The 72,089-nt window shown below is 35.3% G+C and overlaps 4 protein-coding genes across 10 annotated transcripts; 2 read left to right on the top strand and 2 right to left on the bottom strand.

The window, feature by feature from the left end:
• Positions 1–16,220: 16,220 nt before the first annotated feature.
• LOC133834772 (uncharacterized) lies at positions 16,221–45,211 on the bottom strand. Of its 7 annotated transcripts, none has more exons than XM_062264512.1 (19): positions 44,167–45,205; positions 43,975–44,086; positions 43,431–43,541; positions 42,321–42,502; positions 40,859–41,054; positions 38,834–39,091; positions 38,031–38,177; positions 37,000–37,078; positions 36,190–36,303; positions 35,921–36,090; positions 31,315–31,433; positions 25,192–25,306; positions 25,021–25,092; positions 24,740–24,866; positions 24,413–24,527; positions 24,097–24,287; positions 23,881–23,993; positions 21,900–22,196; positions 16,221–16,474 (listed from the first exon to the last, which is right to left on the bottom strand). In XM_062264512.1, exons 1-18 carry the CDS (start codon positions 44,445–44,447, stop codon positions 21,933–21,935), a joined length of 2,766 nt encoding a protein of 921 aa, XP_062120496.1. In that variant the 5' UTR covers positions 44,448–45,205; the 3' UTR covers positions 16,221–16,474; positions 21,900–21,932. The 7 variants fall into 7 exon arrangements, with proteins under 7 accessions (XP_062120496.1, XP_062120495.1, XP_062120497.1 ...); XM_062264511.1 differs by lacking the exon at positions 16,221–16,474 and adding an exon at positions 20,247–21,060 and having other exon boundaries at positions 44,167–45,204; XM_062264513.1 differs by lacking the exon at positions 16,221–16,474 and adding an exon at positions 21,215–21,293.
• A 3,541-nt stretch (positions 45,212–48,752) lies between these two features.
• Positions 48,753–50,332, top strand: LOC133779069 (uncharacterized). Its single transcript, XM_062219070.1, has 2 exons — positions 48,753–49,747; positions 49,906–50,332. Exons 1-2 carry the CDS (start codon positions 48,753–48,755, stop codon positions 50,330–50,332), a joined length of 1,422 nt encoding a protein of 473 aa, XP_062075054.1.
• A 6-nt stretch (positions 50,333–50,338) lies between these two features.
• On the top strand, positions 50,339–51,340 carry LOC133779068 (uncharacterized). Its single transcript, XM_062219069.1, has 3 exons — positions 50,339–50,650; positions 50,729–51,028; positions 51,281–51,340. Exons 1-3 carry the CDS (start codon positions 50,339–50,341, stop codon positions 51,338–51,340), a joined length of 672 nt encoding a protein of 223 aa, XP_062075053.1.
• Positions 51,341–55,748: 4,408 nt separating this feature from the next.
• Positions 55,749–59,442, bottom strand: LOC133779067 (uncharacterized). Its single transcript, XM_062219068.1, has 9 exons — positions 59,368–59,442; positions 58,449–59,258; positions 58,152–58,334; positions 57,628–57,999; positions 57,322–57,531; positions 56,921–57,234; positions 56,700–56,829; positions 56,024–56,571; positions 55,749–55,932 (listed from the first exon to the last, which is right to left on the bottom strand). The coding sequence occupies exons 1-9, from the start codon at positions 59,440–59,442 to the stop codon at positions 55,749–55,751; spliced, it is 2,826 nt and encodes a 941-aa protein (XP_062075052.1).
• Positions 59,443–72,089: the final 12,647 nt, after the last annotated feature.

Raw genomic sequence — 72,089 nt, 5'->3', positions numbered from 1 at the left:
CGAACCCTTATCTAAGCCCCGGACATGACTCAATTCATCTAGCGCGAAATAGTAGACTCGGTCCCCATGTCATCCGGGTTCAGGAAATTCCCGTATTGAAGGAACCCAGACAAGTACATGAGAATTTTCGAGCCTACGGGAATGGGAGACGAAGGTCTCGTCTCCCCGTCAGCCCCAAACGCAGGGCCTCGAAGTGCTAGCCTATCCCTAGCTAAGTCCCCAACTTGGGGAGCATAAGTCAAAAGCATAGGTGAGTTACCTCGCCTGGATACGCTAGCCCAAGGGGTCCCCGTGTTCAGCAGTGCCTCCTCAAAGAGGGCTTCCAGCTCCTCTGAAGTGGTCGCCTCCTTCGACTGAGCCAAGTCCCTCTTCCGCTTGGCTGCGTCCGCGAGTATCGCAGCCTCTACGTCCCTGATGTGGTCCAGGGCTAGCTGCTCCCTTATAGCGGGATCTTTCTCTCACTGTATTCCCTGGAGGCTCGGGGGGTTGATCGTCTAGTGGGCCATGAGCAGTCTGATTAGTCGGAGGTTTTCGGTGGTGACGTAACCCCCTACATCCAGATCGTCCGCGCTCAACTCGGAGTAGAGTTTCTTCCGGTCCAAAATGAACTGGGTGAGAGGAGTCTGGGCAAAAGGTCCTGCCACCTGAGGTAATACAGTGAGAATAAAAGGGGGGGGGGGGGGGGGGGGGGAAGATAGGCAATGTAGAGAATCGGGAAATACTTACCCACTCGATGGAAGTCCAGCATCAACGTGGGGTTCTTCTCTACGAGGATCCGGACGTCATGAACCAGTAGTGTCGGACGTCCGGGGGTGCTTCCAGGCACTAGTAGGACCGGGGTAGTTGCCCCGCAGCTTGAGCCTATAGAAGTCGTCTAAGGTCTTGTCCTTGGCGTTGACCTGCGGCTCCATCTTGTAGAAGTACAAGATTTCTGCAAGGGTCGGCTCCGCGATCTCCTTCGCAGCGTAGAAGACGCGCCATCCCGCAAGCAATCGGTAGGCTTGGGGCAGAAGCTGGAAGGGTGCAATCCCCATGAACGTTAGGAACCGCACGAAGTAATCATGAAGCGGGAGTGTAGCTCCCACACTGATGTGGCCTACGCTCCAGGCCCCGAACCCGTTCACAGAGGTGTGCACCCGCTCCTCTTTCCTAGCCAGGCGGTTGTGGAAGAGTCTGGGAGTTGACTCTATGCCCAAGCGTGTCTACAGGGCGTACAGCATCCGGTAGTTCCGAAACAGCTCGGTACCGCGTCCATCTCCCATTTGTTGCCTTTAGGGGTCTGGGACCCGGAAAGAAGGACAGGGGCCTTGTTGACTTCCTCCTCTGAGTGAAGGGTGACGCCTGATGTCATGGCTTATGATTTGGGAGCAAAGCAAAAACAAATCAAGCAGTCAGTACCGAAACCCAAGAAAGTTGGTTAAGGTACGGGGGGTCTCCTACGAACTTCTTGGAGTCCCCTCCGGATTAGGCCCAGGTTCACTAGGGAACCACAAGACCCTGATCGGGAATGAAAAGTAGGCTACTCCTAAATCGGTTCATCACCACTTGTTCGGGAAGCATCCAGACCCAGAAGGGCCCAGAGCGGCCCGGACCAGGCAGTCTCCCTAGCACTAATTCTAAGCACAAGCAATTTCTAGCAGCCTAAGCAGATAAGCAAAATGACAGGAAACCTACGTTTGTATATCTATAAAGGCAAATGGCAGAAGAACTTACTATGAATTGCTGGTCATGAAAAATGGTGGTTTTCCGATGATAAGGACGGCAGAATCTCAGTCTTGAACTGATGAAGGCGGTTCAGCAACTCGTCGACAGGACAGGCAGAAGACGTGTGCTCAGGAAAAGGTGCAGATGCCGGAACTATTGGGAAAAGGCGACGGCGCAGAGTGAGCAGATGGTGGAAGAGTTCGTCGGCAAGCTCGGACATAAACAAATCCTCCAAATTCTTAGAATGGCTCGAGAGTGTAAAGGTTTCAAATGAATGCCTAAGGGATATTTATAAGGACCCAAATCCTGATCTCTGATCCAGTGGATAGGATCGATCCTCCATTGAACGGTTCAGGATCGTGCAGAGACATTAATGAATCCACTCCAGTGTTGGATCCGCTCCATTTCGATCCAACATCCCAGAGTAGGAGGCTCTTCAAAGTCGCCCCATCCTATGGTCCACCTCAGCGCATAAGCATTAATGAAAAGCCCCCATGCTGATGGGACGCTTTGAAATCTGAGCTGACACAATAGCCTAGGCCTAGCGACCCTTGAGGTGGTTGATGACCTTTCAGGGTCAAGTGCCATCGATGCAGCAGTTGCTGGGCGACACATGTGCCCCTCATCGCGAACCGGGACTTCAGTAAACGAACCCGGACCTTGGTAAAAGGTTCGGGCTCCGCAGTCGCCTGACACGTGAGGCACCCTTGCCACGGACCAACTATTCTAAGAAGGAACCGGGAAGATAGCCGGAAGTATCCGGGACCAAGGCAAGCCTCCACCGGGCAGGCCCGGATGAAGGCTTGGGGGGTAAATGTTATCCCCGTTTTCTGCCGTGGGCCCGGAACCGCGTTCCGGGCCCACTAACTGCCCAATTGAGGTTGGGCCCATTCCAAGCCCGTTTGGCAAAGAGCAGGATGGATATCAACAGCCTAATTCTGGGCAAGGCCTAGAAGGCGTCCGGGAAGTATTGTCCGGGACGGTCATCCAGGAGACGGTTCAGATGGCTGGGGATAGCAGTCGAGATCAGTACGAACGGTCCTGAAGCCTGGTAAATGATCTGGGCTCCTGGTGGATGATTCGGGCTTACGGTAAACGGAGAGGGACAGAGGTAAACGGACCCGGATCGAGTCCCTAAGGATGGCAGGATAAAGCATCCATGACCCTGACTCCGCTCTAGGAAGCGTGGGAGTTGTCCCCACGTTTCACCTACGGAGAAGGCCACATCGGGATTGTACGTCGCTGGTTCAGACCTGTGCCACCACTGCTCTGACCAATCTTGTCCCCTGAATCTGTCTCATAATTCGAAATGCCCAGACCAAAAGCTCCAATTTGTCGGATGATAGTTACGGTTTGGGCTGACCCAATGGGCTCAAGTTAACATTTTTATTTGATGTTTTAATTCTTCTGTATTGGGCTTCCGATAGAGAAGCCAGCAATATTTATACCTTTACTGGGCCCGGGTCAGCCCGACCCACGCTCAGTGCTCCTGTGAACCTATAAATACATGTAACAGAGCATTGGAGAAAGGACTATGGAGAGCATGCATATTGTTACTCTGCTAAAATTAAAAGAAAACTCCATTGTTGTAGACTCTCTAAGTTCTAATACAACTGTCTCGTGGACTAAGGCTCGTTAACGCCTCAACCACATAAAAATCTTGCTTATAACCTCTAAACCCTTTCTCTTAATCTCTCTTATCTTTTATTATTATAGTTTTCGAAAATCTCGGTAAACACTTGTGTTTCTAACGTAGTGGCTACACTAGTGCTACTTCAGCAAGCTAAGTAATGTCAGTTGCAAGATGAGAAATTGAAACTTATCTGGAATCGAATCCAAAACGGTGAGCAGCTAGATGGATGGATAGTAAATTCTGAAGGATTCTTATACCATAAAGGAAGATTGGTCGTTGCAAATATCCCTGATCTTAGAGAGTCTGTTATGATCGAGCCCCATAGGTCTAAGTTTGTTGTACATCCTAGAAGTACAAACATGTACCAAGACTTGAAAAGACAATACTGGTGGGAAGGTATGAAAAGAGATGTGGCTAGCTTTGTAGCTAAGTGTATGGTTTGCCATCAGGTTAAAGCTAAGCACCAGAGACCTTCAGGTTTGCTTCAACCTTTGCCTATACCAGAATGGAAGTAGGACAAGATCACGATGGACTTTGTGACTGGATTACCATTAACACCATTAAAGCATGACATTATCTGGGTGATTGTCGATCATTTGACCAAATCTTCTCATTTCATTCCAATTAGGAAAGATTATAAGTTTTCTAGACTAGCTCGACTTTATGTGGATAATATACTTCGACTGCATGGGTTTCCTTCAAGCATTGTTTCTGATAGAGATCTCGATTTACATCAAGGTTTTGGCGATCATTGCAAGAAGCTTTAGGAACTGAACTAAAGCTTGCATATCCAAGTAAATTTGAGAACACAGATGCATTCTAATAACATTTTGGATAATGAAAATAATATTGGGTATATTATTTTAATTTAAGTTAATATGAGTGGATCACATAGATGGTGTCTTTAGAGATTTTAAACTAAAATAAATATATAAGAGTCGCTTATTTATTTTAGTACATACTTTTGAGTGGTGTCTCATTATGAGAACCTTAGAATATTTTTTTGGGGTTCTATAGATAAGTCTGGCGAGACTTTAGACTATGATTTATAAGTTGAAGAGTGTAAGGGCTCGAAATGTTGGACTTGGGGCTCGAGAATTATTATTTTGAGAAATAATTGAAGTTTTATCTTGGGGTTTCAAATTTAAGATTGGATTAACTATTTTGGGGAAAAATAATTATCTAAGCAACATTTTGGATTTTCGAGAAGGATAATTTGGTCACTTTAGTCCGGGGGCTCGGGTTTGAGCCGGATTTCAGGAATGTAATTTTGAGATAAGTTTTTCCTTAAATTCTTTTATTAAGAGACTTAGTAAGCATATAACAAAAGTGCAACTTGGGGTGGTGGGCCATATCTTATTCCATTTATACATACTTCTTTTATATGTTGTTTAGGTCATTGCTTAACTCGAGTTAGCTATTAATTTAACTAGAACTAGGGTAGATTAACCTAAGGTTATGTTAACTAAGAGTACTTCTTATGAGTAAGAGTTAGCTCATAATATATAAGGCTATTATTGAAGTGAATTAAACTTGTGACTACACATTTCACACGCATTATCAACTTCAATTATTAGCCTCATTTGTCAAAGTTGCTCTCTTGAATTTTGTAAAGCATTAACCTACCGGCCTCTTCATGTCAGTAGCATATTCAAAGATAATTTTAGACTTATTTAAGGAAACAACTTGTATGGGGAACGAAAAACCTCGAGTAGGAATAAAATATTAAATAAAAGGGATGTGGAGAGATGAAAGGTTCAAGAATGTTGCTTCAACGGATTGAGTCACTACAATGACATAATAACCATGTATTCTGGCTAATAATTGTTGATATATTGAAGTTAATTAGCATAGCTCTAGTAAAAACTTAATAACAATTATATTGCTGCCTTATCACTTAGTCAGTTGCAGTAATACATGATTAGACTGCTTGGTCGAGCAAAGGTATGAAACCAAATTGAGACATCTAGTTCCTTTTGTGCTAGCAAGACATAGTTGAGATCTATCTAGAAAAATGTTAGAAGATAAAGGTATTTCTTAATTTTAAGTTTATTTAATAGAAATGAGAGAAATTGTGTTGGATTGAGTATTTTCTTTCAAATTTTGAGTTAACTTTGAATACTTTTACTGTTACAATAAATTTAAATTATTAAATATCAAAAAACAATTAAAAAGTATACATAAAAATCAATCAAAGGTTGTTTCTTCATACATTATTAATTAAGTAGCGAAGGAAGGAATTAACAATAAAGAATGTTAATTGTTTTTATGCATCATAAGTATTCTATGCACTAAACATAATTATTGATGGAGCCAATGTGTTTAGCCTAGGTTTCCATAATTATTCTATGCACTAAACATAATTATTGTATGCATTAAACATCTTTTTCTTCATACATCATAAGTATTATATGCACTAAACATAATTATTATATAATTATGTGTAATTAATTAATTATTTGATTTAACAAAAATATAAAAAAAAATTAATTAATTTATTTTTGGATTTTTGGTATTTAAATAATAGGAAAAATTAAGAAAAATCACATGCCTTCCTTGGCATGTGGTACACATGTAGCACAGTGCACAGTCACTATGTTACACGTACAAGAAGAAAAATGATTAAATATCTCATTATTTATTTAATATTTAATTAACTAAAATTGTGGAACAAATAATAATAGCTACCAGACAAATGGACAGTCTGAGAGGACCATCCAAACTTTGGAGGACATGCTTCGTTCTTGTATTTTGAATTTTGGAGGTAGCTGGGGAGAACATTTATCATTGGCGGAATTCACTTATAATAATAGCTACCAGGTCAGTATAGGCATGGAGGCCTTATATGGGAGACCATGCAGATCACCTTTGTGTTGGGCAGAACCAGATGAGCATGTCACTATTGGACCTAAAATTATCGCTAGTACCACTGAGAAGATCAAAGACATCCAAGAGAGACTTAAGGTTGTTCAAAGTCGTCAGAAGAGTTATGTTGATCTCCACCGAAGAGAAGTTGAGTTTGAGGTTGGTGACTATGTCTTCTTGAAAGTTACTCCTATGCGTGGTGTGACGAGATTTGGTGTGAAGGGTAAGCTAGCCCCGAGATATATTGGACCTTTCGAGGTTATTGAGAGGGTTGGGTAGGTTGCTTATTGATGAACTTACCAACCTGTTGGGCATGTTCACAATATGTTCCATGTGTCGATGCTGAGGAAGTATACTCCAAACTCGTCGCACATCATTGAGTATGAGGCTATCCCTCTTCAAGAGGACGTGATATATGAAGAACAACCTATCAGAATCCTGGCGAGAAAGTTAAAGGTGCTAAGAAACAGAGAGATTCCAGTAGTCAAGGTCTTATGGCAGAACCATGGAGAAGACGAGACTACTTGGGAGTTATAGTTGGAAATGTATGAGAAGCAGGATTTGTTTAATTTTTAGCTTGAGGTTGTACTTTGAAAATTTCGAGCCAAAATATCTTTAAGAAGGGAAGAATGTAAAACCCATTTTTTTATACATTAAAATATTGTTTTTCTTAGTGTGGGGTCCATTTCTTTTTTTATTCAAACTATTTTTTTTCTTCTTTTCTTCTACCCCCAATTCTTCTTCTTTCTTTTTCTTCTTGTTTTCTTCCTTTTTCTCTTTGCGACCACCCATGACAGGGTACCAGGCAGCCACTGCCGAAGTTACCATTACCACCACGCACTAGAGCTGGAGCATTAGTGGTCGGCGTAACCCGTTCTCCAAAATCTCAAGGCCGTCGAAGTTAAGATGCACACGAATGGAGGTGTCAAAGTTTCGTCATCAAAATTTTGACTGAGTTTTCCGGCCAATTTTGACTGTGTTTTCCGGCCAACTCAGACCACCATTTGACAAGTAGGTGGCACCATGGAACCAGCATGAAGAGAAGAACGTCGCCCACTAAGTCATTCCAGTCAACTCGTCGTTTTTCTCCGGAGAGATTTTAGGTATCTCTACCACTTTTTGGCAACTCTCCAACGAGTCTAAGCACTTTTTGGACCGATGGCTGACATGAATGTGATATGCTCGCCGATGTGGTCATTTTGATATATGTCATGTCTACCTTCGTCGAATTTTCTGATACATCGCTTACTGCCGACACTATTCGCGGCTCTGGTGAGTTTCGAAACTTGAAATTTTAAATATAGTCATATTATATATCGTTAGACACGATTTTAAATAAGGAATGCAATGATGATAATCATTTTATGCATGTAAGAAAACGTGATATCAAAATTGGACTAAATCACTCTAGGATCATCGTTAAGCTTAGGAGGGTTGCTTTGGACTTGAATTGACAATTCTAATGAGGTAGGGACCTTGACTATTGGACTTATTTTACTTATATTGAATTGCATCAAACATATTCCAATTTTGATATTTATAAATGTTTGAAAAATTGAAAACTTAATGTGCATGATTTTTTATATGTTCTAAGGCCATTGAGTGTCAAATATATTTTGTTCACTTATTTATGTAGGTTATGATTTTTGGGTTTTATTCAAATGCAATCGCTATGCTGTCCAATTTTCTAAAATATAATGGGAATATGTTTCTTGCTTTTCATGTTTACTTACATTTGGTTATACTGGTGACAGCCATAGTGATCATAATTTGTGCATGTTGTTGTTTGACGACCTAGTCTCTGTGTCATCATAGGTAGATCAAGTGTCCACTCACCTGTAGGTGTAAAGACCTAACATCTGTATATAGGAAGTGTTTTGAGCCTCCCTCTTGTGATGGTTATCAGATCTCGCTACCCGATTTAGGATGTCGATTTTTCTATGGTGGGAACTAGGGTTCTAGCGGACGATGTAATGTGCACGTGTAACTACGCTCTTGTGATTATTTGTGGTTTCTCTCTATTTTGGTTTATACATGATGATTTATGTTTTGTTTACAAAGCTAACAATGCTGGGGTTTTATTAAACTTGTGGGTCCTATGATAGTAGGTAATTTCCTACTCTGCTTCATAAGCTCACCCCCCTATATCTCTCCCATTCCAGGAACCCAGTGATGCGAATGTGGAAGGTGAATTATTGATGGAGCCAATGTGTTTAGCCTATGTCTATTTAGTGTCATAGTCCTATCTTTTGAACATTATATATGTATTTGATTTGGAACCTTTTGGTCGGTATCTCTAAATTAGCTATCAAAAAGTTTAAAATGAAGAATGATGGATGCTAATTACTTTTTTGGTGTTTTATGGGTTATTAAATTTAACTGTTTGGTGACTACATAACTGTGGGAATATTATTGTTCTATGTATAATGATAGATGATCCTGATTTTACCACTAATATTTTTATATACAATTATAGGAGTTAATCCATTATTTTTTTTTACTTATAATTATGGTACTATTTGGAATAAACTAAAAGATCATTTATAATGGTTATTTTTCAACAAAGGTCAAAGTTTGACATTTGACCATCCAAGTTATGTATATTACAAATATGTCACAGTTTAGGGCCCGGGTCGTGTCCAATACCACAAGAATGTGACATATTTCTATTTGTACAATCCAATATCGGATCTCACACGTTTTAGTTTAATAAGTATTATGAGGTATCGTTAACCAATCATAATGTATCACCTCATGTGTTGTTGGACGTCTTAAGGAGTTAAATAGCAACTGTAACGACCTGGATAGCCAAGACCGTTACACTGTGTGTTTATAAAGTGCCAAACTTGCTAATCAAGTATTTAAAGTAAAAGCGTGTTACTCAAATAGTAGAGGAACTAGGGTTAAAAGAGTTTTAGTCTCAAAAGACACGTTTTCATTACTAAACATTGTTTATGTACATGGGATCCCAAAAATGACAGTTTAAAAGCCATTTACAAAAGTTACAAAGTCTATATACATCAACAGCCATACTAAGGCAAAATGAACAGTTAGGTAATCTCCGTCCTGACACACTCCTCGACCGTGGTGATCGAACGACTGGCTATGTACATTACACCTCGGAGCTCTCCACCTCAGGCCTGGTCCAGCTTGCCCTTGCCCTTACCTGCACCACGAAGCACCCGTGAGCCAAGGCCCAGCAAGAAAACACAGCAATAATAGAGCATGAACAACTAGCAATCAAAGCAATTACTCATATAGCATCTCATAAATTCAATTATATCATTATTCAAGTATACCACATACTAAGCATCTCAACTCATCATACACAATGCACAGACGATAACCAGGGCTAGCGCTCACAGGCTGCTCCCTCTGCTGTCCTATTGTTTCTGGCTCCCAGTGGCCAATTCGCGCCCCGTGCGCTAAAACCATGAACGGTACTCTTAGACCGTTTAAATGTGTCCCTTGGCATAATACCAACGATGACACAGTACAACTCTCGGGAGCACTTAGTCCCATCACAACCATACATTCGGGTGCAGTTTTCTTACCTTTCAATTCACTGGTTTCCGATGCCACGTAGCCACAAGCACGGTCCTCTACCCCGAGCCTCTTCAAAGTCCTAATCACAACACAAATATAATATTCTTTGTCATTAACCAATCCAAGACTACCTTCCTGGTACCTAACCCACACTCTCGGAACCCCCAAAACCTTAGAACAACACCCCGGAGACATCCCCCGAACCCCCGGAGCAAAGGCCAAAAATTGCAAAATGTAACACCCTGAAATTTGCCTTGTGCCGCGGCACCACTTTCCTTGTGCCGCGGCACCCAACACCAGAGACCCCTAGGCCGCGGCAAGCAAAAGCTGTGCCGCGGCACACCATCGCAGACCCAGATTTCTGGGTTTTCCTTCGCGTTTTTCCCGAGCCTAACTCACTCCAAACCACCCCAACTTCATACCCAAGCCCCAAAACCTGTTTGAAACCCCACATAGACCAACCAACAACTTTTAAACACTTTAACCCAACTCAACTACACATTTACCCACAGAATTCACACCTAAATTCAAATTTAAACCATTGAACCAAAGCTTGAGAAATATGTAAACCAGCCCCTTTAGATTCTTAAACCATAACAGCTACGAAAAGTTAAACATGATACACTCTTACCTCAGTCAAGTACTCAGCTTGGATTCTCCCCAACTCTAGCTTCAAATCACCTTCTCCTTTTGATTACTCCAACTCTAAATTCATGCAAAACCAGCCACCAACTTGCTTCAATTCATATTCATCTCTAAAAATTCAGACTTGAAATTTAAACATATTATAGCCAAATCCTTACCTCTGAGTTTTCTTGGCCTAAGCTTGGTTGATAACCTCAATCACCCCCTTGATTCTCCTTCCAAGAGCTAGAGTTCAGCTTCTCTTTTCCTTCTTTCTTCTGTTATATTTCTAGGTCTCCAATATTCAGCATAAACCAACTCCCAAAGTGTTATACGTAAATGTTATTCCTTCAGCTCAAACTCATCTACTAACTGCCAAAATACCATTTTAACCCTCCATTAATATCACTTACTAACTAGACCTCAAGGGCTTATTTGTCCTTTCCCTAACTTTGCAACTCTACCACTTTCCCAATAAAACCTGTTACTCTCTATAGTTACCAACAGTTACGCAAGTTACCAAATCACCAGTTACCATTATCTAGTTTCCTAGAACCGTCTTGGCACGTGCATCACGTTTGTATCACAGCACCCACACAGTACAATTCACATATCATAATTATCACATAATATAATTCACATAGTCATATAACATGCTTAAAATCATAATCATACATCTTAATCATAATAACCACACATAATTCCCATCTTGCCCTCCCGGCACACTAATCAAGGCCCTTAAGCCTTATTAGTAAATTTGGGTCGTTACAACTATCCCCTCCTAATGAGAATTTCGTCCTCGAAATTTACCTGAACAACTCCGGATACTGATCTCGCATAGCTGTCTCAAGCTCCCAGGTCGCCTCCTCGACCTTGCTGTTTCTCTACAGCACTTTAACCAAAGGAATTGTCTTATTTCGCAACACCTTGTCTTTCTGATCCAAGATCTGAACTGGTCGCTCTTCATAAGCCAAATCTTCCTGTAACTCCAAATCTTCATGCCTCAATACATGACTCACATCTGAAACATACTTCTGAAGCATAGAGACGTGAAACACATCATGAACTCCAGACAACGATGGCGGCAAGGCTAACCTGTAAGCCACCTGACCAATCCTTTCCAAGATCTCAAATGGTCCAATGAATCTAGGGCTCAACTTGCCCTTCTTACCAAACCTCCTCACCCCTCGCAGAGGTGAAACTCGAAGAAAAACGTGATCACCAACCAGAAACTCCACATCCCTACGCTTAGGATCAGCGTAGCTTTTCTGCCTACTCTGAGATGCGAGCATCCTAGCCCGAATCTTCTCTATGGCCTCACTCGTCTTCTGGACCATGTCCGGTCCCAAGTATCTCCTCTCACCCATCTCGTCCCAATGGATAGGCGATCTACACTTCCTCCCATACAACATCTCATAGGGAGCCACTCCAATCGTTGACTGATAACTATTATTGTACGAGAACTCAATCAACGGAAGGTACTTACTCCAAGAACCCTCAAAGTCAATCACACAAGCTCTGAGCATATCCTCCAGTATCTGGATCGTCCTCTCAGACTGTCCGTCAGTCTGAGGATGAAAAGCTGTACTGAACGTCAACTGAGTTCCCAAAGCTGTCTGCAAACCTCCCCAAAACTTGGAAGTGAAAATAGGATCCCGGTCTGACACAATAGACTTAGGAACCCCATGGAGACGTACGATCTCTTTCACGTACAACTCAGCGTACTGATCCACAGTATAAGTTGATCTCACTGGAAGAAAATGGGCTGACTTGGTGTATCTATCCACTATCACCCATATTGAGTCATGAAACCATACTGTCCTGGGTAGACCTCCTACGAAATCCATAGTAATATCCTCCCATTTCCACTCAGGAATACCCAAAGGCTGAAGCAACCCTGCTGGTCGCTGATGCTCAGCTTTCACCTGTTGACAGGTTAAGCATCTGGCAACGTACTCTACTACATCCCTCTTCATCCCAGGCCACCAATACAAAGTTCGTAGATCCTGATACATCTTCGTGGTACCCGGATGAAGCGAGTACGGCGTCTTATGAGTCTCATCCAATATTTCTCGTCTGATCCCCTCATCAGCTGGAACACAAATTCGTCCCTGATACTGAAGTAAACCAACCTCAGAAACAGAATAGTCCTTAGCTACCCCCGCCAAGACATCATCTCTAATCCCCTGTAACAGAGTGTCTACCAACTGCTCCTCTCTGATCCGCTCTAACAGGGTCGACTGTAGAGTAATGTTAGCCAATCGGCCCACAACCAATTCTATTCCCGCTCTAACCATCTCATCTGCTAACTCCCTTGAGATCTGAACAGAACTATACAACTGACCTGGACCTCTACGGCTCAATGCATCAGCCACCACATTGGCTTTTCCTGGATGGTAAAGAATATCACAATCATAATCTTTCACCAGCTCCAGCCAACGCCTCTGTCTCATATTCAAGTCCCTCTGTGTAAAGAAATATTTCAAGCTCTTATGGTCAGTGTACACCTCGCACTTCTCCCCATAAAGATAATGCCGCCAAATCTTTAAGGCAAAAACCACTGCCGCCAGCTCTAAGTCATGAGTAGGATACCGCTGCTCATACTCCTTCAGCTGTCGTGATGCATAAGCTATCACCTTCTCATTCTGCATCAGCACACAGCCTAGACCCAACCTCGACGCATCACAGTAAACAACAAACTTTCCTTCCCCCGAAGGAAGACTCAACACTGGCGCTGTAATAAGTCGTCGCTTCAACTCCTGAAAACTGTCTTCACACTTATCCGACCAGATAAACTTCAAGTTCTTTCTTGTCAATTCTGTCATCGGTGCTGCTATCTTCGAGAAGCTCTCTACAAACCGCCTGTAGTAGCCTGCCAAACCAAGAAAACTCCGCACTTCCGAGGCGTTCCTTGGCCTCGACCAATCCCTAACTGCTTCTATCTTAGACGGATCCACCTTAATCCCATCCGCACCTACAATGTGTCCAAGGAATGTCACTTCAGGTAACCAAAACTCGCACTTCTTAAACTTAGCATATAACTGATGCTCCCTCAACCTCTGAAGAACCAGTCGAAGATGAAACTCGTGTTCTGCCTCTGCACTGGAATACACCAGGATGTCATCAATGAAAACTATAACAAACTGATCCATAAAATCTTTGAATACCCTGTTCATTAAATCCATAAAGGCTGCTGGGGCATTGGTCAAACCAAAAGACATGACCAAGAACTCATAATGCCCATAACGCGTCCGAAAAGCTGTCTTAGGTATGTCCTCATCCTTGATCCTCAGCTGGTGATAACCAGATCGAAGATCAATCTTTGAGAACACCATCTTATCCTGCAACTGATCGAACAAGTCATCAATCCTCGGTAGGGGATACTTATTCTTAATAGTTAACTTATTCAGTTCCCGATAATCAATACACATTCTCAGAGTCCCATCCTTCCTCTTAACAAATAAAACTGGAGCACCCCATGGCGAATAGCTAGGTCTGATGAACCCTATATCCAGAAGTTCCTGCAATTGTATCTTTAACTCTTTCAGTTCCGCTGGTGCCATCCTGTACGGTGCCCTCGACACTGGCTCTGTCCCTGGTGCTAACTCAATAACAAACTCAATCTCCCTACGCGGCGGCAGCCCTGGAAAATCCTCAGGGAACACATCCAAGAACTCACAAACCAGTCTGGTCTCCTCCGGTCCAACTGGTGAAACTTTGGTGGTATCCACCACACTAGCCAAAAAGCCTATACATCCACCCTGTAGCAAATCTCTGGCTCTCAATGCAGATATCCTGGGTACGCGAGGTCCACGCATCGCTCCCACAAAAACGAAGGGATCCTCACCCTCTGGCTCAAAAGTCACCATTTTCTTTCTACAGTCAATAGTAGCTCCATATCTAACCAACCAGTCCATACCTAAGATCATGTCAAAGTCCTCCATACTCAACTCAATCAAGTCCACTGACAACTCTCTACCATCAACTAACACTGGCAGTGCCCTAACCCATCTCCTAGACACCACCAGCTCTCTCGTAGGCAAAATTGTCCCAAACCCTGAAGCTCTAACCTCACTAGGTCTACACAACCTATCAATCACCCTATCATAAACAAATGAATGCGTAGCACCAGAATCAATCAAAACAGTAAAAGAAGTGCCAGCACTAGAAAGCTGACCAGTCACTACCGAGGGACTAGCCTCGGCCTCTGCCTGCGTCAAAGTGAACACTCGAGCTGGAGTCAAGCTGTCCACTTTTCCTGCCTCGCCCTTCTTCACTGTTGGGCAATCTTTTCTGAGGTGTCCCGCCACCCCGCATACATAACAGGCCTTAGCCTGACACTCGCCCAAATGGCGTCTCCTGCACCTTGTGCATTCTGGGTAAGTCCTCCACGAATCGCCGCCTCCCCGACGGCCCCCCTGAGTACCCCGACCTCCTCTATCAAGCCTAGGAGCAATTGGGGCTTCAGGAGTCTTTCTCTTCAAATCACTGATACCTCCACCTCTACTAGAACCAGAATATGGAGGCACCGGCCTACGGCCCTCCCTTCTTGCTGCACTATCCCTCCAAATCCTATTCTCTGCTTCCTCAGCAGTCAGAGCCCTTTCCACAGCCTGGGCATAGGTAGTCACCCCAGGAACTGTAGTAATCCTTACATCCCGGGCTATCATGACATTTAGGCCTCTAACAAATCTGTCTAACCTGGTCGGCGGTAGGAACAAGATCCGGTGCAAACTTTGCAAGTCTGTCAAATTTCAAGGCATATTCCGTAACAGTCATACTGCCCTAAACCAATCCCACAAATTCATTCACCTTCGCTGCCCTGACGGCAACATTATAGTACTTCTGATTGAACAAATCTTTAAACTCCTCCCATGTCATTGCAGCAACATTTCTAGTCTGTGACGCCACCTCCCACCAGATTAGGGCATCCTCTCTCAACATATAAGTGGCGCAGGCCACCCTATCATGTCCTTCTACTTTCATAAAATCAAGTATGGTGGTAATCAAGGTCATCCACTGCTCAGCTTTTATGGGATCTGGCCCACCCTCAAAGATCGGGGGCTGCTGCTTCCTGAACTGCTCATACAACGGTTCCACTTTGCTGCCAACATCAACAGGCTGTACCACAGGTACCAGTGTCGGTGGCCCAGCTGGGGCAACACTCCCAGATGGAGCCTGCTGCAGAATTCTGATCAGCTCGTCTTGGCTCTGAAGCCTAGCTTGCATTTCTGCCATTAACTGCTGCCAGTTCTCAGGGACTGGCGGAGGGGTTGGGCCCTGATCATCCTCTCTAGCCCCAGACCTGCCGGCTTGTCGTGTAGATTTCCTTGAACGCATATCTATTCAAGTCAATCTGCAAACAACGACTCGGCAATTAGGCTATGATGACAGGGTAATAATCTCTCCACAATCCACCACTGGAACTCCAACCATTCACAAGCAAACAAGTATAGCAGTTTATCCAGATATTCATTCACATGCACAGCAATGCTAATAAGCACGCCTCAATAACATCATGCAATAGTCAAGGGCCAGACCCTATCAGAATCTAATGCTCCCTATTCATCAGACAGATACCAACATTCATATCTCACTCAAATCATTTAAACACATAATCATGCATATACAATTACCAAACCCTGAGTTGAGCTTGTCTCCCGCAGCGAATGTACATACCCAGCCAGTCTTCAGGACCCATAAACCTAGGACGCTCTGATACCAAGTTGTAACGCCCTGGATAGCCAAGACCGTTACACTGTGTGTTTATAAAGTGCCAAACTTGCTAATCAAGTATTTAAAGTAAAAGCGTGTTACTCAAATAGTAGAGGAACTAGGGTTAAAAGAGTTTTAGTCTCAAAAGACACGTTTTCATTACTAAACATTGTTTATGTACATGGGATCCCAAAAATGACAGTTTAAAAGCCATTTACAAAAGTTACAAAGTCTATATACATCAACATCCATACTAAGGCAAAATGAACAGTTAGGTAATCTCCGTCCTGACACACTCCTCGACCGTGGTGATCGAACGACTGGCTATGTACATTACACCTCGGAGCTCTCCACCTCAGGCCTGGTCCAGCTTGCCCTTGCCCTTACCTGCACCACGAAGCACCCGTGAGCCAAGGCCCAGCAAGAAAACACAGCAATAATAGAGCATGAACAACTAGCAATCAAAGCAATTACTCATATAGCATCTCATAAATTCAACTATATCATTATTCAAGTATACCACATACTAAGCATCTCAACTCATCATACACAATGCACAGACGATAACCAGGGCTAGCGCTCACAGGCTGCTCCCTCTGCTATCCTATTGTTTCTGGCTCCCAGTGGCCAATTCGCGCCCCGTGCGCTAAAACCATGAACGGTACTCTTAGACCGTTTAAACGTGTCCCTTGGCATAATACCAACGATGGCACAGTACAACTCTCGGGAGCACTTAGTCCCATCACAACCATACATTCGGGTGCAGTTTTCTTACCTTTCAATTCACTGGTTTCCGATGCCACGTAGCCACAAGCACGGTCCTCTACCCCGAGCCTCTTCAAAGTCCTAATCACAACACAAATATAATATTCTTTGTCATTAATCAATCCAAGACTACCTTCCCGGTACCTAACCCACACTCTCGGAACCCCCAAAACCTTGGAACAACACCCCGGAGACATCCCCCGAACCCCCGGAGCAAAGGCCAAAAATTGCAAAATGTAACACCCTGAAATTTGCCTTGTGCCGCGACACCACTTTCCTTGTGCCGCGGCACCCAACACCAGAGACCCCTAGGCCGCGGCAAGCAAAAGCTGTGCCGCGGCACACCATCGCAGACCCAGATTTCTGGGTTTTCCTTCGCGTTTTTCCCAAGCCTAACTCACTCCAAACCACCCCAACTTCATACCCAAGCCCCAAAACCTATTTGAAACCCCACATAGACCAACCAACAACTTTTAAACACTTTAACCCAACTCAACTACACATTTACCCACAGAATTCACACCTAAATTCATATTTAAACCATTGAACCAAAGCTTGAGAAATATGTAAATCAGCCCCTTTAGATTCTTAAACCATAACAGCTACGAAAATTTAAACATGATACACTCTTACCTCAGTCAAGTACTCAGCTTGGATTCTCCCCAACTCTAGCTTCAAATCACCTTCTCTTTTTGATTACTCCAACTCTAAATTCATGCAAAACCAGCCACCAACTTGCTTAAATTCATATTCATCTCTAAAAATTCAGACTTGAAACTTAAACATATTATAGCCAAATCCTTACCTCTGAGTTTTCTTGGCCTAAGCTTGGTTGATAACCTCAATCACCCCCTTGATTCTCCTTCCAAGAGCTAGAGTTCAGCTTCTCTTTTCCTTCTTTCTTCTGTTATATTTCTAGGTCTCCAATATTCAGCATAAACCAACTCCCAAAGTGTTATACATAAATGTTATTCCTTCAGCTCAAACTCATCTACTAACTGCCAAAATACCATTTTAACCCTCCATTAATATCACTTACTAACTAGACCTCAAGGGCTTATTTGTCCTTTCCCTAACTTTGCAACTCTACCACTTTCCCAATAAAACCTGTTACTCTTTATAGTTACCAACAGTTACGCAGGTTACCAAATCACCAGTTACCATTATCTAGTTTCCTAGAACCGTCTTGGCACGTGCATCACGTTTGTATCACAGCACCCACACAGTACAATTCACATATCATAATTATCACATAATATAATTCACATAGTCATATAACATGCTTAAAATCATAATCATACATCTTAATCATAATAACCACACATAATTCCCATCTTGCCCTCCCGGCACACTAATCAAGGCTCTTAAGCCTTATTAGTAAATTTGAGTCGTTACAGCAACACTCTATATTACATGTGGTTGATTATTTCCTTATTAAATTATAATTTATAGTCTAATTGTTAAATTCAACTACACATAAATTGACACTCTTAAAATTAATCTTTTAATTATAGTTGGATTCACTCATAAATTAGTATCAGTTTCTTTTAATATTTTATAATTAAAGTGGTTCGGTTGTCTTTAAGCGTGTCTGATCAGTTTTTTTTTTTTTTTAAGTTCTTTTATAGTTCTAACATCTTCTGTCCTCTCTCTCCCCTTCTCTCTTCACAATACTGTACATAAAAAAAATAGAGAAAATAATACATCAAAACCAAGTTTAATCTTTTTCCAACTAAAAACTGTAACATGAAATTAATATATTGATTAAATACACATATAAATATATAGAGGGGTGGATGAAGTCTCGTTAAGGGATTAGTTCCTGATTTTATGACTCCAAATGTCCAATAAAGCAATATTTCGATCCAATATCATTACAGGTGTGAGAAAGACTTTAGTTGCTTCAGTATTTCATTCAATAAGTTGTATTCATAAACCAACTTTAACATTAACTATTACATATCTATTTTAACAAAATAAATAGTCTAAATGCCGGGTGAAAGTAAATTATTTCCAAAAAATTCCATATAACATACAAGAACTAGTTAATGATAATTACTTATTTTTCTCTTATTTAATTAGTGGCTCATACCTCTGGAGTTTCTTGAGTTCCTTGTTCATTGTTATTGAATATGAGTTATTATAATTATCATACATGAATTATATAATGCAATGAATAATATGTGTACACATGAGAGAATGAAATAATAAAAATGATACCTCGTGGCTAAACTATGGATATACGTGTGTGCATAGAATGCACCTCCTATTCAATCCAGACATTATATTTGTTGAAGAAATTACATCCTAACCATAGAAGGGAAGAGGCTGATAATTTTATTACTAATGTTGCTAATTACGTACTAATGGCTTTTGGTATGGAAGTTGGTCTACATACCCTTTAAAGGAAACCACTCAAACTTAGCATAAACCCTTTAAGAAGTCTAACGAGGTTAATCAATGAAAGAATAAAACGGTATCAATTTTTTTTATGCATAATTTCTTTTTCCATAGTTTTTAAGTGATTTCATTAATGTCACTAAACTTTTTCCTCTCTATATATATATACATAATTAGCATGTAGGATAAAAGAGACACTAGACCTATTCATTGAGCTACAAAATTGTTGATCGAGAATATGTAATTTTCTCAAACAGGTACTAAGTAGCCTTCTTATGCTTAAAAGTGTAGTCCTAAACAATAATAATTATTATGTACATCATCATATTTTTTTGACTCGTGTACATGGTTTAAGATCTAGTTCCTAAACTACATTGTGAATGTAGATACATTTATTTTCTTTAGAATGTAATCTCTTGGAATAGGTGTGAAAATTACATTGAATCACATTAGTCAATAAGTTGTGACCAAGAAATGACTAATAATGCCTGTATTCAAAAAATAATAATATTTTACATTGTTGATTACTTAAATTATCATTTTCTATCATTTTATTTATTTATTTAGGAGCGTATGACTTTAATACAGTGTTATATGTATATTAATTTTGTTTAACTAGTTTTTATTTTAAAGTTATATTGATTTTTCAATTTTTTTTTTGGATTGTTAGTATATTATTTTTGAACTAGTATATATATTTTTTATTGTATAGTATATATAAATGTGATAGTTTCTAACTTATTATACATAAAGATAGTATATAATTTTGCATCATAATATATATATTTTAATAGTAACATATAATTTTGTTAGAATATGTTGTATATTATTTTTTTACTCAGTATATATATTTTGTGGCATGTTATATCATTCAACCCATAAAAAAACAAAAAAAAAATCAAAATAACTTTAAAATAAAAATTAATTAAACAAAACGAATACACATATACCATAATTTTAAAATATTTAGAATAAAATAGTAATTTGCTAAAAAACATATTTAGTCATATGTAACATTAAAAAATATAATTGACTATTTTACTACAAAATTAAAAATATACATTTACTTACTTTCACCCAACATTAAGAATCATTTTGCACCAGACTCCTTATTTAGAAATTCGCTATTTTAAAACAATATTTTGATGCATATTTTAAATGCATATATTATTGCTCATTTTCATAATATGACAAACATAGACACACCCATGCTTGCATGAACGCTATGGGTGTCCGCATAGATGCAAAGCAAGTGCAAAACCCTATTGTGTTGCAAGAAAAAAGAAGGATTGAATTAGTTGAAGATTCGCAAGGAAGAATCACTAATGATTTGTTCAACTTCGTCATCAACTCAATCATGTCCAAACACCATTATTCTTTGTAACATTTCCTCCTAACTTTCCATTTTTCTTTGTAACATTTCCTCCCAACTTTTTAAAGCTTTGACAAGTAGGACAAATAATTTGCCCAGACACAAGGCAGGTCTCAACACCAGGCTACCTTTCTCTTCGCACCCAACGTATAACAACATTTTTCCTTCTTCAACCCAACTCTTTATAGCTATGGTTCTGTGATTCATTACAGTCCTAGTCACTTTGTTGGTTTTCCCATCTTCTCACCCAACTTGTAACAGATTTTTCCATTTTCAGTTTATAGCTTTAGTTGTGAATCATTACAGTACTGATCCTATCCTTGGTTTTGCCTCAAAGGGGATCCAGGAGGAGTTCAGTCTAGATCCTAACACCACGGGCATAATTAGACACAATCTGGAATTTAGAGCAGGAGAGATGAAAGAGCTGAAAATGAGACTGCATTTGAATAGCGAGGCTGAAATGAGAGACTGCATTTGAATAGCTAAGGTAGGAAATAAAATCACTTTCTTTCTTTGCACTACACTATTATTTTAGTTTTGATGCAACCGACTATGTAGTCATATGTTCTGCTTCCAATTTCATCAAGGATGCGTTGCAATAGTCAACTTGCTAAATAATCTCAGTTGTGAAAATAATCTTGCAGATTTAATTCCAGTTAAAGAAACAAGCTAGAGCAACAATTACAAATATAATTAGTAACTTAAGAGTAATCACGAACGAAAGCCAAATATATATAAATATAAATGTAATTATAGGGCACCACTTTGGTTGGAAACTTGAAACTCCTATTTTTTCCTTCAGTAGGTACTTTTGGTGCTTTCGACACATGGATAAGCTACAACTTTTTTTTATTTATAGAGAACCTCTTACAAATTTTCAACATATTTCGAATAATTTAAGATGCTTAAATCAGGATTCAAACAGCTCGTTGCACACGTACTTGTTTTAATATGTATACGCGAGTGCATTAAGTTGTTTGAATCTTGATTTCGGTATTCTAAATTATCTAAAATTTCTTAAAATTTGTAAGAAGTCACATGTAACTATATTATACACCTGTCATGTTAAAATAAAAAAATAGAATTGCAACTAATCCATGTATCAAATACTAATAGTCTCTACCGACGGGAAAAAATAAGAGTTTCTACTGAAGTAGTCCCCATATATATACGTAATTTCTAGATATATGTATCCACTATTTCCAAGCAAGATCAACTCGAGACTCAAATTGACTTTTCATGTTATACGCAGAATATAAGCTGTGTAATGCATACCCATAAGTTGTTGCTTGTTGCCAGCATGAAGACTCAAAAGGTGCAATAATCTTTAAGGACTTGCCTAGAAAGATCAATAGCTCCACTTCTTTTATAGATTAAATGCAGATTGTAAGCTGCTTCCCTACGGAGGTCGCAATAACCAGACCTCAGACGTTCTGTGTCTTGATTCTCACTTGGAAGATTGCGCATGGGGTAATCCTTCTCACAAATTGCAAGCACTTTTTCATAATATGAAGCTGCCAATGATACCAGGCCAACATGATGGTATGCTCGAGCTATATTGTACAGAGCTTCCTGTAAACGTTGAAAAGAACAACTAAATACAGTATAACAGCAGTACACAACTAAAATTTAAGAGTTTTTGTTTTCATATATAATAACAGAAACAATAATAATATATTACAATAAAATATTGAAAAACAAGTTTCAGATGAGCCAACAACGTGAGTGTGTCAAAAGAATGTACATAAACTCAATATTGAAATTCCCTTCCATTGAAAAGAGTAGCTGTTATTTAATAATTAACCCCTTTTAACTACAGATATTCTTCTAATATACTTAAAGAAAAATATTGGACAAACACAGACTGCGCATGAAGGCATGTTATGAATATTCCATAAAGTAAAACTTTCCATCTGTTAAAAAGAAGAAAAAACTTATAAAATAAGGTTCGGTTTGAAGTGATTGATGGGGTCTAGATACTTGCTAGTATCTAGTTGAGATTCAGAAAATATATTTTCAAGGTTTTAACTCTTCTTCTATCATGAGAAACCAACATAATAAGCAAATTAAATATCGGAAGTTGAAACTAGGAAAAACAGAAACAAATTCAGAGAGTATAAAGATTTTCTACTTCAAAGAAATTCTTTGAAGTAACCCATCAGGATTCCGGAATGTAATATATAGACCTCATAAGAATGGATTTTTTTTTTAAAAGGTAAGAAAGGATACTAGATACTTGTTTGATGTGTTAGACAAAACAAGCTAAAAACAAAGAAGACAGCAACTACACAGGCAACAGGTATTGACAGATGGCATTAGAGCCAATTCTAGCCAGAGGTGTGGGTCTTATAAAAGCAACTACAAGGGATGATGCCAGCAGGGATGTTGGGTCCCAACTGGGATGTTGGCATCCGACTGAACATAATCTTCGTATTTTGGGTCTTCGGTGTATTTACTAGAGGTGGCTTCTTTAAAACCCTCCATAACACTTGGCTTTTTTGTGGACTTTAAGGGTATCTCATTTATTTTACTTAATCACGGAAAATGATGCACAAAAGTACTTTGACCAGTGGGGCTTTATTGTTTGCTAGTAGTCTGATAGGATGAACCTGCACAAAGGTTAGTAAACCAAGCAAGTAGAGATAGAAATGGATAGTTTCTGTATTGCTAGCTAGGACTTTGAGAGCCTAGTTCACTCCCACATAGGGGTTACACCCTACCAATTACTACACACCCCATTAATGAGCTCCCCTCCCTACATTTATCTCTATACCTCAGCTGGTATCATGTACCCTTTACATCCTAACACAACTCACATAACAACTTAATAACCACCTCAACTAATTATCCCCTACTGCACCCTTACTGTTACCTTTCCTGCCCCTGCGTGCGTACACATAGGTCGATGGTGGTCTATCATAGTCTTTCATTTGGCCTTTTGGTATTTTATTTTTTCATGTTTTTTCTTTTGAAGGTCTTCAGCCCTCTCCTTCTTTGGTATAAAATGTCAGAGCTTCTTATAAATAAATTTGAGTACAATTAGATGAACACAACAGATTTTCAACAATTAAAATTGAGTAGTCCTAGAAATTCTCTAAGCTGCATGACTACAAATATGCAAATAGTCAATAGTTTAGAACAATTTTGTTCCAGCACAGTCCATTTCACACAACTGAAGCTAGCCTAGCACCATATAAATAAGCAACTTGAAGACATAATATTAAACAAGTAAAAGTTAAATGTAAAAGAACCAAACCTGGCTACTTTCACAAAGCCTTAAATTATTATATAGGAAGGCTAAGCCTTGTGCAAGACACTGGTGTTTATTTTGAAGTCTGAATCCTAGTGCTAAATTGATTAAAGTAGTTCCTGCAAGAAAAACAAATCTTATTTTGCTTTCTTATTTATGTTAAAAGTAAATAGTACACATTACTCCAATTTAAAGAGCCAGAAGAAGAAAAAGAAAATATACCAACACAGAGATTTATCAAGGGATTCTCTGGTAAAAGTTTATAGGCTTCAAGATACTTCCTCGCAGCATCTTGATGGTGGCTGCCACTGGTAAACTGATGTGCAGAAATAAGAATGGGTGGAACACAATCCTTAAGTTTTCCTTGCATACTTTGCAGAAACTTATAATGTCTTGTATCACGATTCTCCAACCTGAAAGGTGGCAATGAACAAAATGATGAAAATCACAACATAATGAAGATTTGAATGTCAAAGCCATATATTTATTGAAGGAAAATATATTGACATGATATGCACATGAAAATATTTTTCAATACCTTGAAATAACTTTGTAGTAGCAGTTCCATGCAGCAATACTGTATGGGTGCTGCTGAACAATGTACTTAACATAGTCGAAACCATGCTTAGGTTCTGTGATGTTGTACGCTAGTTCTGTTCAAGATTATAAGTGCAATTTAGCCATATCCAAACAATAAAGCCAACTTATAGCAAAGATTGCACCTAAAAAATAAATAGAACCAAAACCACCACCACCTAAAATTGAGCACTTTAACTTTATATTATATAATAATACTTCAGGAAAAATAAGGAAAAGGATCCAAAAAGAGACGAGTAGAAAAGTAAATAAATAATAAAAGCCTTACGAGCTCCAAGGATCCGAAGCTCCTCCTTCTTCTCACCAGATAAAGTGTTATTTGCCAATCTCAGACTGAGACTTGTAATCTCTAATGCATCTGAAAATCTTTGCAAGGTGGCTAACGTCTTACATAACTATGAAGACATCAAAGATGTATAATAAGTAGACATTATTATTGTGTTTGTATTAATTTTATTTTAAAAGCCAAATAATTTAAAGGGGGGAAGGGAAGAAGTAACATGCACGAGAAGTTAAGCAAGGAATTACTTCAAGAATTGAATTACTCACATTGATGATAAGAAGATGATGCTCTTCATCTTTAAGAATATTAGGCAAAGGGGTTTTTCTATGTTCTCGTAACTATAGATATCACAGATAATTGTAAATTACTCATGCACAAATCTGAAAAAACACTGCTCAAAATAGTGACCTTTTAAATTCACAAGTAAATAAGAATACCAGAGGTTCATCATCTGCGTCATCATCAGACTGCCACTCCACTCCAGCTGCAAGTGCCTTGGCTTTCTCTTCCTCTTTCTTCTGAAGCATCTTCTTTGCTCTGCCAGCTTTCACCCTTATTGTATGTACATAAGTTGATTAGATTTAAAATAAACAGATAAAAGATTATAAAGATATATGCATAAACGTGGATGGTAGAAAAAGACTATGTAAGGCAGCAGTAATGGTAATATGTTGGGACATGCGGTTGGGAAGACAAACAAGGGTTTTTGTAGAAGTCGAGATTAATAAGAAAAGTTCATGGGAGAAAATCAGATCTTTGGTAGAAATTTGGCTATTGTGTAAAAGAGTTGAAAGGCATTTGTTCTCTTCCTCTTTCTTCTGAAGCATCCTCTCTGCTCAGCCAGCTTCACCCGTATTGTATGATCATAAGTTGATTAGATTTAAAGTAAATAAACATATAGAAAAAGATAATAAAGATAAACGTGGATGGTAGAAAAAGACTATGGAAGGCAAAAGTAATGGCAATATGTTGGGGGCATGCGGTTGGGAAGAAATACAAGTATTTTTTAAGAAGTTGAGATTCATAAAAAGAGTAAATGAGAGAAATAGAACCTTGTTAATGGAAGAGTTAATGTGTTGAATTTTGAGGAAGTTGAGAATTATAAGAAGTTAATGGGAGAAATAGAATAGAGCCTCGTTAATGGAAGAGTTAATGTGTGTGTGTGTGTTATCATCTCTCATTGTTAGAATTCTTAGGGCCCATACAAGGAGAACATTAGTAGTTATCACTTTATGTTTTTTATTAAAAAGTGAAGAATGTGTGTGTGTGTGTTATCATCTCTCATGGTTAGGATTCTTAAGGCCCATACAAGAAGAACATTAGTAGTTATCCTTTTTTGTTTTTTATTAAAAAGTGAAGAATTTCTGACTCACTAAATGAGCCAATGTTATTTTTAACATTAAACAGGATATTCTCATAGGTTTGCATTACAAAGAATGACTTGAACCGAAATTAATCTCAACCCATGCATATAGCGAATGACTTGTGTTGAAAAACCCATGCACATATGCCACATAACCTAAGAATTTCATTATGTATATCCTTCCTGCGCATGCAGTAGAAGCACAAAAGGGCACTTCATTTTGAGTACACCTATTTTGGAAAATATCTTACACTCCGAACATAGCATAGTAAAAATGTAAGGGAAAATTGGAGAAAACAAAAGATAAACCCATAGAACTAGTGATAGTCTTTTCTTAGTAAGAATTAAACTCTCAACTTTCAACAATGATATCTGGAAAAAACTCCCTCACAGCTCTTTTATTGAAACAGACAGCAACTGAACAAATACAAGCTTTCGAGAGGCTTGTTCTCTCCTACCCCAATCTTTCAAGAGGATTGGTCTGTCCTAAAGAGTCAACTCTTCTCAGTCCCTAGCTACCCTTTACAGAAAGACCCTTCCCACATATAAAGACATTATTTGAAACTAAGTGATGCCAACTAGGATCCTCTAAGAACATGACAACTCAGCCCTTAAACTCATTATAAGTTGGCAGCTGGATACAAAATTGAAATAACAAACCGACTTGATATTCTTTATGATGCCACTTAGAGTTAGCTTGTTTTTGCATTTGTTGTTGGGCCCTCAGCAAAGGCATCTGAAGGTCGTCTAGGATGGCATCCCGTGATTCCAGCAATTCATCTACAACCAATACTACAGCAGTCCCTTGTCTATATGGCAGCAATGGTGGAGGGTCTCGTCCATAAAGAGCTTTGAAAGGAGTGCATTTGAGAGGAGTGGTAAGAAGCTTTGTACCAGAATTCGGACCTTGCTAGCCATTTGAACCATTTCTTGGGGTTCTCATATGTGAAACACCTTAAATAGGTCTCTAAACATCTATTAAGAACCTCGGATTGGCCATCCGTTTGAGGGTGGCAGGCTGTGCTTCGTTTAAGTTGGGTGCCTTGGAGTGTGAATAATTGCTTCCAAAAATTACCAAGGAAGGTCCCTGTCAGATATGATGGAGTGAGGAAGGCCATGTAATCTGACTATTTCCTTCATGAAGATTCTACAACTGTAGTGGCTGTGAAAGGGTGCATCAGTTTCAAAAAATGGGCATACTTGGGTAATCAATCCACCACTACTAAGATTGTATCCCACCCTTCGGACTTTGGCAATCCCTCTATGAAATCCATAGTAATATCGTCCCAAACTGGAGCTGGGAGAGGTATTGGTTGTATTAAGCCGCCTGGGGTGGTAGTGAGGTATTTATTTTGTTGACATATGGCACAATTTCTCACAAAATTCTGTACATCAGTCCTCATGCCTTCCCAAAACAGCTCAGCCTGCACCCTTTTATATGTTTTCAGCTCGCTGACATGTCCCCCCATGGGAGTGCAATGGAATTCCTTCAAAATCTGACTGATGAGGCTTGATTTCTTTGGAATAACTAACCTGTTTTTGTAGTAGAGCACACCTTGATGTAGTGAAAACCCATGATGTAGCTGTCCCTGCTAAATATCACTTGTAATCTCTACCAACAAGGGATTGACAGCCACTTCTTTCTCTAACTCGGGCCATAATTTCCATTCAGCAGCTACTACCAATTTTTGGAGCTCTTTATTGCTGCGATAGTGCATCCGCCACCCGATTGCTTGCGCCAAACTTATATTCAATATCAAAGTTGAGGCCCATCAACTTGGATACCCAATTTTGATACTCGGTTCCTATTACCCTTTGTTCCAACAAATATTTCAAGTTTTGTTGGTCAGTCCGAATAATAAACTTTCTGCCCATTAACTAAGGTCTCCATTTAGCTACTGCATAAACTATAGCCATTAATTCTCTCATAAATCAATTTCTTCCTCGCTTGCTCTCCCAAAGTTTGACTGAAATAAGCAATAGACACTGCTCCTAAGCCAAAACCTGATGCATCCGTCTCTACAACAAAAGGTTTTGAAAAATCAGGCATGGTGAGGATTGGGACTGAAATCATGGCTGTTTTGAGGGCTTTGGAAGGTGGCTTCAGCAGTTGAATTCCATCCAAATTGGTTTTTCCGTAGCTGGTCCATGAGTGGTTGTGCAATCCTTGCATAATTTGCAACGAATTTTTTGTATTACCCCGTTAAGCCAAGAAATCCCCCAAGGAGAGTGTTGTAGGCATGGGCCATTCCATCATGGCTTTAATCTTTTCTGGGTCAGCTGCCACTCCATTTTGAGAAATGATATGCCCCAAGTAAGAAATCTCCTTCTTCCCAAAAGCATATTTCTTCTTATTAACATAGAGTTGGTGGTGCAAAGGATGCTGAAAGCTTTGTCCAAATGTTTCACATGCTCCATTTCAGTTCTGTTGTAGACAAGGATATCATCAAAAAATACCAGAATATATTTATGCAGATAGGGACAAAAGACATCATTCATTAGTGACTGGAAAGTTGCAGGGGCGTTTGTCAAACCAAAAGGCATCACCAAAAACTCATAGTGGTCGTCGTGGGTCTGAAATGCTGTCTTGTGTACATCCTCCTTAACATGAATTTGATGGTAACCTGATTTGAGATCAAGTATAAAAAAAATTAAGGCACCATTAAGTTCGTCTAATAACTCCTCAATGACGGGTATCGGGTACTTATCTGGTATAGTGGCGCGGTTAAGAGCCGTATAATCAATGCAAAAACGCCAAGAGCCATCCTATTTTTGTGCTTGAAAAGGGGTTGTTGCTAGGCTGTATGATTCCAGTAGAGCATTTCTTGTATTAGTTTCTCAAATTCAGCTTTTGATAATGATGGTACCGATAAGGTCGCACACTTATTGGGGTTGTTCCGGGCTGGAGAGTGATGGCATGCTCATGGTGTCGTTGAGGTGGCAGCCCTTCTGGTTGTGTAAAAAGGGAGTCGTGTTTGAGCAAGATACCTTGTAAAAATGGAGGACACTTTTCTCCGTTCATTGGCTGTCTATTTTCTACCCTATTCAGCTCCACCAAAAATCCATTCTTCTCTGCCAATAATGTCTTGTACATGGTTTTTAAGGACACTAAGCTCCTGCCAAGAGTCAGATCACCTCTTATTGTGGCCTGCTGGTTCCCAATTCAAAACTCCATGGTTTGGAAATGGAGTTTCCAATTCGTGTGCGTCATGCCCAAGGTTGCTAGCCATTGTAAACCCGAAATCACATCTGCACTTCCCAATTTTAATGGTAAGAAGTCACCCCAAACGTCCACTCCTTGGAAGTGGACATCAACATTCTTGCACACCCCTTCATTCTTCATCGAGTCGCTATTTCCCATCATCATGCCACAAGCTCCAGTCAAGGTTATAGGAATTTTAGCTGTGATACTATGTCCTTAGAAATGAAATTATTCGTAGCCCCAGGGTCAACAAGGACGATTACCCCATTGGTCCCAATTTATCCTTTCAGCCTCAGGGTTTATTGGAAGACAATCCTGCTACCAACTGCAGAGAAATCTCTACAGCCTTGTTTACTTCAATAGAGTCCAACTCAAGTGCTTCTTTGTCTTGCTCTTCGAACTCCTGCTCAGATGGTGCATCATCAATCTCCTCAAGTACCATCAAGATGTTGAGTTCCTCTTTATTGCATAGGTGGTCTGGAGCCCATTTGTTGTCACAACGAAAACATAGCCCTTTCTTTCTCTTTTGTTGGATTTGTGCCTCAATCAGCCGCTTCACCTCCCCTTGGGTTCGAGTGGTAATATTCCTAAAATTTGTTGGGCCAATACTAGAGCTGGGTCCTTGGTAAGTCATGCGCCCAAATCCCCCTGTTTTATGGCGCAAAGCACTTGCAGTCCTCACCTTTTCTTCAATATCCTGGGCAATCTCCATTGCTTCGTCTACGTTTCGGGACCGTAATACCCTTAGTTCCACCCTAATTGATGGATCTAATCCATTGATAAATGTTCCAAGTTGTACCTCCGGAGCTATGCTGTCAAGTGGGGCTAATAATTTGTTGAAGTTCTTCTTGTAATCATTCGCCCACTGACCCTTCTTATTTAATTGATCATAAAGGGACCCCATTTGTGTATCACTAAAATGCTTCAGCACAAGCCTTTTCATCTCTTCCCAACTCAATATAGCCCTCTTTTTACTCTCATATTGATACCACATCAATGCATCACCAAAGAACGAAATGAAGGCAGCTTCAATCTTTTCACCTTCATCATAATTGTAGCAAGAAAAATACCTCTCTGCTTGCATAATTCGGCCATCTGGACTTTCTTCATCAAATTTCAACATTTTTAGTTTCCTCAATCGATGCTCCTGTCATTGATGGTCGAAGCTCTGGATTCTTCCTGAGTTAAAATCTTCGGCCTCGTGATTGTCCCTTCGACCCACTTGTTCGGGTGTTGCCCTAGACCCACTACCAGTGTCCTTGGGTGCTCCTACATTAGAGTTCTTGACTTCCGTCCCTTTCCCCTTGCTTTCTTCTAAGTCTTGTGCCTTTTTTGATCTTTCTTGATTCTCCAAGAAGCTTTGTAGTTGTTGTTGCATCTGTCTACCCACTTCTTGAATAGATTCCTTCACTGCACCCATCTCCCATTTCATGGCTTCCATCTCTTCTTCAAGGCTGGCTGAAGTTTCTAATCTCTCAATTGCCTTCTTGGGTCCCATGTCCGCAGCTCACCACACCAAATTAAGTCTTTTCTTAGTAAGAATTAAACTCTCAACTTTCAACAATGATATCTGGAAAAAATTCCCTCACAACCCTTTTATTGAAACAAATAGCAACTAAACAAATACAAGCTTTCGATAGGCTTGTTCTCTCCTACCCCAATCTTTCAAGAGGATTGGTCTCTCCTAAAGAGTCAACTCTTCTCAATCCCTAGCGACCCTTTAAAGAAGGAACTTTCCCACATATAAAGACATTATTTCGAACTAAGTGATGCCAACTAGGATCCTCTAAGAACAAGAAAACCCAGCCCTTAGACTCGTTAATAAGTTGCCAACGGGATACAAAATTGAAATAACAAACTGAATACAATGAATACAAAAAATACAAGTATTTTTTGTTCCTCTAGATTATTTAGACGCTTTTCTCCAATTATAGACAAAATGTATGGGAGGCTTATCAACTAGGAAGAAAGAGCATAGTAAAATTCGCCACTTACAAATCTGCACTAGTAGCAACAGGTCTAAATCCATGAAATAAATTATCAGCTCCACGATTATCCAGTACTTTGACTCTTTCATGTAGATCTCTCATTTTAAGCCTTTTTCTCACTTTAACCTAAATTGATAACAAAAGTTTAAAGAAATTAGCACATAATTAAATGTCTTGAATCAATAAGTACGTTTAACTCTTACACGCAGATCTCTCATTCTGATCCTTTTTTCTCACTTGAAAATTGACAAGTGTTTCAAGTGAACAAATATAAGTGGGAAGGGTGATCTATCACAGATAAAATAAAATAAAAATTAAAAGATGAAGGACAAAAACAGCAAACCGAAAAAATAAATATGGTAATTGATAATTTACTGGTTGGAGCTTAAAATAAATAACCATAAGTTTAAGGCCTCAATACCAAAATCCATTTTTCAAATGACAGTGTTCTTTCCATATAAAATGACAATTTACATTATAAACAATAGGTAGAGCAAAGCCAAGAATTTTTCAAATACCATTGATTTTCTAAGCAAAATAACAATTTGCATAAAAAAAACAATAGGTAGTGCAACGCCAAGAATTCTTCTAATTGATATCCCACAGCATGGATGATTTTTCATGAACCTGTACTTCCTTTATTTTGAAGCCATATTCATTCCCTTTCTTAGCAGCTATAAAAAATCAAAATTCAGCATACCTATGAAGATGTTTTTGTCAGGAATGGGTTATAATAGGACAGCTGTAAGTGAATGTGACTGGATTGTTAGTAAGAATAAGTACGTGATTAGAATTTTATATAAATGTGAAGTGGGGTGAGAGAAGGGGCATAATATATGTGGTGAATTGTGGTAAGCTCTGAGCTCTAGGGAGGATTCCAGGTTCCTTTTGTATTTCCCTTTTAATTTCAGCAATAATATACTATAGTTTGGCCTATCGTTTCTCTGTTTGGGGTTTTACTGGCTCCAGTTCTTATGAGTTTTCTAATTCACAAAGGTACAATATCTTTACTTCAGCTTTCACAAGCAACTAAGATAGACAAACAAAATGGCAGGGATTTGGTTCTTTTCAGATCTAGGAAAGTAAATAACTCAGTGAATCCTGGATAGTCATGCTGAGAGCAATGGTGACTAGTGCTACGCTGCCAGCCTCTTGCACAATGGAGAACATGAAGGCGCCATAAGTTCTACATTTTAGAATTGATTTCCAATTGGCAATACACAAAACCCTACAAGGCAGCAATTTTTGCTAATACAAAGCATTATATGAAATAATGATAAAAGAGGGGACGTCTCCCTGAGGAATAGTCAAATATTATTTTGGGCTATCTGGTTGGAGAGGAATAGTAGGATCTTTGACGAGTCCTCTTCTTCAGTGGATACTCTTTGGGATAAGATTAGATTCTAGGTAGCCACGTGGGTGTATAGAACGAAAGATTTTGAGGATGTTTTCTTTTTGGCCCTTCGTAGGGAATGGGTGTATTTATGGATGTAATTTTTGTTTTCATTATTCCTTTGTTACCAAGGTTTTCCTCCGCCATAAGTGAGGGTTTTTATTGTTATTGAGAGGAGGTTTCTTCGACCTCTTTCTCATTTTTTTCAAAAAAAAAAAAAAATAGTCAAATATTATTTCACTTGACTGTGGACTACCATATTAGAGCAAAACAATAAAAAGAGAAATTCCCAAAGAACAAATTGTAGGATTTTGTGAATAATACTTCTAATCTTATTTTATTGATGAATAGTATGGCCTATATATAGGCTGAATACAAAGAGCTAGACAAAATATAAAGAAAAAATACAAACCTAAACTTAGTTGTCAATTACAACCTATAGTTAGTTGTACAAAATACTCTAGGTATTTATAATGACATTTCAACACTCCCCCTAAAGCTGAGTTGTATATGTTATACAAACCCAGATTAGAATTGAATTCTTCAATACTTGTTCTTGGTAGTCTTTGTTAGGATGTCGACAATTTGTTTCTTTGTAGGACTGTAGATGAGTTCAATGATCTTTGAATTCACCTTCTCAGAAATGAAGTATCTGTGTGTTTCGACATGTTTAGTTCTGTCGCAGTGAACCGGATTTTTAGCAATGCTAATTACAACTTGATTTTTAGCAATGCTAATTACAACTTGACTATCACTGTACATTTTAAAGGACTCGGGAGAGTCAAACCTCAATTCATTCATATGCCTTTTGATCCATATCCCTTCACAAATACCCAAGGCCAAAGCACGATATTCTGACTCTGCACTACTCCTTGAAACCATAGGCAAAAGTAGAACATCTAAAGACTATGAATGGAAGATCTAAGGAGAAGGCTGAGATATGAGGGAATGTTGCAAGTAACAAATTTCTTGGGGCTTTAAATTGTATTAACACGACTAGGCATACGATTGATGATATCGGTGGTTGTGAGTAAGGATTCCCCCAAAACTATTTAGGAACATGATTTGAGAACATGATAGATCTAGGAACTTCAAGAAGATGTCTATTTTTTCTCTAAACCGCTCCATTTTGTCGCAGAGTATCAACACATGAACTAATGTGAACAATTCCTTGATCTAACAAGTAAGGATGAAGAATGGAGTTAAAATATTCCTTTCCACTATCAGTTTTCAGGATTTGGATCTTTCCGTTAAATTGATTTTAAATCATGAAATGGAAAGTTTGAAGACTGGAAGCATTTTCAAATTTTTCTTTCGTAAGGAATGTCCATGTTGTCCAAGTATGATCATCAATAAAAGATACAAACCATTTAGATCCACTAATATTTGTTACTCGTGAGAGTCCCCAAATATCACTATGTATCATCTTATAAAGGTTTGTAAGGAAGACTGGGATAAGAGTTTCAAGTATGTTTAGCAAGTTGACAGCTTCACAAAGAAAGAATTTCGGTCTTTTGTGGACAAATAACTGAGGAAATTTTTTTCAAGATAACCAAAATTTGGATGTCCAAGTGGAAAATGTCACAACATGACGAGATTTCCTTTCGAAACAGACACAAAATTGAAAACAGAATCTAAATTGGAATGGTTACCACAACTTGATTTGTGAACTTGTTTACTTTTAGAAGAATCCTTGATGATATAGAGTCCATCATGCATTTCAGCACTGCCAATCACCTTCTTCGAGCCCTCAACCTAAAATTCACAAAGATTTGGATAGAATTTAGTTACACAATTCAAGATCTCGAGTAAGTTTACTAATTGAAAGAAGATTGCAAATTAGTTTAGAAACAAATAGAACAAATGAAAGGAGGTCATCTAATAATGTTACAGAGCCAGTCCCTATCACTTTTGAGAGAGATCCATCAGCAATTCTGACTGTGGGAATGAGCACATGGTTTGAAGGTGGTGAAGACTTGGAAATCACCCGTCATGTGGTCGGAAACCCCTGAATCAACTATCCAAGTACCTTTGTTGGAGGCTGCCCAAGTACCTTTGTTGGAGGCTGCAGTAGATGTCTGAGATGTCGAACCTTGATGACACACTATACTGACATTTTCCTCAGTTGAGGGGTCTGCCTACTGCATAAACTGTCGAAGAGGATCCGAATGTGGTTTGAGAGATGGCTGACTTTGGTCTTTTCAGAAGGGGATGACGTCATGACAAATGGTTGATAGAGGACTCCCATGAATTTGAGAAGATTTATGAGATTTAGTGACTGAGATTGAGTAGTCATTGAATTAGGAAATTGAAAAATTTTGAGGATGGTATTTCTGAGGAAAAAGAGTTGGCTAGAGCAGCCATGAACTAGAATTTTTTTTTTTTTTTTTTATGAGATTATGCAGCAAAGACAGAAAAACATTTTTAAAAAAAATGCACTTAGAAGAAGAAAAAAACTTAGCCAAAGATGCAACTTTTTGACGAAATCGTGCGAGAACCCCAGATAAAGAGTCACAGCTGAAGCAGGGAGTGAAGAGGAAGACGCCAGTGAAAGGCGGTTGGAGGCGTTGTCACACGCCTACACGCGTCGGCGCATGGGAGAAGCCGCTGGAGGTTGAGGTGGCGCGTGTGACTCACGTGCCACTATTCTGGACCCCAAACTTTGGGGTTTTGCCGATCGGGGGTGGGGCAAGCTTTCTGGGCAAGAGGTGAGATTAGAAGACAACTTTAAAACGGAATTCTAAGATTGAGCCTCAAAGAACTGAACCCGTCTTTTTTTTAAGAAAGGGCAGAAAAAAAATTGGAAAGATTTCCAATTTTGGATTACAAATTATCTGATACCATGTAGGATTTTGTGAATAATACTTCTAATCTCATTTTGTTATATATAGTATGGCCTATATATAGGCTGAATATAAAGAGCTAGACAAAAAATAAGGAAAAAATACAACCTATACTTAGCTGTCAATTTAAACTTAACTGTACAAAATACTCTAGGTATTTACAATTATATTTCTACACAAATTTGACAAAATGAAGCAAATCAGACTAAAACGCCCAATCATCATCCTACAAATATGCACTACAAGTCAATTGAATGATAAAAGCACCTCCAGAGCTAAACAACCAACAAAAGAGATACATTGGAAAACCAGAAGTATGTTCAAGCAAGTTTCCATGTGGCATAAGTTTGAAAATTTTGAGATTTCCTTGTAGTTACCTTTTGTTTTTGAGTTTCACAACAATATAATGACTCACGAACCAGAGGATAGATTGCATTGACAAATTCCTCAAGCATTCCTTTTGCTTTGTATATATGGCAAATCTTTAGTTTTACTTTTTCATGTAGCCACCATGGTTTAGATTTCTCAGAATGTTGAACAGTATGATCTACAAATATGAGCCAAGAGAGAATATACCAATAAATGATTATTTCTTGTTGGAAAAGAGAAACAGTAAGACATACCAATTCATAAAAACAAATGATACCTGAATTCCTTGGGGGAGATAGCAACAAAATTGCTTCATCATCTCTACTTTCTTCAAGAAGAAGGGAAGCCAAGGTCAATCGAGCATCAATATTGTCCTCAAGCGTATGTAGGGCTGAATTAAAAGTAGTTAATGGCAAAATAAAGCAGAAACTAGTAAAGTGATTTAAAATGAAAAGGCAGTAATCCATTAACATTTAAAAACAATAATCTACATTATTTGAAATCAGAAAAGCATAGTTAAAAGGAAAAGTAGAAAAGCAGCAATATTAACAGGGGAAAAATGTATACAATTTTACAACAGCTATGTCAGCTAATAAAAAAAGAGGTGAAACTGTAACAATGAAAATGCATACATATATATATTACGTGATTAAAAAAAAGCTAAAAGATAACACCACCAATTTAATCTGTCAGAGTTGAACTGACTAAAGCAATTACCAAAATGAAAAGAGACACATAAAAAGACTTCGAAGATTCAAATTTCTATAACAATCTTGATTTCAAAGTCAAAAGATAATATATACTTAAAATGAGAGATCATTACAGAGAAGGAAAAACAAAAAACAAAAAATCTGAGGACCATTTTGAAAGAAAGTATACAAAATAATATAAAATGAAAATAGCAGGAAAAATGGTAAATATTGAATACCTAAAAAAGTGAAGTAATATTAACTTGTGGAACACAAGAAGAAAGATCTTCTGGCACGACCCAAATAAAAAAGTATCATCTGCCTTTGTTCTTCAGCTTGTATAATCAATACTTAATTACCCATACATGTCACTCACAATTCACAAGAGAGACCATTACCTTTCTTGAAGAAAAAAATTGCTTGGACTCTATTCTTCAAGGATAAGTAACAACGGGCAATTTTTAGATGTAAAGATCCCTGCAAATTAAATGTGTTCTTCGAAGATGATTAATAAGATCAAGCAATTTAACCAAAAATAGACTAATAAATAGATATAGTGTGAGATCAAATTCGTAAGGTCGTCCAATCCACAAAATAGTGTAAACAAAAGCTGTCAGATAAATAAAGAGTTAATTACATTATATTCCCCGTAGTATCCATACTTTTTTAAATTGCATAGATATTATATTATCCTCCATATAAATTATAATCTTTTGTCCCCATCATGTCCCACCTCTCTTTATATGCTACATCACCTACATGTATTAATATATAAATAAAGCAGCAATAACCGCTAAGAGCACTCCCAGTGGCTTTTGTATCATATATAGAGTTTTCTTCAAATATAAAGAAATGGTGTTAAAATAACACCCCATCAAATTTTGTAAAATACAAAAATTTTACATTTTTACTACAGTATTTCTCTTCATTTATAAAACAATATTCATATTTTAAACATTTTTAATCCGCATCTCTCTCCTCTCTCCTCATTCCTTTAATATTTGAAATGAATAAAAAAGATTAAAAATATAATATTTAAATAATATATAGAAAAAAAAAAAATAGAGAAACTGATATATGATGTATGGTGTATTGTAAAAGTTAGTATGTAAAATAGAAAGGGTAAGTTTTGGTGATTTATTTTAAAGGATAAGATAAAGGAGCCATTGTAAGTGCTCTAATAATAAGTAGATGATCTGTCATTTCATTATAAGTGGGACAGGTTAAAAACAGTGAATTTGCAGCATGAGTAAAAAGCAAAATAGATTTTTATGATTATTTATGCATGTGTAGCAAGAAAACTTCGTTATTTTGCTTTATAGGAATAAGTTGCAGCTTTGACCAAAACATGCACGTGTGTGTGTGTGTGTGTGAGAGAGAGAGAGAGAGAGAGAGAGAGAGAGGAAAAGGGAAGGAAGAAAATTATTACTTTGTCACAGCCAGCTGTTCCTTCCAACATCAGATAATACTTCAATGCGCAGTCATAATGCCCAAGATTCATTAATGAGTCAGCAACTTCAGTAACCAAGTCAATATGATGAGCAGCATTCTCCCCTTCCAGAGGACCAAAAAAAGTCTATAAAAAAATGCACCAATCTTCGGTAACTGGAATAAATCCAACATAAAAGTATTTTTTTGAACCAAAAAAAAAGAAAGAAACTTAGTTGTATTAATGATGGAAAAAAAATGAAGATGAAAGATCAGGGAAAAATCTCAGGAAGCTAAACTATAGCTTGATTAAAAACACTGAAGTCTAAATTCACAGATAAAGCTCTTAAACAATCACTAAAGCCTTGTAGCTTAGTTTCAAATTATTATCAGGTTTTGTTTGCTTACTTTTTCCTAAATAAATCATAATGAAGTCTCTTTTTAGTCTATTGTTGACTGATCTTCCAAATGTTTCCTTATATGATATTAAAGCTTCTTTAACACTGTTCTAAGGTTTGTTAGCCCAGTCTCTTATTAGCATTGCATTTTACTAAAGTCTTGATCTGTACACTAGTCTTTTGTGTTGCATTAGCTGCGTAAGCATCCTTCTTTTTTTCTTTCACTTTTGGATATCATATTTCAGAAAATGGAAAAGTCAAAATCAACATTAATATTCTATTGGATATCATATTCAATTTTTTTTAGTCGAACTACATAATTTTCCTTGTTAATACTAATTTAACAGAATTCGCATCTGCAATAGATAAATGAAACAATTATGTATTAAACCATGCAAGCACAAACCTTTGCTCTATGCAGATTTCCCAAGTGAACATGGCAAAGTCCCACTTTAATCATCAAATTCAAAGGCAGCTCTTTTCCCAAACTGCAGACTGACCGAGCATGTTCAATGTGCTGAAGAGCTTTGTTATGGTCATTAGTCTCCATAAATGTGGAAGCCAGCAAATCAACTACACTTAAATCAGCCTCAGTAGGATGACGTTTAAGATAGTCCTCAAGAATGTGGATAGAATGTTCAAGCTGACCACATCTTTTGTACAGCTGAAAGAGAAACCAAGAGACATCAATTAAATCAAAATAAAATCATAACACTTGTGATAAAATGTTAGGACTGAGGAAAAATGACAAGTCGATGACCTAAACTATGAACTTTTTTTTTTTTGAAAAAAAGAGACAGAGGCCTTGTCTTAGACTGACCTCTACTCACATAAATACATAACCCTCACTTTTGGCGGAGGAATACCGTGGTGACATACAAAAAACAAACACAACAGAAAAAAAGAAAAACAAACAACACAACCCAGCTATACAAAAAAAAAAAATCTACTTCACTCCCTAGTAAGGTCTAAAAAGGATAACCCCTCAAAACTGTTGGACCGATACACCCAAGAGGCAACCCAGAATTTAACCCTCTCCCAGATGCGATCACATAAGGAAACCTTATCTTCAAAAATTCTGCTATTTCGCTCTAGCCAAAGTGCCCAAAAACAAGCCAAAACAGTAGATCGCCAAAGCTTATTTGCACGTTTATCCCCCACTAGACTACAACATAACAACTGATAGCAAGAACCCGGCAAACACCAACTCAAGCCAAACTCCCCCCAAACTCTAGACCATAATGATTGTGCCAAATCACAAAACAAAAACCGGTGACTTGACAATTCAACCCCCTCTTACAACAAACACACCAGCTGGTAGAAAGACACTGATAAGGACGCCAACGTTAAAGGATATTGTTCACACTCAACTTCTCCACGAACAACTCATAGCTAACTCATGCCAGATTGTAGCTACTTATAAAAAAAATCTTTTTATAAATAATAGCCAACACTTTTTGGCAACTTTTGGTGCAATACAATTATGGAGATAAGAAAATATTTTTTTACAAAAAAATGAGGATAATATAAAATTTTCTAGAATAAAACTGTTGGGGATTGCTGTTTGGTTAAATGATAGTTTAGAGTTGAGATTTTGGTGGACTGCTTGTCCACATTTGACTGTTCTATAATAATATGTTATGCAATCTATATCTCGTTTTCGTTTCTTTTCTAAATATACATATATATTTATATATTATATTAAGAAGAAGAAAAAAACTGCAACTTTATTATAGCAGTGAGGAAATAAAAAAGAGTTTCAACTTCCAATGGGTTTACAAAATTCTCTTTGTTGTTAATTTACATGAGTTAGAAAGATTTTTGGTAGCTTTGCTTCTGTTGTGCGATGGCACCTTGTCCTTTTAGTTTTCATTTTCTTACAAAATATAAAGACAATAAAGTTTAAGAACGTAATTATATAAATAAAGGTCATGAGATGTGACCAAGAGATTTTTATGGAGATTAAATAACTATATACCAAGACATGAATGCCCTTTTCATGATTGTCTGGATAAAAATCATCATATTCATAATGCATAATCACTTTATATGTGTGTGTGCGTGTGCCCAGTATAAACATATAAATGATTAATAACAACAGATCTATAATTCTACATAACAAGACATGAATGCCCTTTTCATGATTGTCTGGATAAAAATCATCATATTCATAATGCATAATCACTTTATATGTGTGCGTGCGTGTGCCCAGTATAAACATATAAATGATTAATAACAACAGATCTATAATTCTACATAACAAATAAGCACATTTCAATTTGACACAAAACCAGCTTATATAGCACAATGCCCTTCTCAATTTAAGAAGGAACCCGTTATCCCTACTTCATGAAGTCAAATCTTAAAAAAAAAAAAAAAAAGCCATAGCATCTCATTGGATAAAAGAAAAACAAAAGGGAAGAGGTACAACCTTCGCGCTTGTTTTCAGCGCTTCAACATTTTCAGGAGAGAGTTGATGTATCTGATCATATGATTCGGCGGCCTTTTTATAGTCTCTAAGCTCAAGATAGAGTGACGCACGATGCAATCTTAATTGGATGTCTTTAGGATCTGCTTTAATTGCTTTAGAAAGGCAATAATTTGCTTGATCAATATCTCCTCTTTCTCTGAAGTTGATACAAAATAGAAAGTAGATTTGTTCAGATGATTTTTCATCATATGTGTGTGTGTATATATATATTAAAGGAATAATAAACAAAAAAACATTTATTAGGGGGGGGGGGGGGGAGGTGGGGAGAGAAATTTACAACAGGAGTCATCTGCAAAGAACAACCATCCTAGAACAATGGAGGGGCAAGTGGAAGAAAAGATGGGGTTGGAGGATTAGTGGGAGGATTGAGATTGTTTACTAAGAATGAATTTATGAAAAAACTTGAATATGGAGTTAAAATCATTAATTTAGACAAATTTCTAATCCCCTCTGTAATTGGACACGTCTTTCCCTCCTCTTATATCAAACGCAACAAGGTAAAGTGTCAATCCCTTCTCTAATTTCCTTGCTAGATCATGTATTTATCCATTCCTATATCCTCTTTCTTGCCAAGTATAGCTAAAGAAGAAAAGCCAAATCCATCAAAATAATAGACAAGGTATCTTCCACAAATTCCTTAGATAGAAACTAAAGAGTAAATCCAGTGTTAAACTCGATTCAGGAAAAAATCCAGCTCTTCCTATGCCTAACTATTTGAAAATTAATATCTGTCTAACCATAAATCACAAACACAACATTTATCACTCCATTCACTGTAATCCGTAAAAAAAAATATAATAACTATTGACAAAAAAGCACAACTTGAAATCAGTCCCAATAAATTCAATTCCCTTTAAAAAAAATTGCTACACTCCCACCACAATAAATGAACAAAATTCAACATTTCAAAGTTTCTTTACACTTAGAAATAATGAATCTCCTTTTTCTTTTTTCTTTTTGGCGCCAATCCTATGAATTAAGTAGGTTAGTAAGGATGAAGAAATATCTATAATAATAGAAAATCTTAAAGCAATCTCCAGAACTCAGACCTCTTTTATTACATAATGCAATATGGTGATAGACCTCAGTTTATAAATCTAATAGTCGTGTTTCTTTTAGTTAGGATTGATGACTTGGCTGGAATATAAATAGGAAAGAATCAGGCTTTTGGGTGGTTGTTGGGAAAATAGTGAAGTGGAGTGGAGAGACAGGCTCTCGAAAACATGTGGTTCTATGTGCTGATTTTGACCAAGTGAATAAAACCGTAGCTATCTTTCACAATTCTTTCTCTCTGTTTCCTAGCAATCTACCGTGTGTTTGGGTGAACTCATCATATGGACATAAGAATATACCAAAAAATAGGTAGTCTCAAACAATGTTATCAACAACAATAAAACCTTACATTGACCAGTAAACAAGCATTTTCCAGAGGGATGAATCTTTGGGCATTAAATGTGCAGCAAGCAAGTAGAAACCTAAGGCTCTCTTCTTATCACCCAATGCATCATGGGCAAGTCCTAGTGTATGATATGCATCAGGAGTCACTGGTGCTTGTAAAACAACCTGATGCAACACAGATATGGCCTGCAAAAGTGTATGTGAACTACCTTAGCAAGGCAAAAATAACAAACAAATATATAGATATACATATGATATATATATGTGTGTGTCAATACAACACTCATATAAGATAAAACATAAAATTACAAAATCCATGCCTGATAAGTAGATTTTCTAGCAATATTTTTCGATTATATTGAAAAAACCAACTATTTAATATAGCATGCTACATTTCTACCCAAAAAAAAAAAAAAGAAAATTGAATAATTTAATTTTGCAAAATGATTTTTTGAAAAAGAGAGGAAGACTACATGTACATGAGTGGTCTACTCTCACAGTTTATTAATAACCTCACTTGTGGCGGAGGAATACCATGATTACAACAAAAACAAAACAGCACAAAACCGAAACAAAAAGAAAGACCAAATACAAAAACAGAACCAGTAGCCAAAACACAACAAAACTGCGGCCACCGCAGTAGTCCACAGAATTTGATTTCCCTTATTTCTACTGACATAAAAAAGCAGTAGCTCTGCGCAAGAATGAGATATTGCCCAGCTCAACCTAAACTCATCAAGGAGTCTATGCCACAATTTTAAAACAAACTCACAATGGAGGAAAAGATGGCTGACATTTTCACTATCCTTCCGACACAACACACACCAGCCCGGAAAGCTGAATCCTATTTTTTTAGGTATTTAATACTTTTCTTAAAATTTTAGCTGAGACACTCCATTCATTATTTTCTATTTATATATTTTTCACTCTGAAATTCCACTGCACTTAGGAATTTCCCATGCACTGGTGATGCCCTTTGCCATTTCATTAACACAAATTGTAAAAAATAATAATCTGACCACAACTCTAAAGATAGAGCAAATTGCTGAAGGTAAACCCCAAAATTATGCAGCTGCACTAATAGAAGAAAAAGCAAATTTGCTAAACACATTACCTCTTCATAACGGCCGTGTGCAAAATATAGAGTAGCCTCACCAAGCTTTTGTGCCACTTCACGATTGGGTTTATTTTTTGATCCTTTCTGCCTACCTCTTTTCTTAGGCTGCTTGAATCATAAGATGTAAATCAGGGGTGGACAAAATAGTGTTTAGAAAAGAGACTCAAAGATACTAATTAACAATCTCTGAAAGATAAACGAATCTTTATGTACAAATTTATATATAAACAAACATTTATATGCAATCTCTGAGAGATACTGCAATCAATGAAATTCAACATTTAGTCCTCCATTGGGTTAAAATCAGTTAAAGAGCTTCATTTACCAAACCCAAAAGATTATTTTCCTCTACTTCAAAATTTAGATAACCATATAAAAGTTCTCCTCTTAAGACTGAAGAATTAATTATTACTGTCAACATTGATTATCAACTGCGACGATATTTTAAAAAATCTTAGCACTATTAAGCATAAGGCAACAGAAATATCAGTGACACATGAACACCCCTTGTCATTATAATTTATATAAATGAGAAAAGTACCCGTTTAGATCTCTTCTGAAGACCGCCATAATTGATAGCTTTGATAGACTCCTCCATTGTTTTTCTAGCACCTAATTCATCATCAACCCTAGCCTTTTTACCTGCTCCTTCACTACTTACAGAGTAATATCTAATAAGTCCCAAGAAGTACACAGAAAAAAAAAATACAATAATAGGCTGTGAGCAATTTACCTGTGCGTATCAGGTGGAGGTAGTGGTGGTGGTGCTTTTCGTTTTTTGTCAGCTAGAGCTTCATACTCGAACTCGAGGCGTTCGAATAGCTTATAAGGTTGGGAAGTTAAGACATTATCTTCAACAAAATCCAAAGGGTTCACACCTTCCTTGAATCTGAACGTATACTCTGTTACCTCATTTTCATCATCAACATCCCCTTCGTCTTCATAGTAATCAACGTCGTCTTTTTCTTCTTCTTCAAGACGCTCCTCATGGTCACCCAAATTGTCCGCCATCATATATCAACAAAACCAATTAAGCGCTTTGATTACAGAGAGAGAACAATGGTCATGGCTCGCTGGTTGTCGTTCGAATAGGGAAGCCGAAAAGAAGAATAGCTTAATTGGAGAGATACCTGGTAGCGATAAAGAGTATAGAACCCGCGAATCGGGATGGCCGGAGGACCCAATTGGAGAGATAGAGATTTTATTTAGGGATTTAAGGCTTTCTCTGTGAACGAGGAGAAATTCACAATACCTGGGGAAATAATGTAAGCATAGATCGAAGAGTTGAAGACCGAAAACCCTAGATCATCATCAGAGACCCAAAACATATCAATATATAGATATAAATGTGTGTCTCGGAGGTACCCTTTGGAGATGCGTGCCTTGTGAACCTTTTCACTCCCCAGGGTGTGGATTTTATGAGGTTTTTATAAAACCAAATAAACTAAAGGAGAAAGAACTGTAGAGAATATTTCTTTGTACGTTTGTTTCTTCTCTGTATGTACGGTTGAGATAGTGCTCTGCCCAAAAATGAAATGAGATACAAGGGTTCTTCTAATGTGTGCTCAAAAAGGTAGACTTATATTGTTAAATGATAGGTATCGATGGAAGTTTAAAAGCCCTGCGGAGGACGGAAACGGTCTTCGTCTGCGAGCGGCTGGGCGAGGTCATCTGGGTATGCGTCGATGTCTACTTATTCGGGGGGAGGAGGGGAATGGGGCATATCTGGATTTTTGGGTTTTTGCTTGTTTGCTTAAACGGAGAAGCAATTCACTCAAATGGAACCGTATGAATCCAAAAGATTGGGTTTGATCTCTTGGGCTTACACCATTCTACGAAGGGAGTTTCTCATAATTGCCCGTTTCTAAACCAACTTAACTAGATATATCCCTGATCAATATGTTAACTAAATATACCCACTTTTTTAAAGCTGTGATTCTTATATTACCCTTACTCATATGGCTTTTATAGTTACAACTTCCTCTTCGATCGAACGATTTCTCCTTCTTCCATAGATATTCCACCACCAGCGATTTTCTCTTCACTGCACTGTTATTCCTCTGCCACAGCCACTCAAATCTTCTTGGTGAGTTCTTCCTCCTTGCTTGAAACTAAATTTCTCTCTTCCTCCTTTCACAATTTTTATTTTTTTTTTAATTTTTTGAACTGTACAATCATACATATAAATTAACATTCATGTGTATAAAAATTTAGTAAAGTTAAATGAAATTGAATATTCTATATTATACATAAGTTAAAATGCCTTCTAAGTGTTTGATAAAATTACTCAATAAAACTGTGATTATGATATTGCAAAAAATCTGCCATTGGGATTATTATTATTATCATGTTGAGTTTTTCTTCATTTTCACAAATTTATAGTGCTAGGAGTTTGTTGATAAAATGCCTCTATGTAAACTATAAATTTCTGGTATAAAAAAGAGTTTGTTGCTCTTTGTTTATATGATTTGCGGATTTATATATTTTTATTTTAATGCTATATTTGGCTCTTTGATTTGGAATTAAATATACTGGAATAAATTCTTAAACTTGTCTGATGTTTGACATGTGTGCTGGCCATTTCTGGGATCATTATTGTTGTACATATTTGTCCAAAATTGTTGGTTTAATTGATTTTATATTTTCTGTAGGTTTGTACTTGATAGAGCAAGCCTTGATCTAAGAAAACAAACACCTGCTGCCACCTTGAACAAAGAATTGGATTTTATCCTCACATTAAAGTTGAAGGTATGTAGCTTGAACTCAATGAAAGCTATCGTTGATTGGCATGAATATGTTAGATATTATACTAAGGTTCTGTTAAATTAATTTAGAGTTTGTTTTTATATAACTGTTTACCTAAATGAACAATTGGGTTTGGATAAAGCTGTTAAAAAATTGTTTTGGTGTATTAATGAAACTCTATAAATACAAAACTCAGTAGCTCAATCCATTACTTTATCAGAGCTTTTATCAAACACTTTCTATTCTTTAAATGCTATCAGCCAAAAACATTAATCTTCTTCTTCAGCTTTCCCTTGATTCTTTTACTTTCTTGATTCTTCAATGCCTTCCGACACTTCTCACAGAAATGCTCCAGTGGTAGAATCTCCCGCCCCTCTAATGAAAACTCCTTTGTCTGGCTTCTCTGCCCTCACTGCTCAGCTATTGTAGAATACAGAAGGATTTGTTTGTCTTGACTAGCTTTGGCATATGTTATTGCACATTGTAGATGAACAAGCAATCTAACCTTATCACCCAAAGTAAAGGGTTTTGAATTGGCAAGAATTATTTTATCTTGAGCATTTCTCAATTTTGATTTTAGTTTGCTTGTCTATGCAACAAGCAAGTCATTAAATTTTGCATTGCTGCTTTCCAGCTTGCTCAAATAATTTTCTTTAGCCTTCAATTCTTCCTTGGAACCTTCAAGCTTTGATTTTAGCCAAGAAGCTGAACTTTTCAAACTTAGCTGGGTGTCTGCAATTTACCAAACAAATGCCATGAAACATTTGATCTAAGCCATTTAAGGCTTGCAGTTTAAATTTTAAAGCAAGTGGTTTAAATTTTAAGCATTGTGGTTTAAATTTAAAGCTTAGTGGATTAAATTTCAAACCTAGGGGTTTAAAGATACTTGGTTTATAATTTAAGGTTAAATGAATAAAAATTTATAAATTGTGGTTTAAATATGATGTCATTTAAGCCTTGTGGTTCAGATTTATAAATAGTGGTTTAAGTTTTAAGACATTTGGTTTAAAATTATAAAAATTTTATATTAGATTCATACATTACATTATATAGATTAAAATAGAGTATGTTTATAATTTAAGCCTAAATGAATAAAACTTAAACCTTGTGGATTAAATTTAGATGCCATTTAAGTTTAGTTGTTCATATTTTAAGATATTTAAGATTTGCGGATTAAATTTTAAGGCAAGTAGTTTAAATTTTAAGTCTTGTGGTTTAAATGTAAAGCTTAATAGATTAAATTTCAAAACCAAAGGTTTAAATATACTTGATTTATAATTTAAACTTTGGTGGAGATATCAGCCCTCTTGAAAGGCTGTGGTACGAGAGTTTGAGCGTCTCATATGCTCATTTGTAAATATTTCATTGTTATTAATAAAGTTGTTCTTGAGAAATTTCATTATTGGATTTGGAAACTAAGATATAATTGTTATTACCTAAGAAAGATCTATCACATTACAAAAAATCTTATGCAAAGAATAACATCTATTTACTTTTGGAAGATCATGAACTATTTTTATTATATGTAATAAAAATGGTAACTAAAAACTATTATATGATTCTTTACAACTCTCTCGAAAGTGCATTCTTAATTCCTTTTATGGATATGTCATGAGTAAGTGAGTTTTAGCGATTTTCTTTGTTTCCCAACTACACAATATATATACTTTTTGCTATTCATTTTCTTGGTCTTATAGAAGTGCAAGATGGTACTTCATTGATTATGCAACATAGAGCATTAAGCTCTTCCTGACTCCAATCTGCAGAATACTTTGCATTCAGCAGCAGAAACTCAGATTCTTTCAGCTCTTTATCAGGCAATCTGACCTTATCACCCCAAAGTAAAGGCTTTTAAATTGGCAAGAATTATTTTATCTTCAGCATCTCTCAAATTGGATTTTAGTTTGTTTGTCTATGTAGCAAGCAAGTCATTAAATTTTGCATTGCTGCTTTCCAGCTTTGATCTCAGCCGAGTAGCTGAACTTTTTAAACTTACCTGGAGTGTCTGCAATTGACCCAACAGCTCTTTTGAAGTTCCCACTGAAACCACAGCCATATTATCCACCACAAACAATTTTTCCCGAACATCTTTTGTTTCATCTCCCATGCAGTATACTTGCTCTTCTGATGAGACCAGCCTTTGCTTTAGCACTTCTTCAACTTGTCTTATTTCTGTCATTTTCTTTTTGAGATCCATTTCTCTTGCCAAAATTATTTCCAGCATCCTCAAAAATATGCCTTTGTTGTTCAGCACATTGAATCCTAATTTTAAGAACAATGTTGTAAATTATGAAAGTATTAGTTTAAATTTTTAGCCATTGAATGTTTGAGGTTTAAATTTTGTTGTAAAATAACATTATTATCTTCATCTTCACGATAAAACATCTTTTGCATTACTTTGATTCTTCTTATTGAGTCACAAATATTATTGACACTTAGTTTTGCAAAAATTGTGTTTGCCTTGAGATGAGTGAAGTTAAGGCAAAAAGTATATTGAATTGATTTTTTTTTTTTAATTTCTATCCAAGATAAAGCAATAAGCTCTCATGGTTGTGTTATTTTTTATTGCAGGAAATGGATAAGATAATGTTATTTGTAGTTTTTAACGGAAGATGGAATGCAAACAACAAATACATTGATCATGAAGTGAAAATATTGATGGTGGAAAAGGATATCAAGTATGTGGAATTGGTAAACAAGATATACAAAGAGCTCAGATTGAATGAAAGATTGATTTCAACAAACTTGATTTTTGATGCAAATATGGATACAAGCAAAGGAATGAAGATAGAAAGTGATGAGAATTTACAAGTTTATCTAAACTTGAACAAGACTGTGGAAGAGTTGAAAAAATGTCCTCTCATCGTTGAAGTAGAACAGAGAAATCAAACCATTTCTTTGCCAAGAGAAGCTAGCATTCCATCTGCTTTAGCAAGCAATGCAACAAGTCACAGTTTGACTCTCACAGACCTCAATACGAATACTGCAAGCACTAGCAAGATGAAGAGTGCCTCAACACAAGAATCCAACAAATTTACAGAACACGGGCAAGAAGCTCAATCACCTCTGCATGTGTTGCCGAATATGGAGATTGAAGACATAAGACTCAATTATGTTTTCAAGAATAAGACTGATCTAAAACATACACTTGCGAAAATAGCCATCAAGAAACACTTTCAGTACAGAATTCAAAAATCATGTTCAGAAGCATTTTGGGCAAAATGCATAGATGAGAATTGTGGCTGGTATGTACGTGCAAGAAGCTCAAAAGTATCAGACTACTTTCGAGTTATCAAATACCATAAACACCACACATGCTCCTTAAATCACAAAAAATTTGAAAATAGACAAGCAAGTGCAAAAGTCATCAGTAGTTACTTCAAAGAGAAGTTTCGTGACCCAGGATCAACCTATCGACCAAGGCAAATAATAAGAGACATGAGAGATGAACATGGGGTAGGTGTAACATACAATAAAGCCTGGAGAGCAAAAACACTTGCAGCTAATGATGTTAGAGGGTCAAATGAGGAAAGTTATGCATTGTTGCCTTCATATTTGTATATGCTACAGTTGGCCAACCCAGGAACTATCACAAGAGTATGTAAAGATGAAGAAAACAGGGATTAATAATATTTATAATTTGCATTCCTATATTAAAGGCTTTACTGATTACAATCCATATCTTACATCTCTAGGAATTGGTTGTTTTTTTATTTAAATTTTACAGGTTTAAATACATGTTTATTGCTTTTGGGGCTTCATTAGATGGATGGAAGCAATGTAGACCGGTTATAGTGGTAGATGGAACATTTTTAAAGACGAAATGTGGAGGTACACTGTATGCAGCTTGTGTTAAAGATGGAAACAATCAAATTTTTCCGCTCGACTTTGGAATTGGGGATTCAAAAAATGACAATGCATGGATATGGTTCTTTACAAGACTAAAAGAAGCAATAGGAGATCGAGAAAACTTGTGCATAGTATCTGACAGGCATAAAAGCATCAAAAATGCAGTTGAACAAGTGTATCTTGGTGTATATCATGGAGTTTGTCTTTATCATTTGAAGCAAAATCTAAGGACTAAGTTTAGGGGATTACATGTGCATGCCATATTTGAAACTGCTTCAAGAGCGTACTCAGCTCAAGAATATTAGTCTGCCATGGCTGAATTACAGAAAATTAGCCCTGAAATGACCACTTATCTTTTGGAAGCAAAACCAGAAAAATGGGCTCGACCATTCTTTCCAACGAAAAGGTATAACATTCTTACAAGAAACATTGCCAAATCTATAAATGCAGCAATTGTGCATGCAAGAGAATTGCCTATAACGTCGTTAATAGAAGCTATAAGAGAGATGCTCCAAAGATGGTTTTCAACAAGAAAAGAAGCAGCAATCAACCAATTTGTTGAGGTGACAAAATGGGCAAATGATGAAATGGAGATCAAACTTGATGTGGCATTTCGAATGAAGGTATGTTATTAAAGTTACATTTATTTTCTTTTTGTTCGGATTTTAAATTTATTGCTTAATAATTGTATTGTTTCACAGGTAGATGCAATTGATGCAATGAAATCTAGTGTCACATATGGTGATCGAGTGTTTGTTGTCGACTTGGAACAACATATGTGCACATGTAATGAATTTCAACTAGAGGGAATTTCATGTGCACATGCTATTGCAACAATTGAAAGCAAGTACTTGGACAAGTACACATTTTGCTCAAATTGGTATAAAAATTCTGTTTTGAAAGAGACATATGCAGGATCAATTAATCCTCTTCCAGATAAAGATGATTGGAGTGTCCCAGATGAAATTATAGGAGATAGCATGAAAGCTCCAAAATTCAAAGTAAAACAAGGACGTCCCAAGAAAAAAAGAATTCCATCAACAGGAGAATTTCCTAAGCATGTTCGAATAGTCAAGTGTGGAAATTGCGGAATATTGGGGCATAATAGAAAGAATTGTAAAAGCCAACCAATTCTAAAAGAAGGATAACATTGAGTTGTGAATTGCATACATATCATGATCATTGAGATTGATTATTGTCCTTGAGTACAGTGCATTATGCATGAAAGCATGAACTGTTGTTATCTGTTGCAGTCTAAAGACTACAAAAATGCAATGTTATACATATTTGTTGCGTTGTGGACTTGTGGATAAGAATGTTTATACATTTATTAAAGTACATTTGTTTTTTATTATATTATTATCTATTTAATTTATGAAAAATAGGAATTGATATTAGTGAGAGATGAATTTGACAGAAAAAGGTTATAAAAGATGATAGATTATCATCTTTAAATTATGACAAATTTATCAGTTAATCTTATTTATTTAAGGCTTGCGGTTTAAATTTCTAGGCAAGGTGTTTAAATTTAAAACATAGGGGTTTAAATTTAAAGTTTAGGGGTTTAAATTTAAAACATAGTTGGTTAAATAGAGTTGGATTATAAATAGAGCTTAATGGATAAAAATTTGATACCATTTAGCCTTGTGGTTCAAAATTTGATTCCATTTAGCCATGTGGTTCAAAATTTGAAGCCATTTGCATTGTGGTTTAAATTTTTATGAAAGTGGTTTAAATTTAAAGCTTATAGTTTAAATTCTTAGGCAAGTGCTTTAAATTTAAAGCTTAGCAATTTAAATATAAAACTTTGTTGTTTAAAGATACTTGGATTATAAACCCTTTAGGCAAGGGCCATTTTCCCCGCCGCGGCGCACAGAACCTTTAGACATTAGAGCCGCGGCGCTCAGAATGAAACAAAAAATAGCAATTATTTGTCACTGGGCGCCGCAGCTCTAATTTATATGGGCCGCGGCGCACAGTCACACCTAAAAATAAAATATATAATTTTTTTTTTTTTTTTTTTTGCCACTAACAACTTCTGGTCTAAAATTTTTGACGAATAAGGAAATTAGGTTTAAATTTAAAAATAATTGGTTTAATAGAGTTTTATTATAAGTAGAGCTTAATAGATAAAAATTTGATACCATTTAGCCTTGGGGTTTAAAGTTTAGGGCAAGTGGTTTAAATTTAAAGCTTAGTGGTTTAAATTTAAAACATTGAGGGTAAAAGAGACTTGGATTATAAATAGAGCTGAATGGATAAAAATACATAAATTTTGGATCAAAATTTTATAATATTTATCGTCGGGGTTCAAAATTTGATGTCATTTAGCTTAGGGGTTCAAAATTTGATTCCATTTAGAGTTGTGGTTCAAAATTTGATTCCATTAGAGTTGTGGTTCAAAATTTGATTCCATTTAGCTACGTGGTTCAAAATTTGATGCCTTTTTTATTGTGGTTTAAAGTTGTAGGCAAGAGGTTTAAATTTAAAACATAGTTGGTTAAATAGAGTTGGATTATAAATAGAGCTTAATGGATAAAAATTTGATACCATTTAGCCTTGTGGTTCAAAATTTGATTCCATTTAGCCATGTGGTTCAAAATTTGAAGCCATTTGCATTGTGGTTTAAAGTTTTATGAAAGTGGTTTAAATTTAAAGCTTAGTGGTTTAAATTCTTAGGCAAGTGCTTTAAATTTAAAGCTTAACAATTTAAATATAAAACTTTGTTGTTTAAAGATATTTGGATTATAAACCCTTTAGGCAAGGGCCATTTTCCCCGCCGCGGCGCACAGAACCTTTAGACATTAGAGCCGCGGCGCTCAGAATGAAACAAAAAATAGCAATTATTTGTCACTGGGCGCCGCGGCTCTAATTTATATGGGCCGCGGTGCACAGTCACACCTAAAAATAAAATATATAATTTTTTTTTTTTTGCCACTAACAACTTCTGGTCTAAAATTTTTGACGAATAAGGAAATTAGGTTTAAATTTAAAAATAATTGGTTTAATAGAGTTTTATTATAAGTAGAGCTTAATAGATAAAAATTTGATACCATTTAGCCTTGAGGTTTAAAGTTTAGGGCAAGTGGTTTAAATTTAAAGCTTAGTGGTTTAAATTTAAAACATTGAGGGTAAAAGAGACTTGGATTATAAATAGAGCTGAATGGATAAAAATACATAAATTTTGGATCAAAATTTTATAATATTTATCGTTGGGGTTCAAAATTTGATGTCATTTAGCTTAGGGGTTCAAAATTTGATTCCATTTAGAGTTGTGGTTCAAAATTTGATTCCATTTAGCCACGTGGTTCAAAATTTGATGCCTTTTTTATTGTGGTTTAAAGTTGTAGGCAAGAGGTTTAAATTTAAACCTTAGTGGTTTAAATTTAAAACATAGGGGTTTAAATTTTAAGCTTAGGGGTTTAAATTTAAAACATAGTTGGTTAAATAGAGTTGGATTATAAATAGAGCTTAATGGATAAAAATTTGATACCATTTAGCCTTGTGGTTCAAAATTTGATTCCATTTAGCCATGTGGTTCAAATTTTGAAGCCATTTGCATTGTGGTTTAAAGTTTTATGAAAGTGGTTTAAATTTAAAGCTTAGTGGTTTAAATTCTTAGGCAAGTGCTTTAAATTTAAAGCTTAACAATTTAAATATAAAACTTTGTTGTTTAAAGATACTTGGATTATAAACCCTTTAGGCAAGGGCCATTTTCCCCGCCGCGGCGCACAGAACCTTTAGACATTAGAGCCGCGGCGCTCAGAATGAAACAAAAAATAGCAATTATTTGTCACTGGGCGCCGCGGCTCTAATTTATATGGGCCGCGGCGCACAGTCACACCTAAAAATAAAATATATAATTTTTTTTTTTTTTTGCCACTAACAACTTCTGGTCTAAATTTTTTGACGAATAAGGAAATTAGGTTTAAATTTAAAAATAATTGGTTTAATAGAGTTTTATTATAAGTAGAGCTTAATAGATAAAAATTTGATACCATTTAGCCTTGGGGTTTAAAGTTTAGGGCAAGTGGTTTAAATTTAAAGCTTAGTGGTTTAAATTTAAAACATTGAGGGTAAAAGAGACTTGGATTATAAATAGAGCTGAATGGATAAAAATACATAAATTTTGGATCAAAATTTTATAATATTTATCGTTGGGGTTCAAAATTTGATGTCATTTAGCTTAGGGGTTCAAAATTTGATTCCATTTAGAGTTGTGGTTCAAAATTTGATTCCATTTAGCCATGTGGTTCAAAATTTGATGCCTTTTTTATTGTGGTTTAAAGTTGTAGGCAAGAGGTTTAAATTTAAACCTTAGTGGTTTAAATTTAAAACATAGGGGTTTAAATTTTAAGCTTAGGGGTTTAAATTTAAAACATAGTTGGTTAAATAGAGTTGGATTATAAATAGAGCTTAATGGATAAAAATTTGATACCATTTAGCCTTGTGGTTCAAAATTTGATTCTATTTAGCCATGTGGTTCAAAATTTGAAGCCATTTGCATTGTGTTTTAAAGTTTTATGAAAGTGGTTTACATTTAAAGCTTAGTGGTTTAAATTCTTAGGCAAGTGCTTTAAATTTAAAGCTTAACGGTTTAAATTTAAAACTTAGTTGTTTAAAGACACTTGGATTATAAAAATAGCTTAATGGATAAAAATTTTAATTTTGAGTTCAAAATTATATACCATTTAGCCTAGTTGTTCAATATTTGATGCCATTTGGTTTGTGGTTTACATTCTTAGGTAAGTGGTTTAACTTTAAAGCAAAACGGTTTAAAATTAAAGCTTAGTGGTTTAAATAGACTTGGATTATAAATAGAGCTTAATAGATAAATTTTTTAAAAACGCGATTAAAGAGGTTTAATTTTAAAGTTTAGTGTTTAAAATTTAAAGCTTAGTGGTTTAAAGAGACTTGGAATATAAATATAGCTTAATGGATAAAAATTTATAAATTATAGTTCAAAATTTGATTCCATTTAGCCATGTGGTTCAAAATTTGATGCCATATGGTCTGGGGTTTAAATTTTTAAATAAGAGGTTTAATTTTAAAGTTTAGGGGTTTAAACTTAAAGCTTATTGGATTAAATTTAAAACATTGTGGTTTAAAGATACTTCGATTATAAATATATCTTAATGGATATAACTTTATAAATTATGAATCATAATTTGAATCCATTTAGCATTGTGGTTCAAAATTTAAAACATTGTGGTTTAAAGAGACTTGATTTATAAGTAGAGCTTAACAGATAAAAATTTATATTTTATTTTTCAAAACTTGATGCCATTTAGCATTGTGGTTCAAAATTTGATGCTATTTAGTCTTGTGGTTCAAAGTTTGATGCCATCTGGATTGTTGTTTAAAATTATTGGAAAGTGGTTTAAATTTAAAGGTTAGGTGTTTACAATGTTTCTTGTTCAAGAAAAAGAATTGCTATTTAAATTTTTAGACAAACGGTTTACATTTAAAGGTTAGGGGTTTAAATATAAAACTTAGTAGTTTAAATTTAAAACATTATGGTTTAAAGAGACTTGAATTAAAACTCATATGGTAAAGATTAGTACCACTTGGGAAGTAATTCTCATTGCTAAACTCATATGGTAAGTTTATGATATCAAGCACAAAAACTCAGAGTTCCACAACTCTTGATTTAGAGGGTCAGTGAGCAATAAAAACATTCTTAAAACAAAAAGTATTGAGAATCATATTTTGTTGTTGTGATCATACATGACACAAGTTCTCTGATGGAGTTTCATGACCGTGCTTCCTCTTGTACCCATGATCCCAAAATTCTAAGGCCATCTTCCTTCTCATATCAACAATATTGTTTGGACCAATTTTGAATGGAGACATCCCCATCATTAACAACTCAGCCATTTTTATCACGTAAATACCACAATCAAACCTACAAATTGGTAAAAACAAAATTCAACAGAAAAAATTGAGGAGAAAAGAAAAACTCAGCATACAAAGTAATTGAATCTTAACAAACTCACGTGTTATTCTGAAAAGGAGTTTCAACCCATGAGAACCTAAAATCCTCACACATAGGTGCATAATGTTTACGTTTTTCATGGAAGCCCAAATAATCCAAAATGAATGGAAGAATTCTGCAATATTTCTTCACGCGTGTTTCAACATCTTCGTTATTGGGACTATTAAATGAGTCATAGACATAGATAATCTTTTTATCTATATGTAAAACTCCTAAGCTCCAATGATCTAAATAAATCCCCCTTCCTTGTGGAATAAGAAATGGCATGAAAACAAAGTCAACTTCAAACCATGACTTTCCAAATTTCAATATTTTTCCCAGAATGAAATCAATAATAGCCTTCATTTTGGGACATGGATGCTTTATCCTTTTATGTTGATCATTTTTTTTTACATCTGAAATTATCTTCCTTAAATAAGCTTCATCACAACTAATTAGGGTCATGTAGTGATCAAAAACACAACTTGTTGTAGTACATTTTCGAAATGAAGGATAACAAGTATGAGACAATGCCTTCTTTCGCAAATAGTAAAAAGATATATCAATATGCTGCAAAAAATATATATAAAAAAAAACGTAAAATATATAATCCAATTATAACATAACAAAATTGAAAATGAAAACAATCTAAAGTATGCACAATATAATAATAAATGCTAGATAGTATAAAATCTTACATCGTTGTTGATGAGACCTTCTGCATCACACAAATCGAAGAACCACTTTTTGTTGTCAATTTCTATTCCTCCCAATGATAAAGGTGATTTTAATTTGGCATGAAATGCAGCATATGGAGATGATTTACTTCTACAAAATCAACAAACATTTATAAAAAGATATATATATATATAAAATAATAAAAAAAATTGAAAAGAAAACACAAAGACAATTCATTTACCTTTTCTTATTCATACCATGAGTGTACCACTCCAAGAAGAACGAAATTGCTTCTGGAACAGGCATAACTTCATATTCACTCTCAAATGGAAATCTGCCTAAGAAATGACAAGTATTCTTTGCTTCTGTAGAGTTCACAGAAGAACAAAGCAATTCACTTGGTTCCACAATAGTTGTCATGGATGGTGGGGAAGCCATGATTGCACTTGAATCATCATGATCACTTTTCATTTGCTTCACTTCTTTTTGTTCTTCTGTTCCTCTATAGTTCTTTGCAATATTTTCTTTCTTTTGATAGAATTTTTCATTGACAACCTACATATCAAAAAAATCAGCAACTACAATTAAAAAAAAATAATTAATACATGTTTATGCAAGTATCATCAAATTCAAAGTTTATACTTGTGGGACACTTTTTACAATTGACAGAGAAGGAGGAATGCATTTTGGATTGTTAGGAACAATCTCGCCAGTTGATCTCAACAGTGTAGAAGGTTTTTTTATTTTCTCTAAAATTTTAGAAATATTTGGTGGTTGCTTGCCATGTATGCTCCTCTTATTATAATTTTCTCTTTGTTCAATAGGGGCATTTCTTGCAAAATTCATGCATTCCTACAAATAATAAAAGATGAAAGTTAAGAACATGATAATTAAATGAAAATTAACACAAAACTTTATTGAAAAATAGATAATATTTTAAATTTGTACCTTTGGTTGAGGAACACATTCAGGACTACTTAGAAGTATTTCACCACTTAACAAATCATTTATGCATGCTTGCAAATCCTCTTGAGCAGATAACTTTCTAGTTTTCTCTGAAACTTTGGAATCTTGCACATATTTCAAACGTTTTTTGCTTCTCTCTTTCACTTGTTCTCCTTCTTCATGTATGCATTTCTTTAAATCATTTTGTTTCACAAATTTCTTAATTAGTTGTTCATAATCTTCTATTTGTTTCTTCATGGCATCTGTATCTTTCGTTCTCTCATCAATTTGTGCCATGCATATATTAATCTGACCAATTCCACTTTTAATTTCAACAATATCTTTTTTTATTTCAATGATGTCCTCTTTGAGCTCCTAGGAAAAAAATCATAGGTGATAGAACAAATTAGAAAGAAAAAAAAAACAAAATATACTAAAATATAAACCGCAAGTCCTAAACAAAAATGAAAAAAAAAAAGAACATACATTATTAAATTATGAAAAAATAGTAGATAATATAAATATACCTTCAATATTGAAATAATTTCTTCATCAATTGAGCTACTTTTTGTCTTGTTACTCATCATTGAGGGGGGATTGTTTGCATCCATGTATATTCCTCTTTCAAGAATTACTGTGTCAGTAAACATACCATTAAGGTGTAATGACTCTTTTTCCGCACTAGATAGAGACAAACAAACATAATCAACCTATATACATAAAAATAAGAAAATCAATGAACAAAACAAAATTGTTAACAGTACAACAATTGAAATTAATTGAAGAACAATACTAAAAATATAAATATATATATGAATACGTACTTTTGATTTTTGGAAAACTTTAGACCAAATTGATCGGAGATTGTTCACTTTAGTTGACTTCCAATTTAAGATTCTAGGGATTTTTGAACTTACACGAGCGCCAAACAAAGATCCCAATGATGGAATAACCTCATAACCCCACACTTGGAAAGCCACAGGGAAGCCGCACAACTCATAATTGTTTTTTTGCAAATCCAAAACACTTGAAATACTCCCAATAGTTTCATTGAACGAACGACGACCCCATGGATAATTCTCAAACTTTTGTTCATCATCAACCAATTTCAAAACAAAGTCATCAACAAACCTGTCACCTCTTTTACTTTCTAAAATATTTTGCACAATATGTACTTTAGCTATCTTAACGGCATCTTCGTCATCTATTTTTGAAGACATGAGAAGGTTTTTCAAGTCATTTCTTGAGATTGATGATTTCCCAGAGAAGTACTTTTCTATTAATCTATTGGGTTGAACACTATGATCAACATCAGTAGGAAGTTGGGAACAATTTAGACCAGTTATTAGAGCAAATTCTTCAATTCCAAACTTTGCTCTTTTCCCTCCAAAGTTCATTCGGATGTCTTGTCTACTAGAGCTACCCTCCTCATGAAGAATTAGAGAATGAACAATCATGGAACAAAGTTTTAGGTTACTATTAATATCTAAGAGAAATCCCAAGCATGAATCCTTTAACTTTTCAAATTGAGCATCGGTTAGAGAATTCTCGATACAACGGAAATTGAGTTGATGATCTTGAAAATTAACTTTCATTTGATTCTTAGCAAAAATCAGCTTATTTGGATTTAAATTCTGCACATAAAAATAAAAAAAATAGAAAACAAATAATTAAATCGAAAATATTATCTTCTTTTATTTTTTAAAGCGAAAAACGAAACATATATAAACAATGTAAAATTACCTTGAAAACATTCAATTTTTTATGATAATAACCTAATTTCCTATTCTTCTTCGTGATACGAGCTTTCTTTGCCATATCTTACATAAAAAACAAGCAAAAGATATAAACAACATGTTATTAAAATAACACTTCCAGCTTTAAAATATATATATATATATAAAAAAGAACAAACAAAACACATAATATTGAAGACATTTTCATACATTTAATCATGGAATTTAATGTCCTATAAATATAATAATATTGAATCAAAATCGCATATTCTCAGGATTATACAAACTGCAATTTAGTTAAGACATTTTGTCAAACACTTACAAGGCATGAAAATCAATTCAACAAAAGAGTAATAAAATCCTTATTCTTAATACTATACAATTGAATTTCAGTTGAAGTATTTTGTCAAACAGATACAATGCATGATAATGAACTAAAATCAAAGCATTAAAATAATCATTATTGGATGCATGGATAAGTTAAGTGAAACAATGAATACATATATATATATATACAACGAAAAAAAACAGAATATATTTTACAGTTACTTGCATCTATTAACATTGTTAAATTTTAATTTTCAGTTAAGATTCAAAAAAAAAACACAGAATAAATTTGCAAGAAAACATTGAAAATACCTTGTTAGAAGCTCAACTTCAGCTCAAAAATCCTCTAATAGCTTCGAATATGGACGATAAAAAAAAGAATGGTTGTCCTCATAAAGGGAGGGTCAAACCAAAGCTATAAATGAAATGTTGAAAATGGAGAAGAAGATAATGAGTTTAGAGCTAAGAATGATTTGGGAAAACACTGAACTTGGGTTTGTGAAAACAATGAAAATATAATAATAATACAAATACGTAAGGGGTTATAATACAACACACTTTGGGCATGGGAAGAATGTGCCGCGGGTTTTTGATCTAATCATCGCGCCGCGGCGCGCATAAAAAGGAAGGCTAGAGCCGCAGTGCGCCGGTGGGTTAAAAATAAAGCAATTTTATGTAGCTGTGCGCCGCGGCTCGAAAATATATGGGCCGCGGCGCACAGTGAACACATATAACAAAATATATAATTTTTTTTTTTGCCAATCACAACTTGGGGTCTAAATTTTTAACCAACAAAATAATATGTTTTAAATTTAAAGGGTGTTGGTTTAAATTTTAAACATAATGGTTAAAAAGACAATGTTTATGATATAAGCCTAAATGATTATAACTTAAACTTTGAGGATTAAATTTGGATGCCATTTAAGATTAGGGGTTTAAATTTTAAGGCAAGTGGTTCAAATTTCAAGCCTTTTGATTTAAATTTCAAACCTAGGGGTTTAAAGATACAAGGTTTATAATTTAAGCTTAAAAGCATAAAAAAGTTCTAAATTGTTGCCTAAATTTTAAACCATTAGGCTCATGTTTTAAGCTATCCAAGTCTTGTGGTTTAAATTTTCAGGCAAGTGGTTTAAATTTTAAGCCTTGTGGTATACATTTAAATCTTAGTGGTTTAAATTAAAAATATTGTGGATTAAGTGGTCTTAATTTATAATTAAGGCTTGATGGATAAAAAATTATCAAATTGTGGTTTAAATGTGATGCCATTTAGCCTTGGGATACAAAATTTGATGCCATTTGGTTTGTGGTTTAAATTTTTACGGGAGTCGTTTAAATTTAAAAATTAGGGGTTTAAATTTAAAACATTTTGGTTTAAAGAAACTTGGATTATAAATAGAGATTAATGGATAAAAATTTATAAATAATGGTTCAAAAATTGATACTATTTAGCCTTGTAAATCAAAATTTGATGCATTTAGTCTTGTGGTTCAAAATTTTTAAGCAATTGGTTTAAATCTAAAGATAGGGGTTTAAATTTAAAGTTTAGTGTTTAAATTTAAAAGGTTGTGGTTTAAAGGGGCTTGGATTATAAATAGACCTTAATGGATAAAAATGTATAAATTGTGATTTAAATTTGGTGTCATTTAGCCTTGTGGTTCAAAATTTGATGCCAATTGCTTTATGGTTTAAATTTCTAGGCAAATGGTTTAAATTTAAAGCTTAGGAGTTTAAATTTAAAGCTCACTGGTTTAAACTTAAACTATTGTGGTTTAAAGAAACTTGGATTATTAAGAAAGGTTAATGAATAAAAATTATATACCATTCAGCCTTGTGGATCAAAATTTGATGCCTTTTAGATTGTGGTTTAAAGATTTAGGCAAGCGGTTTAAATTTAAACCTTAGTGGTTTAAATTTAAAGCTTAATGGTTTAAAATTCATAACATTGAGGGTAAAAGAGGCTTTGATTATGAATAGAGCTGAATGGATAAAAATTCATAAATTATGGATTAAAATTTGATGATATTTAGCTTTGTGGATCAAAATTTGATGATATTTAGCCTTGAGGTTCAAAATTTTTTTGCCAATCACAACTTGAGGTCTAAATTTTTAACCAAGAAAAAAATATGTTTTAAATTTTAAGGGTAGAATTTTAAATTTAGAGGGTGTTGGTTTAAATTTTAAACATAATGGTTAAAAAGACAATGTTTATGATATAAGGCTAAATGATTATAACTTAAACTTTGAGAATTAAATTTGGATGCCATTTAAGATTAGGGGTTTAAATTTTAAGGCAAGAAGTTCAAATTTCAAGCCTTTTGTTTAAATTTCAAACCTAGGGGTTTAAAGATACAAGGTTTACAATTTAAGCTTAAAAGGATAAAAAAAATTGTAAATTGTTGCCTAAATTTTAAACCATTAGGCTCATGTTTTAAGCCATCCAAGTCTTGTGGTTTAAATTTTCAGGCAAGTGGTTTAAATTTTAAGCCTTGTGGTATACATTTAAATCTTAGTGGTTTAAATTTAAAATATTGTGGATTAAGTGGTATTAATTTATAATTAAGGCTTAATGGATAAAAATTTATCAAATTGTGGTTTAAATGTGATGCCATTTAGCTTTGGGGTTCAAAATTTGATGCCATTTGGTTTGGGGTTTAAATTTAAAAATTAGGGGTTTAAATTTAAAACATTTTGGTTACAGAGACTTAGATTATAAATATAGCTTAATGGATAAAAATTTATAAATTATGGTTCAAAATTTGATTCCATTTAGCCTTGTAATTCAAAATTTGATGCATTTAGCCTTGTAGTTCAAAATTTTTAACCAATAGGTTTAAATCTAAAGTTAGGGGTTTAAATTTAAAGTTTAGGGGTTTAAATTTAAAAGGTTGTGGCTTAAAGAGATTTGGATTATAAATAGAGCTTAATGGATAAAAATTTATAAATTGTGATTTAAATGTGATGCCATTTATCCTTGTGGTTCAAAATTTGATGCCAATTGGTTTATGGTTTAAATTTTTAGGCAAGTTGTTTAAATTTAAATCTTAGCGGTTTAAATTTAAAGCTCACTGGTTTAAACTTAAATCATTGTGGTTTAAAGAAACTTGAATTATTAAAAGAGGTTAATGAATGAAAATTATATACCATTTAGCCTTGTGGTTCAAAATTTGATGCCATTTGGATTGTGGTTTTAAGGTTTAACTGCTTTTTTACCTTTTTGAATCTAAAATCGAAGCATGGTATTGTATGCTGGTAAATAACAAAATAGTTCAAATTCACTTCAAATTATTTTTCTTTCTTTCTTTCATTTTTTAGTAATTATCAAGCTTGAAGAAATTTTCTGTTCTGAAATTGATTTGAAACCTTTATTCTGAATTGATATAAAGCTGAAGTGAAAGCAGATTCTGGTACAACCACTTGAACTTTTGGGATGCTAACAGCTAACTTGTATTAGGAAACTTGAAATCTGGGGTTGCAGGCATGGCATTTTTCAACATACTCCAGCATATCAGACCTAACTTGGAGCAGAATTTAGCTGTTTTGTCATGAGAGAACACCACACATATTGGACAAATGAGCTTCTCTGGCTATTCCAGCTCATATCATAATTATTAAATTCAGGTCATTACATTAGGTTCTGCCCTCCTAGGCATCTAAATTGAGAGGCCTAGGTTAGTTATAAAAAGTAAATAAAACAAATCATGTAAAAATGACCATAATTACATTCATACAATTAACTAATGCTTGTCGTTTTCAAATGAAGTCGTTTTCAAATGAATCTTCATGTGAAGAAGATGAGCTCATCATCTTCATGTGAAGAACTTCCTTTAGCCAAATGACTTCAGCAATAAGGGGAGATTCAACTCCTTTGAACACTTCTTTAACACCCTCAATCAGCTCACCATCTTCATTCCTTGCTATCCAACCTATACCGAAACAGCCAACAAAATCAAACAAATCAGCATTAATAGTGATTTTGATTCTTCCTTGTCTTGCTTTAATTGATTGCACCAATTTATGAGATTCACTGAGACTACCAAGCAGATCCATCTCAATCTTGTGTTGGGCAGTCTTCCAATAATCAAAATAAGCTCTAGCAGAAGCCAATATCTCCTCTGCTGTCATCCTTCTTTCCACGCACAACACTTCATTTCTAGCTTTCCAAAACATCCAACAAACACATGCCAATCAAGCAAGAGTCATCCAACTTTTTATTGCTCTACACAGAAACTACCAAGCTAAGAACATCAGGACAAGTTGGCCCAAAAAATATCTGATAAAGCAACAGTAGATTGAAAAGATTAGCTTTCTAACATATAGTGCAGCCATTTAATGAAATACAAAACCAGATTGAATTCTTCTTTAGTCTAAATCTGCTGCATAGTCAGATTTAACAAAGCCAATCACACTTGATGCATCAGTTTGGGGACCAATATTAAACTTGTAGTAGAACAACTCTTTAAATATCTCATTAGCCACTTGACAACTTTAAAAATGCTCAATTCCTAGATTACTCAAAAATCTGCTAAGAATACTAACCCCATGACATGATGCTTCCAACCATGCATAAATGTATGGTTTTATTGCAATTATATCTTTTTGGTCTGTAGAGAATTTGGTCACTGAGAATGTCAGGGTTTTTAATCTTTCATCTCTATTTCATATATAAATGAAATCAGATAAAACCATACATTTAGAATAATTTGTTTTTGTTTTTTCTTAAATTAATCATTTCAACTCAAAAATTTTACTGCTCCTACTACATATGCTGCAAGAGTTTCTGATCAACTTGCCTTTGTACAAATGTTTATACAAATTAGGTTATCTTGGGTATTGACAACTCCATCAAATATGGTAAATTATAACTTTAATTGTTTTGTTTTATAATTGTTAAAGCAATGAACTACATCATATTGGGAGCTATGTATTGGTATATACTTGATGTTGGTTTTGTCTTCATGATAATCCTATGATGCCTTTGGCCCAATCTGGTGAGGTTTGGATGCTGATAATCACTACACTCTGGCCAAGAATGTGTCCCACAACTGCTGGGGTTGCTGTAGAGGATTTGTCTTGTTTACTGATACATTTGGTCTTTCAATCTTTGCTTGTGAAGGTTTTGGCAATCAGATTCAACTCCCATGCTGGTAGATTTTTTAATGGCTTGTGGAATTGCTTTTTTATTCACTTAACAGATTGGGATTATTCAAGCCACAACAAACATGGTAAAGACATGCTCAAAACTCTTGACTTGAAAAAAATAACCATGGATTTGCTTTTGAATATAACTTGTTATTCATTACAGAGTGGATCATTAGTACCGATAAGTCTATACTCTTGGTATTGGGATTCATATTAAGTTTATATAGGTATCTCAAAACTCTAATTAATCTTGAAACAAAAGGGTATAGTAGTACTACTAGATAAGAGAAAAAGAAAGTTGAAAATGAATTGGCCTAACAAGAGAAGTAAAATAATAACACAACATGTGAATAGGAAAAATCTCAGGGGTCTCTGGGAATTGATCTTTTTGGCAACTGATAAAAATAGAAAGAGAATTTTGGACCAACCGTTACTAGACAGTTAAAAAGGATATTTAAGAACAAGCATAAAATGTTCATATCATAAATATTAAATTCAGGTCATTACATTAGCTTCTGCCCTCCTAGGCATCTAAAGTAAGAGACCTACATTAGTTATAAAAAGTAAATAAAACAAATCAACAAGCTGACCAATAAACTAGTATGGGGGCTGCGGTGGATGTTGAGGATATGGAGGCTGGGAATCAAATGGTGGGAAAAGTGGTGGCTACTGAAAGAAGATAGGATCTTGTTGATTTTGGTCCCAGCGCCCAAGCAAAGAGTTGACATGGGTAGTGTGATCCGCATCATATTGACTACGTTGGGCATAGTAATGCATCAAATGCGAATTTTGCCGATATATAAAATCATTTTGTTGAATGATATGAGAGTTTTGTTGAGCTAAGAACTGCATATATGGATCTGTAGGGGGAGTGATACGAACATGTGCATCCTCAGCCATAGGTTCAATCTCTTCTTCCTCATTCTCCTCTGGTATGGCACCTGCTAAATTAGCTCTTGCTAACCGTTTAACAGTTTGTTCACCATATGCATTCACCATAACAGCAGTAATAGTAGGAAGAGCCCTAACATGGAGGTCATCTGTCCATGATGGAGTGTCAGCTTTTTGACACAACGTTGTAACAGTGGATGCATGTCCCAAACCTCCTGTTGTGCCTCCCCGTCCAAAATGTTTGAGGCTACTATTGATCACTTTGCCAATGTCAATTGTGTACCCCTCCATAATGGCATCAATAAGTAGTGCACGCTCAACAGTGATAGAGGATACATGAGAAACTGGAAGAAGATTTGCACACACAAAATAAGTCCAAGCAGTGGCTTTTTTTTGTCATATCTGCTTTCATCAAATATCGAGGTTTCTCATTAGACATAACCCATTGAGAGCCTGGTTTACACAAGCGATTTATCACCGCACCAAAATCAATTTGTCCTTCTATAAATTTTACATACTCATCCTCCTCAGGATCTAAGGTAACCAACTTGAAAATACCATTTATAGTATTAATATCGAAAGGCACCCATTTTCCACGAACAAAACATTTATTTTTGCGGCACTCCGGAATATTAGCATAAAATTCTATTACCAATTGTTTTATTCCTCCATAAGGTACTTGAACTAAAGTCTTCTACCCCCTCTGCTCAATATTAACAAGAATACTATTGTAAATTGGATCATGCTTTAGCCTAGAATCGAATTCCATGCCTCGTTCACCCAATACTTTCTTTGCTCGCATACTATCAAATCTCTTCTCAGCTTCTTCACTAACAAACTTATCTGAGTTAAACTTTGGATTTTTATCCCTAGAAGTAGAAGCTTCAGTAGATACCTTTGATTTCTTTTTAGGAGCCATTTGCACAAGATAAGACACAAAAAATATTTCTTCAAAATTACCTAAAAAATACAATACCAAAAACAATGATGTCAAAACATTGTATAATCATCAAATAGGCATATATTTATATTTATAATAACTCATATATATATAATATTGAATTGCCTAAAAAAAATTAGGGGTGATAAAAAAAGCAAGCAATAAGCTCACAACATATAATTCTCCAAGACATAAAAAGCAAGCAATGGGCTTTAATGTGTAATTATAAGGTGGAGACAGATCGTATGCTCAGAACATATAATTCTCCAATACATATAATTCTACAAGCAATCAATGAGCTCACAACATATAATTCTCCTAAACATAATTATGTTTCATATAATTTACAATTATCATCTTCTGCTTAGAAAATATCATAAAATGTAATTTGGAAGTAAAGAAAGTAGATTGCTAGAATGATTCTTGAAAATTTGACCATATATTACGAATTCTTATGTATCATGATTGATCTTTGAAATACTAATGTTTTTAATTTCTCTATTGCAGCTTTATACAGGAAATGGGTTCTTAGCTTCTACACTAAAATACTGTTTATTACTATTCATTATAATATATGAACATTTTTTTTGTTTTTTTATTAGTTTCAATGCTTTGAACCTTAGAAATCAAAGAAGCAATGTTTTCTTTGGTTTAAAGAATACATTCATGTAAAATATTTTTAATTTATCAGTGAAAGAGATTCTATATCAACCTCAAATAATACTCACAGACTCATATCATATATGTTGTTTTATACGATTCAATCAAACAATTTTTTTAATTTTTTTTTCTTTGGTTTAAATAATCTAGAAAACTCAAATGTCTTCTTCTCATTCAATACATGTTTGTCTCTTTTCGTTTCCTTATGCCACAGCGTTGCATTTTAAACCTTTTCTATCTAGGCCAAAAATAATCACGAGACCAAAAATAATGAAATTATGACATAGAACATCATTGAGTCAATTTCACAAACACTTGGTGGGCACACTAATAAAACAACCTTCAATACTTGATTTCCAACAATGCAATGCCCAAAAACTTAAACATAAAATGCAGTAATCAACAAAAACTAAGAAACAAACAACAACTTAAACAAATATAAAAGTTCCTCTACTAACAACAAAACACCCCTAAAATAACTAACATCATAACATAGATTTTTTCTAAACAAAGAATCTTCTTCATACAAGATTTAATATAAGAATTATAATACATATACTTACTTGAAAATCTTCTTCCAAGATGGCACACAAAAGTTCTAAACCCGGAAAAGATGATTGAACCCTAAAACGGAATATGATGTTTTGAAATAATGAATAAATGAGATCTAGAAAAGTATATAAAAAGTAGAGGGCTCGGGGTCGCGCCACGACACTCTATTATTGAGCCGCGGCGCGCAGACAAGGAAATTTATTGGAAATGTAGTGCCGCGGCTCCCAGCGAAGGTAGACTTTTATTGCAATTTGGCGCCGCGGCGCTCAGCGACAGCAAACTAATTGCAATTTTAGCGAGCCACGGCTCTCTTTTCTTTATAGAGAATAACTTAACAATGCTCACACAATATAAAATGATAAATTTGATGTCATTTAGTGTTGGGGTTCAATATTTGATTCGATTTGGATTGTAGTTTAAATTTTTAGAAAAGTTGTTCAAACTTAAAGCTTAGGGGTTTACATTAAAAACATTGTTGGATAAAGAGACTTGGATTATAAATATATCTTAATGGATAAAAATTTATAAATTTTGGTTTAAATTTGATGCCAATTATCCTTGTGGATCAAAATTCATGATGCCATTTAGCATTAGGGATCAAAATTTGATGCCATTTATATTGTGGTTTAAATTTAAAACTTAGGGGTTTAAATTTAATGCTTAGAGGTTTAAATTTAAAATATTGTGGTTTAAAGAGACTTGGATTATAAATAGAGCTGAATGGATAAAAATTCATAAATTTTGGTTCAAAAGTTTATGTCATTTATGTATGTGGTTGAAAATTTGATGTCATTTAGCCTAGGGGTTCAAAATTTTATTCCATTTGGTTTGTGGCTTAAATTCTTAAGCAAGTGGCTTCAATTTAAAGATTAACGGTTTAAGTTTAATACTTAGTGGTTTAAATAGACTTGGATTATAAATAGAACTTAATGGATTAAAATTTATAAATTTTGGTTTAAATTTGATGCCAATTAGCCTTGTGGATCAAAATTCGTGATGCCATTTAGCATTAGGGATCAAAATTTGATGCCATTTATATTGTGGTTTAAAATTTTAAACAAGTGGTTTAAATTTAAAGCTTAGGGGTTTAAATTTAAAACTTAGGGGTTTAAATTTAAAACTTAGAGGTTTAAATTGAAAATATTGTGGTTTTAAGCTTAGGGGTTTCGCCGCGGCGCACAGACACTATGAAACATCAGAGCCGCGGCGCCCAGGGAAAAAAGACAGATTGGATCTTGTTTTCTCTGCGCGCCGCGACACTATTTTATTAGGGCCGCGACGCACAGAGCATGTAACTTCTATTAATATAATTTTTTTTTTCATTGCCAATCAGAACATGAGCTCTAAATTTTTGACAAATAATGAAACTTGGATTAAAATTTAAAGCCTATTTACTTTAATTTAAAGGCTAAGGATTTAAACTTTGAATGAAACTGTTAATTAGATTATTATTATTATGATTTAAGCCTAAAAGATTAAAACTTAAACCTTGTGGATTAAATTTTAATTGCTATTTAAGATTAATGGTTCATAGTTTAAGTCATTTAAGGCTTGCGGTTTAAAATTTTAAGCAAGTGGTTTAAATTTAAAGCTTAGGGGTTTCAATTTAAAGCTTACTGGTTTAAATTTAAGACATTGTGGTTTAAAATAGACTTGAATTATAATTAGAGCTTAATGGAATTTTTTTTTTATAAATTATGGTTCAAAATTTCAAGCCATTTAGCCTTGTGCTTCAACATTTTTAGGCAAAGTGGTTTAAACTTAAAGCTTAGGGGATTAAATGAAAAACATTGGGGTTAAAAGATACTTGGATTACAAAGGGAGCTTAATTGATAAAAATTATAAATCTTGGATTAAATTTGATGTCAATTAGCCTTGTGCTTCAAAATTTGATGCCATTTAGTCGTGTGATTCAACACTTTTTGTCAAGTGGTTTAAATTTCAAACATTATACTTTAATTATAATAGATAATTATATTTTTTCAGAAACAATTAATAAATAGCAATTATACTTTTCAATGAAAGATAAATAGGCAAAAATTTCCATTGAATTACTATAAGAATTTTTTGTTTTGTTTATTTACATTTTGAAATTACAAAGCTCTAAGTTTTAGCAAAATGAAAAACTCTAAAATCTATAATCTTTGAAATTAAAACCAATGATGCATTTCTATAATTAATGTATGCATACATCATTAGTGGGAGTTTCATATCCTTCATTCATGTGCTTGACGTTACCATGAATCCACAATTCTATTGCCATTTTCTTCCGCATAGAAAATGCATTATCTGGTCCAATTTCAAAAACTGATTTCCCTACCATCAGTAATTCAACGAACTTTATGAGATAAATCCCACTATCAGTCCTGCAAACATAAAAAATAAAATCATATCAGAAGATTTTTATAATAAATAAAAACCACAATTAATAAAAGTAATTTATAATTTAAAACTTACATATTAACTTGAAATGGACATTGTACCCATGAATACTCGAACTCCTCACAACCTGAAGTATATCCTTTTCTTTTTTCATGGAAACGTAAGAAGTCAAAAATATACGGAAGAAGTTGGCAATATTTCTTTACATGATTTCTTACGCTTTCTTCACCATCTTGGTAGTAAGAATCATAAATACAGATTTTTCTTTTATCAATGTCAAGAACACCTAAGCACCAATGATTTAGGTGAGTTTCACCTAAAATAAAAAATGGCAGATATACAAAATCAACTTCTAACCATGACTTCCCACACGGCATAGATTTGCCAAATATTCTATCTATTATAATCACTTCCTTATTCCAATTATAATTTTCTATTTCTTCTTCACTAACCGTTACTTGCCTAAGAAATGCATCAAAAATATAGTCCGATGTAGTACAGTTTTGAAATGAAGGCAAGCAAGTATGACAAATAACCTTCCTTCTCAAATAATAAAGTGATATTGAAATATGCTGCAATAAGAAAAAACAAAGGACAAGAAAAATCATAAAAAATATAAAAAAGAATACAAATTTTCATAGAGTATAAAACAGGATAAAAAAAATAATAATCTTACACTATCATCAAGGAGGCCATTCTTGTCATATAGATCATAGAACCACTTCTTATAATTAATGTATTGATCGCCATATACAAACCCAGGCATTGTTGCATAAAATGGATGGAAGGGTTCCTTTTTAGTCCTAAAAAAAACAAAACAAAAACCAATGGTATTAATATATAAAACAATATAATTAACGTAAATACTCAATAAGTAAACCAATTTACCTATACTTCTTAAGGCCAAGCTTGTACCATGACATGAATCTTTCTTCCAACTCCGTTGAAGGCATATCGTCAAATTCGCTCTCGAAAGGAAATCGTCCAACAAAATGTTCTTTCTTTTTTCTTCGTTCATTGGACAATCCAAAAACAATTGCTGACAAATTATGAGTATATGGAGAAGAAACAAATTTACTTGGTTTCCTTTCCCTTTTCTTTCTTGAGTATTTTTTCTTAACCTCGTGATTGTCATTTGATGATTGGGATAAAATATTAAAAGTTGGAGTGGTCTCAAAGTCTTTGTCATGGCCAATATCAAATTTATTTGTTGAAAATTCTTCAAGATCATTTTGTATTGGTTCGACATTGGAAACCTAAAAATAAGAATTAGACAGACAACTTAAGAAAAATAAGCAAACATTTTGTAAAAAGATAAAACACAAAATAATAAAAGGTTTTTCAATTCAAAGATAGATTAAAAATCATACCGGGATAATTGCTAAAGGAGCAACACATTCTACAGTGTTGAAGTCATTCATACTTTGATGCAAATCATCTTCAAATAAGAATTTCTCCTCTTGAGAAGAAGACTTTTGATCTTTGTTCTTCACCTTCTCATCTTCTCCTTCTCCTTGCCCTTCACCAGGAACTTCCTTCTTTGCATCATGTTTCATCATAAAAACCTCCATAAAATCAAAGAAACGTTTCCTTCCGTCCTCAATGTCATTCATCTTTGTTTTCATATTAGCAATATCTTTTTTCATTACAATATGATCTTCTTTGATTTCCTGAAGAAAAAAAAAATTAGAAGGGCAAAAATATATAATGAACAAGACATAAAAAACTAAAATATATAAGGAATTGTAAAGAACATATTTTCAAAATGAAAACTATACAAAAAAACAAAAACAAAGACATAAGCTGGAAACAGTAAAAAACGAACCTTCAACAAACAA

This window comes from Humulus lupulus, chromosome 5 (assembly GCF_963169125.1).
Source record: "Humulus lupulus chromosome 5, drHumLupu1.1, whole genome shotgun sequence".
Taxonomy (NCBI): domain Eukaryota; kingdom Viridiplantae; phylum Streptophyta; class Magnoliopsida; order Rosales; family Cannabaceae; genus Humulus; species Humulus lupulus.
The sequence above is the reverse complement of the archived record's forward strand: the minus strand, read 5'-3'. Positions and strand labels throughout refer to the sequence as shown.

Excerpts from the sequence above, each read along its gene's own strand:
- LOC133834772 (XM_062264512.1), bottom strand. The coding sequence starts at position 44,447 with ATGATGGCGGACAATTTGGGTGACCATGAGGAGCGTCTTGAAGAAGAA. Across the intron at positions 44,087-44,166 it reads CCTCCACCTGATACGCACAG|TGAAGGAGCAGGTAAAAAGG; the intron begins GTAAATTGCTCA and ends CTCTGTAAGTAG. Across the intron at positions 24,528-24,739 it reads GCTTCGGATCCTTGGAGCTC|AACTAGCGTACAACATCACA; the intron begins GTAAGGCTTTTA and ends AATCTTGAACAG.
- LOC133779069 (XM_062219070.1), top strand. The coding sequence starts at position 48,753 with ATGGATAAGATAATGTTATTTGTAGTTTTTAACGGAAGATGGAATGCA. Across the intron at positions 49,748-49,905 it reads TCATATTTGTATATGCTACA|GTTTAAATACATGTTTATTG; the intron begins GTTGGCCAACCC and ends TAAATTTTACAG.
- LOC133779068 (XM_062219069.1), top strand. The coding sequence starts at position 50,339 with ATGGCTGAATTACAGAAAATTAGCCCTGAAATGACCACTTATCTTTTG. Across the intron at positions 50,651-50,728 it reads ATGTGGCATTTCGAATGAAG|GTAGATGCAATTGATGCAAT; the intron begins GTATGTTATTAA and ends ATTGTTTCACAG. Across the intron at positions 51,029-51,280 it reads TGAAAGCTCCAAAATTCAAA|TCTAAAGACTACAAAAATGC; the intron begins GTAAAACAAGGA and ends TATCTGTTGCAG.
- LOC133779067 (XM_062219068.1), bottom strand. The coding sequence starts at position 59,442 with ATGGCAAAGAAAGCTCGTATCACGAAGAAGAATAGGAAATTAGGTTAT. Across the intron at positions 58,000-58,151 it reads AAATTATTTCAATATTGAAG|GAGCTCAAAGAGGACATCAT; the intron begins GTATATTTATAT and ends TTTTTTTCCTAG. Across the intron at positions 57,532-57,627 it reads AATGTGTTCCTCAACCAAAG|GAATGCATGAATTTTGCAAG; the intron begins GTACAAATTTAA and ends TATTATTTGTAG.